The 72,089-nt window shown below is 44.7% G+C and overlaps 2 protein-coding genes and 1 long non-coding RNA gene across 8 annotated transcripts; 1 reads left to right on the top strand and 2 right to left on the bottom strand.

Moving 5' to 3' along the window:
• The first annotated feature begins 4,938 nt into the window (after nt 1-4,938).
• REM2 (RRAD and GEM like GTPase 2) lies at nt 4,939-13,631 on the top strand. Of its 2 annotated transcripts, none has more exons than XM_083188885.1 (5): nt 4,939-5,052; nt 8,478-8,804; nt 8,899-8,972; nt 9,136-9,343; nt 11,372-13,631. In XM_083188885.1, the coding sequence occupies exons 2-5, from the start codon at nt 8,486-8,488 to the stop codon at nt 11,647-11,649; spliced, it is 879 nt and encodes a 292-aa protein (XP_083045011.1). In that variant the 5' UTR covers nt 4,939-5,052; nt 8,478-8,485; the 3' UTR covers nt 11,650-13,631. The 2 variants fall into 2 exon arrangements, with proteins under 2 accessions (XP_083045011.1, XP_083045002.1); XM_083188876.1 differs by having other exon boundaries at nt 5,051-5,188.
• Nucleotides 13,632-23,143: 9,512 nt separating this feature from the next.
• On the bottom strand, nt 23,144-24,340 carry LOC146029494 (uncharacterized). Its single transcript, XR_014455356.1, has 2 exons — nt 24,259-24,340; nt 23,144-23,321 (listed from the first exon to the last, which is right to left on the bottom strand). It is a non-coding gene; the product is annotated as an uncharacterized LOC146029494 (long non-coding RNA).
• A 13,359-nt stretch (nt 24,341-37,699) lies between these two features.
• RBM23 (RNA binding motif protein 23) lies at nt 37,700-60,607 on the bottom strand. 5 transcript variants are annotated; one of them, XM_083188920.1, is made up of 14 exons: nt 60,457-60,607; nt 57,477-57,571; nt 49,424-49,497; nt 49,175-49,219; nt 48,706-48,855; nt 46,348-46,407; nt 45,495-45,612; nt 45,265-45,417; nt 44,118-44,255; nt 43,975-44,040; nt 41,182-41,386; nt 40,422-40,502; nt 40,254-40,338; nt 37,700-39,821 (listed from the first exon to the last, which is right to left on the bottom strand). In XM_083188920.1, the coding sequence occupies exons 2-14, from the start codon at nt 57,546-57,548 to the stop codon at nt 39,818-39,820; spliced, it is 1,251 nt and encodes a 416-aa protein (XP_083045046.1). In that variant the 5' UTR covers nt 57,549-57,571; nt 60,457-60,607; the 3' UTR covers nt 37,700-39,817. The 5 variants fall into 5 exon arrangements, 4 of the variants coding, with proteins under 4 accessions (XP_083045046.1, XP_083045030.1, XP_083045056.1 ...); XM_083188904.1 differs by having other exon boundaries at nt 49,424-49,506; XM_083188930.1 differs by lacking the exon at nt 37,700-39,821 and having other exon boundaries at nt 40,250-40,338.
• Nucleotides 60,608-72,089: the final 11,482 nt, after the last annotated feature.

Consider the following 72,089-nt stretch of genomic DNA (forward strand, 5'->3'; position numbering starts at 1 on the left):
TTACCCAGGCCAAAGTCTGATGGAAAGGCCTTGTGGGGGCCCCGGGCCCCCTCCCCTTAAGTGACAGCAGTAGCTGCAGCTCTTCTCCTCTGCCCAGCACACACTGCTTTGCGCTGGGTTGCAGTGTGACCATGGAGGTGCTTAAAATACAATATTTTCTCAGGATTATTTTCTACGGGTATAATGTGAATAATGTGAGGAGTAATGTATATAAGGTAAAGTGGTACTACTGTGTAATGTAACGTGAATGAGGGACACCATCGAATGATATAATGTGAATAAAGTGGCACTACTGTGTGGCATAATTTGAATTGGGGGTACTATTGGGTGGCCATTCCCCTTCCCAGCAAGAACACACCCCTGTTTGGGCTGCGCACCGAATGTGTGCACTGTTTCTATTTAAAATATTGTGGGTAGGAGCACCAACTTGATGACTGCTATGATGAGGGTTGATGGTGCTGGGAAAAAGGAACAGGATCAGAGGCGGAACTAGTGGCGGTGCTAGGGGGCACCAGCCAAAATCTTGCCTAGGGCGTCATTTAGGCTAGGGCCGGCTCTGCTTATTGCTCACCCCAGTGTGCCTTGATGACCGCAGGTGAGAATATCTGCATTATAGTGTCCACCTGGACCTGTTTACACCCAGTAGCGCACGCAGGGGGGATTTCCGAGTACCCAGAAACCCCCCCCCCCAGAAGTCTAAGGGCCCTAGGCTGAAAGCTGAGGGTCCCCTCTTTCCATGGGTACAAGAATTTTAAAAATCGGCCCTTGGGAACCGGAGATATCTGACTTCAAAGCAGTGGTCCCCATCCAAGCCTGTTAATTGCTCTTCCCAGTCAGATCTTTCAGGTTCTGTCTGACTTAGAGTTTTTCTGAGGGTATATTCCAAAAGCTGGGACTCTCCCCCTTTGATGGACACTAGTAGCTTGTCTCTACTGTTCCCAGAACCAGAGATATCAGCCTTCCAGCAGCTGGTTACTGCTCCAGCTCCACACACCTGGTATGTAGTTTTATATTCTCGTTGGCAGATTACTCTGCCTCCTGAACTCTGATCCCCTAGTCCCCAGTACCATTTGGTAGGTGAGATTCTCTAGTTTTCAATTCCATTAAATCGAAGAAATCTATTTCCGAGAACTGGAGATATCTGCAGTCGAGCAAGCTGTCCTCCCACCAGAAATTATGAATAATAAGCCCACTCCACTATACACCCTCCTCTGCATATTAAACACCCTCTACCACCCTGGAAGTTATGTATCAGGGCCCCTTCATTCAGCCCAATGCCCCCTTCTCCCACCCCATCTCCCACCATATGTGCAGTAAAGGGGTAATTAGTGGAAATTACTGATCCAGGCCCTACATGGTGAGCAGTTGATACCCCCTACCACCCGCGGGACATCAAAGCTTCCCCCACCCCTACCGCTGGAGGATCGGTAGGGGCCCCAATACATTGCTATGCCCAGGGGCCTACACTGCTGTTGATGCCCCTGTATGTATATTAGGGCGGAGTGAAAAAACTGAAATTGAGAAATTCAAAATCGGCTAGTGTGGGAAAGTTGTGACTTGACCTGAATAAGAAACGTGCAAAAGCATTTTGATCTGAGTCAACATCTTCTGTTCTGGCAAGAGGCCTAAAGTTTCACTTTTTAGGTGAAAATAATGAAACCTATGAAGATGCTCCAATCTAGTTATAATTATGTAAGGATGTCTTAGAGTGATTCATTAATATACTTTAGCATAGTAAAAAACAGTACGAGCTTCTCCTAGTGCAAAGTGACTGACTGGCGGGAGAAAAAATCCCTAATAATTGACCCATTTTCATGGTCACAATTGTGAATATTGTGTGTTTTCTCCTGAACGTGTTTATAATTGACACTGTGTGAAATATAACACTGCATAATAGCCCTTAATCAGACCTGATCGCAGTACAAATTTGTTCTCAAAATGGGCAAAACAAATGCTGCATTGCAGGTGGGGCAGATGTAACGTGCTGAGAGAGTTAAATTTGGGTGGGGTGTGTTGAAACTGATATCTAAATTGCAGCGTAAAAATAATGCAGCCGGTATTTACCCTGCACAGAAACAAAATAACTCAACACAAATCTAAAGGTGGCCATACATCTACAGATCGATTGTCAGATCTGGCTGGTTGGAACAAATACCTGGTAATATCTGAATGACAGTTTTTGGCAGTTTTCCAACATTTCAAAGCAAAGTGCTCTCATCCATTACCAGTATTTTGTTCCAAACAGACAGATCGGACAATAAATCTGTAGATGTTTGGCCACATTAACTCCCTCTGCACATGTTACATCTGCCCCACCTGCAGCTGCATTACAGCATATAATTATGCCAAAGATAAGCCAATATATTAACAGTTAAATACATTAAAGTGCATTATGCTGTAATAAGTATGCTGATCAATCCTGCCTAGCAGGGCCGTCTTTTTGTATGGGCTTAATGGGCACTTGCCCAGGGGCCCCAGGCGTATAAGGGCTCTATGTTGATAGCTGAGGATCCCCTTTTTCCAGGGATACCAGAATTTTTTTATACTAGGCTAAGAAATCTATTTACAGATAATGGCGATATCTGCAGTCAAACAAGCTGCCCTTCCACTGGAAAATGACGAATATTAAGCCCACTCCATTATCCAACCGTCCCCTGTGTATAAAACACCCCCTACCTCCCTGGAAGTCATTTACAAGGGACCCTTCATACAGCTCAGTGCCCCCTTCCACACGTTAGTGTTCACCCTCCCACCACCTGTGCAGTAAATGAGTAATTAGCAGAAGTTACTGCTCCAGGTCCTACATGTTGAATGGAAGATAGAGCACCCCCTGCCACCCGTGGGACATCAAAGCTGCTGCTGATAGCACCCCCCACCCCTAGAAGGGTAGAATGGGTAAGGGCCCCAGTGCATTGCTTTGCCCAGGTGCCCACACTGCTGTTAAGACGGCCCTGCTGCCTAGAAATGAACACAGTGATTGGCATATATGTACTGCTGGACACTACTCATAGAATGATTAACCTGTTATTTTTTGAATCAATGTTCTTGTTTTTTTTCCCCCTAAACATTAGATGTATTTGTTTATTTATTTATTTACAGTGTCTTATATAGCTCAGCAGATTCCTTTACGCTTTACAATAGTAGACAGTGATAAAACAAACTGGGTAATGACAGACAGACTTGGGGGTTAGAGGGCCCTGCTGCAAGCTTACAATTTATTACATCATAATACACTTCAACGTATTTAACAGTTAATATATTGGCTTATCTTTGGCATAATTATATGCTGTAATGCAGCCCATTCATGTTCCCAGCATAGGGGATGCAACACTGTTTTTCTGTCAATAAACAGAAGTGATATGTAAAATGATACATTAGACAGTTCACACTGTTACTTGTAATTGTAACAGTTACTGTTTTTCATTAACAAACTGCAACAGTTATTTCTTATTTATATACACAGGATTGTCTATCTTTGTATATGCACTGCAAAGAGAGCAGCATAAATCCAATTTCATGTATTTCAGTGACACTGTGTGAAATATAACACTCCATAGTGGCCCTTAATCAGACCTGATTGCAGTACAAATTTGTTCTCAAAATGGGCAAAAAAATGCTGGACTGCAGGTGGGGCAGATGTAACATGTGCAGAGAGATTTAAAGTGGCCATACATCTACAGATTTATTGTCCGATCTGTCTGGTTGGAACAAAATCCTGGTAAAAGATGAGAGCAAATGACAGTTGACCATTTGCTTTGAAATGCTGAAAAACTGTCATTCAGATATTACCAGCTGTTTGTTCCAACCGGCCCAATTTGACAATCGATCTGTAGATGTATGGCCACCTTTAGATTTGTGTGAGGTTTTTTGTTTCTGTGCAAGGTAAATACCGGCTGCATTATTTTTACACTGTAATTTAGATTTCAGTTTCAACACACCCCACCCAAATTTAACTCTCTCAGCACGTAAAACATCTGCCCCACCTGCAATGCAGCATTTGTTTTGCCCATTTTGAGAACAAATTTGTACTGCGATCAGGTCTGATTAAGGGCCATTATGCAGTGTTATATTTCACACAGTGTCACTGAAATTCCATTTAGAGTATTTTTGCTTCTTCTATTAGAAACACGTTCAGGAGAAAACACACAATATTCACAATTGTGACCATGAAAATGGGTCAATTATTAGGGATTTTTTCTCCCACCAAAGTCAGTCACTTTGCACTAGGACAATCTCGTACTGTTTTTTACTATGCTAAAGGATATTAATGAACCACTCTAAGACATCCTGACATAATTTTAACTAGATCGGAGCATCTTCATAGTTTTCGTCATTTTCACCCAAAAAATTGAAACTTCAGGCCTCTTGCCAGAACAGAAGATGTTGACTCAGATCAAAATGCTTTTGTACGTTTCTTATTCAAGTCAAGTCACAACTTTTCCACACTAGCCGATTTTGAATTTCTCAATTTCAGTTTTTTCACTCCGCCCTAATGTGTATATATATATATATTTGTTTTTATTATTTATATACATTTGGTCTATCTATAATACTTTAACTGACCCGGCATATACTGGGTCACCTAAGTGTCCATCTCCGTACTTTGCTCCGCCCCTCTGGAAACCCCCTTCTGAAAATCCTGCGTTTGACACTGACACTCAAGTTTCCAGTTGTATAAAAATGTTCCCTGTTGCAAACCGGCCACATAGTTGTTGTATATTCAATGCATCGTTATGAACTCTCTACATCGATTTTAGCAGAAATATAAGGAACAGGAAAAAATAGCAGCTCCTGACAGTGGAAGAGGCAATGGCGGTGTTTGCTGCCTAGGTGCAGGGATAGAGCAGAGTGCTGAGGTTGCTACTAGTGCAGAGACCCAGCACATGAACACCTGCACCCGCGGCGGCCGCACAGCTGGGGACTTGGCGCTACCCACACAGCGGAGCAGCGGTTGATGGAGAATCACGTGACACGCAGAGAGGGAATCCCAGTGACATCACTGTCTCATTTGCATATAGATCGTCACCAGAGGGAGGGACTCCCCAGCCCACGGTGTGTGTCTAGTGGGGGATATTTAAGGGGGCTGGGAGGGACAGAGCAGATGGAGCGGAGCATCTGTCACAGAGAGGACCCGTGCAGAGGAGGGATAACAGGTGTCAGCGCCAGGGGATAACGCGGGAGGGCACAGGTAGGTGGCTCAGGCAGGCGTCGTTAGGAGCACTGTGCCAGCTGGCGGGGCATTGGGTGGCACGCTGTTACATAGTAAATGCGCCAGGCACACGTATTCATCTGGGTTGCTTAGTTGAAGTGCTGCTAATTTGGCTCTTAAAATAAGTAGAACAGAAAAAAAAAACGATATTAACAGCGTGCCACGCTCAGCTCTGCAACTCCAGCAAACAATGGGTTAATTTATGTCCCAGTCTCTACACAGCAGGCGATGTGACCAGTCAGTAACCTGTCTGCCAGGGAAGTTGGTAGATGAGTCACAGCTGGAGGCGCAATAGCCTGCAGACAGACTGCTGACTCGGGGTCTGCTCTATGCTCTGCAGGCTACGCCAGCCATGATTGCACGGTCTGTATGGGGCGATAGCGGTGCAGTCTGCACATAGACGGTACGGTACCCAATGCTGTGCGGACTGTGCTGGTCATTTCCCCACAGCCTGGCTAATAATAAATAATCACATACATCAGTCATCTGAAAGTTAATGCCTGGTCTGCCGCCTTCTCCATCACCTTAGTGCTACCTGGCATATAGTGATTCCCCCACCACATGGAACCCGTGCCCGGGCAAGCTGGCTGGTAATGTGAGTGCTCACATCTACTACATGTCAAATACATGGTGCAGAGGAGACAGGAGAGGAATGGGGGGCATCCATCTCCTGTCTCCTCTGGCAGCGCTACAGGGAGAGAGGGGGGCGATGTCACATGCACAGGGCACGTTCCCTTGGCATGTGCCCAAATATATTATAAAGGGGCCCTCATCATGGTGAGAACCTGTGGGCCGGGGCATCCGTAAAAATTGAATCCCTTATAGAATATATATAACAACACAGAGCAACGAAATTCTTATTGTAAAAGTTTACATTACTCTGGAAAGTTTCTGGACATTTTATTATATACACCTGCTAAATAATACAGCACTATTAATTTCTATAGGATTATTTTTCTCATTTGTGTGTATAGACATGATGCTGCATTACCTTAGTGGTATTGTTCTACAGAAAACCTCACAACAGCAACCAAAAATCATTCATAATGAATATCCTATGCCCAAATAATGGGATTTTCTGGGGATAGATTATTTTTGTATTGCCTGGTCCCCATTACCTGTACTACTGGGAGCAGTATATAAACAGATCTTACATTTATGTGCATTAAAAGCAAAAGTTTTATATAACCAAAAACCATGGCAATTTATTGGAGGCAACCACACATGTAGATACCCCACTATTGGTAGGATTTGCCAGGGGTAATCTCTATTTGTCCTGGTTACTGATTGGAGATCATCCTGGATTAGATAAAAGTGTGATTATATAACTGCTGCTAACAAATTAAACAGGGAGAAGTGTGAATATGTACAGCACATAGGATACTGAATGCAATTTTGAAACTAAATAATGTATATTATTTAAATTATTCTGTTAAAGGAACACTATAATCAAATATAATTGGTGATAATAATAATAACAACAATAATATTAATAATAATAATAATAATCATCATCATCAGCCTTATTCATTTGCATTTTGTTACCTTAAATTGAAGCTAATAAAACTCCTACACTCACAGCATAACCGAATTCTGACCAGGTAGCTTGCTGGCTGCTTCTGTCAGAATTATTATTATTTTTTTTAAATTTGTAACATCTTTATTTAAAGCATCAGGTAAAAAGTACATGAGCAATGCATATAGGAGAAAGAGTAATGATATAAGTATTGTACTATTATATCATTGGCATATTTTAGGGCAGAAGTTCAGATCTAATAATAATAATAATGCCATAACAGTCCAATTATATAACAATGTGTGTGTGCGTGTGTGTGTGTTAAAGTCACTTGTGCAATATAAACAACAAGGTATGACAACATTACTTCAAATACAGAAAAAAAAAGGTTAGGCAGATGTGTGTGTGTGTGACCCCAATAGATCAAGAGGGCCAGCGATATTAGGAGAATGATTTCGGATCATCCTGGAGAAGCTGGATATGAAGAGACTATCCTATACAAGAAAAGGCTATTTCTACTCATCACCTCTGTGTGGGGTAATTTAAGTTCGCCAGCGGACAATGTATGGCATCTGACGGATCAATTCATGCCGTGCGATGCGAGTCCCGGACTCGCATCGCATGGCATATCGCCCCCATGTGTACACACCATAACTCTGATCGGGCATGCACAGCCGCCAGTGCTGATATTATTATTATTATTATTATTATTATTATTATTATTATTATTATTATTATTATTATTATGTTATGTTGTGTTTCATCCTGGGCTGGTAACTAGTGTATCAAGAAAGTTTTCTCATGTGTCAAACAGCTGTTGTATGCATTTATCCTTTGGGAGAGAAGCCTCCACCGATTTCTATTTGAAATGTGGAATGGGTAAGTGTTCTAAATAAAGGGATGATAGTTAGGGATGTGTGTAGCACAGTGGTTCCCAAACTTTGTGCCGTGGCACCCTGGGGTGCCTTGGGGGACTTGCAGGGGTGCCTAGGGGTTGATGGTCCGGGAGCCACAGAGGGAATCAGCTGTAAACCCATTTTTAGCCCCTTATGATCGCTGCTCGCAGGAGCTTGATCATAAGGGAGCTAAAAACGGGAGCGCACACCGGGCGATTTATCGCTGGTTCACACTCCAATCGCTGGCACTATGGTCGCGCAGCGACCATATTGCCAGCGATTATAGCCCGTGTGTACACACCTTTAGAGTGCCGCGAAAAAATCTCTAATGCTTCGGGGTGCCATGATTCAAAAAAATTGGGAACCCCTGGTGTAGCCACATGTAGCATTCTATTGCTACTGTTAGAAACCTAAATGACAGTTATTCAGTGAGTACAGAAGATTTCACAAAGCTCCGATTATTATATTCTTTCCATATGAGATATTAAACAAGGGTGTGGTATGAAAAGGAAATATTCAGAATGTCGATAGCCACATATGTCAACTTGGTCAAAATGCTGACATGTTTATTTTGTTGAAATCGTACATGTTAACACCAGTGCTATTCTTCCAATCCCAGGGGTAGGTGGCACCAAATCCTTGACATGATATTATGCATCCATAGCGCCAGGGTTATGGCTGAAACAGGCAGCAATAAAGCCCTGTTACTGCACTGTGAATCTTATTAGTTATAAAAGGTTGTACAACTGTTATAGTTAGCTAAACTTTTCTTTCCATTTTTAAAATGTTACTTAGAAAATGATTAAGGCTGGTGGGTATTAATTGCTTAATTATTGATTATTTGTCTGCCCCACAGATACTAACATGACACTAAACAAGATAGAGAAGTTGGGGGGTCTGAGGCAACATCGGGGAAGTCTTCCTCTTCCTTCTGATTCCCGTCGGCGTGGTAGTATGCCCTTGCCTTACAAGCACCAGTTAAGACGCGCCCAAGCAGTTGATGAGCTTGACTGGCCCAGTATTCATTCTGGGTCATCTGACTCTGTGAGGTCCACTGACAGTAACCTGGACCCTGGGCTCTTTAAAGTGATGTTGCTCGGTGACAGTGGAGTGGGAAAGACAACACTTGCTGGGATATTTGGAGGTTCACAAGACACTTTTCCTCATGAAGCTGAGCATCCAGGTAATTTCCAAGAGTTATCAGTTTGGGAGAGGGGGCGAGAGGGCAGAAATGTGTGCTAGAACTGATTGTGACCACACTATCCTTTCGCCTACAGAGGATACATATGAAAGAAATCTGACAGTAGATGGAGAAAAAACAACATTAATGGTTTATGATATTTGGGAACAGGTGAGTAGTAAATACCACATTTCCCTTCTAACTTGGTAAACGTGACTCACACGTAAGCCTATACCAACCATTAGTGTTACACAAGGTCCACCAAGAGATATTGTCCATGAACTGTGATTCTTGTAAGCTTACCGAGGTGCTCAATGACTTTTGTCCCTCTCAGTCAGGGCAACATAGCTGGATGCAAGATAGCTGTCTACAGATGGGGGATGCCTTCCTACTAATCTTCTCTGTGACAGATCGGAACACTTTCCAGCGCCTACCAGGTCTACTTCTAAAGCTACGCACTGCTCGGCCGCACCGCCACGTTCCTGTGATTTTGGTTGGCAATAAGGGAGACCTAGCGCGTTCCAGAGAGGTCACCATGGAAGGTGAGTTCCCATAGTGATACATTGGGCAAATTCATTTCAAGGACTGCTGTAGTAGTACTCTCGCTTGAATGGAAAATGCATATGTTCAGTCCTAGTCTATATAAACATAGCCTTCTACATACCTACATTAGTGTTTTTCATTTAATGGTATTAAAAACCTCCGGGCTCCTCTATTTTTCTATTCCAATATAGAGTCAAAAGAACTATACTTAAACTATTATTTTGACTCTATATTGGAATAGAAAAATATGCAACATAATACAACATGAAACAAGTACCTAATTTATCAATTGTTATGTACGAACACACTGGTGTAGCCGACAAGGGATAAACTAAACTTGCTGGGGTGATTCTGGTTGGCTTGCAGTACCAAACTCCTTCAATGGACAAAACCATATGCACTGCAGGTGGGGCTGATGTAACATGTGCAGAGAGAGGTACATTTGCTTGAGTTATTTTGTTTCTGTGCAGGGTAAATCCTGGCTGCTTTATTCTAACACTGCAATTAAGATTTCCTGGACACGCCCCACCCAAATCTAACTCTCTCTGCCCATGTTACATCTACCCCACCACCTTTTTGTGAATAAAAGAAGGAGTATGCTTTTGCAAACCAACCAGAATCACCCTCCGCTGCATATGCCTACAGGCAGCCTTACTGTTTATTGCAGGTCACCTGTTCTATGAGTCTTGCTGTCAAATCAAATATATCTTTATTATCATCTAATGACCACATGCAGTGAACACTTAATGACATTCAGGTATGAACAGTACAGTGTAGGAGAACAATATATTTACCATTACAAGAAGACCTATGAATCTTATAGGGAATCTTTTACCCTTTTCCTTTCCAGATCCCGCTTCCAGAATAAGTGAAGCTGGTGCCTGAGCAATGTTTATGTTCAGACTTTATTATTTATGTTCTAAAGGGCAAGGCAAGGCGCTTGTAATCGCTGTGGTCACACTTATAAAGTAAATGAGAGACTGCTATTCATGCTTATCAACATGTTAGCAATAAATCTGTGCCACAGTTGCTTTCAGCTAATGAATAGCATTTCTTTGAGTAATTAAATGCAACAAAACATATGCGTGAAGTGGGAAGCTGTAGATCTGCCCAGAGGCCGCGGTAGCTTTGTTCTGCCACAGAATATAAACAGAATTTAAATATATTTACCAAGAAAAATAATTATAGAACTGTAAATAGTGGAGCACATTAAGGTTCTGGTATCCTACCATTCGGGGTGGTATTTACAGGAGTTTAGAACCAACATTAGACAATAAACAATGGCATTGTAAAACCATCTCTAGAATTACAGAGACTTCTATGCCTGGGGGAAATTCTGCACACACCCAACCATGCCGCATGCATTTGTTTACCGAGAGAGAATTATAGATGACCTCAGTAGTGCTCACAACTGGGCAGTAGTTTGGACAGTTTAGGATTTATTTCAAGCAGACGGAGGCATTTTTTTAAGGCTCACTTCACTGGCATGCTACTGTTTATACACCTGCACTGTGGGGGTTATTCTGGTTCACTCATTCTGGCAAATTCCTTCACAAATAGACAAAACCATGTGGACTGCAGGTGGGGTAGATGTTACTTGTGCAGCGAGAGTTAGATTTGGGTGGGGGTTTACTTTAAAGTGAGATCTAAATTGCAGTGTAAAAATAAAGCAGCCAGTATTTACCCTGCACAGGAACAAAATAACTCACCCATATCTAACTCTCTCTGCACATGTTACATCTGCCCCCCTGCAGTGCACATGGTTTTGTCCAGTTAAGAAGGAATTGGCCAGAAGGAGTGAACCAGACTAACCCCACATGTCTGCCTGCTGGTGCATAGCTCATGCAGTTTGCTAATGCAACTGAAATACTTGTTTTACTATTATTTTTGTCTGGAAGATATGAGCATAAACAAGTAACTTAATCGTTTTTGAGAAGTACGGCTTAAATCTTTCATTGTGGTTACATGAAATATCTAGTACATTTGTGTTGCTAAGATGCTATTTCATGCTTTTTCTTGTATTTCAGAGGGACGCTCCTTGGCAGGCATGTTAAGCTGTAAGTACACAGAGACATCTGCTGCCCTTCACCATAATACTCAGGAGCTTCTTGAGGGTGTTGTCAGACAGATTCGTTTACGAAGAGATGAAGGAGAGCGCAGTCCTCAGCCGGCCACACTCATGCCACCAGGACGCAGAGAAAGTATGACTAAAAGAGCTAGACGTCTCTTGCAAGGGATAATTGGAAAACATCGTGGTTTTTTCAAGCAAAGGTCAAAATCTTGTCATGACCTCTCTGTGCTGTGATCAATGAACTAAACTTTCAATGTCATGATGGCGTTAGACTGGCTCCATGACCACGTGGGGGCCACATAAGTGAGGGAACCCTGGATACCATCTTATATAGGGTTATACAAGCAGAATGTGCTAAAAAGGCTAACCAAATCACCAGGCAAGCTGAGACTTAGCAAAGGTATATCATGGTAGCAATAGAGCGCACTGCTTGAAGTGGCAACTATGAATCACCTCTCATTATATTGTCAAAGGTGATGCAAGAAATTGCCTAAGCGATAATGTTAATGAAGTATTTTTAAGCTTTCATGTTGTGTCATGGAAGTTCACAAAATACACACTGCAAGAAGCATATAGATCACTAGTAAGCCTGCTTGAAGCAAATGCTTCGAAAGCTAGTCTGCTACCTTGTGATTGCCTCTGTGTTTGTGCATGTGTGTGAGAAAGAAAGAGATGTAGTTTCACAGATGGCAGCGTTTCGGAGACACACAATCAGACACCACACAGGCACACCACACAGGCACACCACACAGGCACACCACACAGGCACACACACCAACTACCCACACTAGCAAATCTGAAAACCATAGCATGGATGAAAATGAACTACAATGATGAGTATACCATTTAAGAATTAAAAATGGGCATCAGTGACCCCTGTATTTGATGCATGTCTTGTCCAGTCAGCAATGAATGTTCTATATTGGAAGGAGTATGGAGAGGACCTTACAACATGATACAGAGTTATAACACAGCAATGTATTACATTTTAGAGCAGCCCAGTTTTATTTAATTTGTCTGAAATTTTTTTAATCCATATTTTGTCTCAGTACCCTGTTCCCAACAGTGTTTAAATGCAAGGAAGTACTATATCTAAATTACACTTTATGAGATGGTTTTTTTACCTTATATTTCTCCATGAGCAGAAAGTGGGACATTTCCAGTACCCCCTCTTGTTGACATTAGATATAGAAACGGCCCTGTGTCTTTTAGCTACACTCTGATTGCACTGGGATTTCATAATCCATGGGCTCCGAGTCTGCGACCACAAACCTTTTGAACAATCAACAGCTCATAATTCTCTATCTAGTTCATTATTTTATCATTGCACCAGATGCAGCACATTAAATTGTAGGGCATGTCGGTTATAGAGGGCACACACTGTGAGATATGCACTCATTTTCTATTCGATTTTGCTTATAGAAACAATATTGAATAGAAATCAAATGCTCTTAGCAGCATTCGATGCAGATTCGATCCCAATGCGCATTCACGTATAGTGGAAATCGATAGTAGAAATCCAATGGTATATCGAATCGAATGCCAGATCGAATCAAACGGCATATTGAATCGAATGCCAGATCTAACCATGTGTACGCACCTTTACAGATAACGTACATTAGTTTCTCTATGGGATCAGGGCTGGCTCTACCATTAGGGATCTTTAGGCAGCAGTCTATGGTGCTGGGATCTGGTGAAGTGAGGGGGGCTTCGCATCACTGAGTCTGCCTATTACAAAATTAGGGATGTCTATGAGGAAAATGTTGTCCTTAATGCAGATGGCTTCTGTGGGACTTTTGAAATGCCACCTCCACACTTTCACTGGAGGGGCTGGCAAGTGTGAGGGGGTGAAGGGTCACTAGGGTACTGAGAATCCTTTACACTGGCTCTACATGGGACAAGCAGGAGGGTGCAAGGGGGCATCATTTCAGTATCTCATTTAGGAGGACAATACAGATACAAGATTATAATCCGAAGGAAAGCTGCCAGTCAGGTGTCATTCATTGTCACTTTCCTCCTGTACTGAAGCTATTCAGCAAACTATGTACATTTAGCAAGTTCAATGTCAACAAGATATTATGGACTAGAGGCTATTCTGTCTTTGGCTGTAAACCATATATGGACTGTTGTGTGATTTGGGTGGGGTTGTGTTTTAGCATGCCCTCCAAGTGAACAATGTGTAATGCTAAAGCCGTAATAAACACATTTCCCTTCTATTGTCTGTAATACATGCTTGATTCATATAAGTAGCGGTCATAGGCGAATATAGGGGGTGGTCCGGGGATGCACAGGACCACCCATTAGCCAATTTTGTAGCTGAGGGATGGGGCTTTCCAACGAGCCCAGCCTCGTGTCTCTAGCCCCCTGGCAACCGGAGATACTGCCAAGCAAAGCTGGAATGTTTTCCCTATAGGATACCATGGGACTCGCTAATTCCAACCCCCACCCAGTTCAACGGCTGCCAGTTCCCCCTTCGGCATCACTGAAGCTTGAGGTTGATCTCAGTCGAACCCAAATCGCTGGGCCTTCAATCTGATACCAGGCTGGACCCATATGGGTTAATTGGTTCCAGGGATATTGAGGTTAAACTGTTTTTTTTTTTTTTTCATTTCTTAAATTTTATGACTGTTTATGTTCTTTGAGGGGAGATTTCTCTGGAACCAAACAGCCCTGTTTCACGGGACCAAAATCATTCGAAGCCAACTCAAAAGTTCTTCAATATGATACTGGTCTCATTTAAATGGATCAGTTGGTTCCGAAGATATAGCTGGTTGGTTAAAGGGTAGGGAGAGAGGAGTGGTTGTCTCTCCTCCTCACACCAGAAAATGCAGGGACTAGGCTGGTGTATAAGTGGTCAGCCTGGGAATGTCCCTGCATGATCCTGGGACCATATTCTCGGGTAAATCCCTGCATTTTCTGTTGTGAAAGGGGTATTATTTCAAACAGCCGTGACCTGCAGTGCTCTGAATACAGCCGGACAGCCCCCTGCTCTCTGCCCAGCTGTCAATGACTGTCACCCCTGCAGCTTCCGCTCCAATTCTTCTCCCCACTTTCACCTCAGCCCGCCCCCCCCCCCTTTAATCATGTGGTGCCGGCGCCCTGCGTGCCCCCCGACGTTACGCACAACAACAGCGCGCACAATATTTCAAATGTCCACTCGGCTAGAGGGGACACCAGGAGGGGAGTGGGAGCATGCTCTGTGCTGCACTCTGCTCCTCTCCCCATAGAAGCAGCTGCACCGCTCTCCATCTCTCCCTGCAGCAGCAGCGAAGGCTCATATAAAAATTTACAGTAAGTGGCAGTTTTGGGGGCATTTCTTAAGGGACACTACAAGTGGCGGTATGTGGGGGCATTACGCATAATGTGTGGCTTTATGTGTAAGGGGCATTATGTGTGCAGCACCATGTGTAAGGGACATTATGTGTGCAGCATCATGTGTAATGGGTACTATGGTGCGCGGCATTATGTGTAATGGGTACTATGGTGTGCGGCATCATGTGTAATGGGTACTATGGTGTGCGGCATCATGTGTAATGGGTACTATGGTGTGCGGCATCATGTGTAATGGGTACTATGGTGTGCGGCATCATGTGTAATGGGTACTATGGTGTGCGGCATCATGTGTAATGGGTACTATGGTGTGCGGCATCATGTGTAATAGGTACTATGGTGTGCGGCATCATGTGTAATGGGTACTATGGTGTGCGGCATCATGTGTAATGGGTACTATGGTGCGCAGCATCATGTGTAATGGGTACTATGGTGCCATCAAGCAAGAACCCCCTAGCAATGAGCACGTAGGTAAGCAGCACTTATGTGGCAAATATGTAATGGGCATTACGGTTTGTTATATAGTATGTAATGGGCATCATGATGTGTGGCACAATGTGTAATGGGCATTATGGTGTGTGGCCTTATGTGTAATTGGCATTATGGTGTGTGGCTTTATCTGTAATGGGTATTACGGAGATTGCTAAAATGTGTAATGGGCATTACTGTGTATGGTCTAAAGTGTAATACCACACCCCTTTTTGTGATGCCACGCCTCCTTCCCATGAGGCCATGCCCACTTTACGCCGCGCAAAGGTCACCCTGCAATTATGTCTACATCTGGGACCACCCATTACCGTAATTCTAGATTCGCCTATGGTAGCGGTGCCCGGCACTCTTAGGATCTGTAACAACTGCCCCGATGCATTCCTATGGCAGGTATGCAGGTGAGAGTGTGTGTGTGTGTGTGTAACACAGGCAGCACTCAAAGGATTATAATGTATATATAGGCTCATTTATCACTTAATATTTGCTGTTAAATGCCCCAAAACACCAGGGGGTTAGCCACAAATATTAAGTATCACCTAAATGTATCAAGAGGGACTGCAGCACGAATCTCTGATCCCTCCGGCCGCATCTCCCATAGGATTCTATAGGGGATGCAGTGCTGCCCGATGTATCAACATGTATCAACATCAGGCAGCATCGCAATGAGTCTCTGGGCTACTGCCATTCTGAGATAGTGGTAGTCCAATGTAGCCTATGGGCTATGTATCGCACTGCTGCCAGGGCAGAGGGTCTGCACTGACCATGCATGCACAGGACCATTCCCCACCCCCCGTCACCCATTGAGCGCATCACAGGGACAGGCTCCTTTTAATATTATAATCCAATCGTGGGTGGTAATATTCTGCCCAGATCGCTTTGTATATGCCGTCCGTAATACATGGGCCCCATAGAGAGAGAGAATAATGTTGTTTATATTTAGGGATTTTTCTTATCTACCTCTCTCTGTCTTCAGAGTACCTTTCCGCTGAATATACCTTACTCCTACTCCCTCCACAGAGCATTCTCCCTATCTTCCGACCTTAAAAGGAGAAATTAATCCGAACAGACTTTGTTGTCATGGAGACCAGAAGCCAACTATATTACATTGCTCCCCCCCTGTATCTGGGGGAGCTGTTGCCATGGAGACTCATACATGGCACCCCATACCACAGTGAAGGCTATTGTGATAAGAGTGAGAGGAACACAAATAACAAAATGATTCTGCAACAAGACATCTCAAGGCCTCATACAGCTAGCTTATGCAGTTTATAAGAATACGTGGCAGGGTTTGCATTGCAGTGCTTTCTCACATACAAATGGAGAAATGACAACGTATTTGTAATGATGAGCGTTATTTCTTCATGCACAGGTATGATAATTACATACACCGCAATTGTGTTTATGAATAAAATACATAATGGACAATTATATCAGCTACAGGTAAGATATACTCAGCTGACAGCAAAGCTGGGGCCTAATTCAGAGATGGATGCAGTTTATGCAGCAGTGCAATAATATGTTAATAATGCAGTAGACGCCTTTTGCTGTCATCTCTAATGCACTGCTGCATCCGAGGTTATTTATCTGTGTGAACACTGGACATCTGAGTAAAGGCCCATACACTCTGGGCGACTTTGAGCTGAAAGCCGCTGAAAACAGCAGGATTGAGTGTGTATGGCCCGGCGATAAATTGAGCACTTCTGCGCTCTCCCACATCATCGCTGGGAAAGCCGCTCATCTGCTAGTTTTACCAGCAGATGAGCGGCTTTGAGGACGGCTTTGCATAGCACTGCGCTATGCAAAGCCGTCCACTGACAGCGTCGGGCAAGGGGAAATCTGCTCAGTGTGTATGGACCTTTACCATCAAGTTATGCTGGATGGCCGGGAAATTCATGCTGCTGAAGCCAGTAAAGCTGCATCCAAGAACATAGGCCCTGGCCTCAAGACACCCAGAAAACAAGCTGACACTCCACCATTTTCTGTAATGCTGCCTGTTGCCACCCCCAAATGCCAGCAACATGTCAATCATGATACAGCATGGGGGGGATCTGTGAGGAATATTGCAGCTATGGCTATGCACATACAAAATGTGGATCCTGCACATAAACAGATCCAAAAACATCAGAGATGTATGTAAAGCATAGTTGTCTACCCTCCCGCACCCGTTTTAGTCATAAATCTGCTGGCCAGCATTGAGATCCTAATCTACAGGATTCATCAGATTCTGCTGGGGGTGCTACTAATACCCCTTTCACCTTGCAACTAATTACTGGGAACAAGCCAGTGTGACCCGGTAATTAGTGCGATGTGAAAGGGGTTTCCGTGTCCCTAAAACGTGTAGCAACATGGCAATTTGAACCAGTAAGAAAGCAGAGTTCGCTACCGTGTTGCTTGATGGCATGAGCGGGTTAAACAACCCATTTCCCATTTACTCTATGGAGAAGGCAGCGTATGGAGCAGCGTCAGCTCTCCGCCCCCGATGACATCAGCATACCGGCATTATTGCCGGTTCGCTGTGGGGATGTGAACATCCCAAAATGAAGGTTTGCGCCGGGACTGACCTGTTTCAAAGTCCCGGTGCGAACCTTCATTTTGCGATGTGAAAGCAGCATAAAAGAGTTTCTTTCTAAGGACAGTGATTTGCTGCAGCTGCTCAGGACTCTCTGTGTACAACTCTCATTACTCCCCTTTGTTTGAGCCCCTGACAGGAGTGATGTATGGCAGCACATGATCACACAGCTTTATTTGTGCTAGTGTGCACTTATCCATAGCGTGCTGTTGCTGTTTGCAGTGAGATGTGAAATTTAGCAGCCCATCGATCAGGTCTGAATTAGGCCCATAGTCTTAATAATGTCTTATATCAGAATTTTATTTTGTGTTTAGCTAAAGAAAATTACTACCAAAATACTTACCCTAAGACATTATTAAGATTATGGCCCTAATTTAGACCTGACCGATGGGTTGTTAAGTTTTACAGTGCTGCAATAAGGATTATGCCATCCACCAGAGTGAAATCCAAGTGCAAGCTTGTAAATTGCTGTGCAGGGTTTTCAAAAATTACCTGGATCACTGATTAGCTGCCATTTTCCCTTGTGGGAGTCCACAACCCCAGAGAGGGATAATAGAACAGGTTGGGATCACATGTCCCCTGCCGGACTATTGACAGACGAGATTCCTATGTTGCACAAATGACTGTTGGAATCCCAATAGTCAGGAGGAATGCATACCACACCCATTTGCCAGCAGCTCATCATCAAATTATTTTCCTGGATGTGCAGTTTGTGTGTAACCCAGGACTACTCAGAAAATGCGATAAAAGCAGTCGGATAGGGGCCAGAGCTCATGTAACACACCCTCCCTTCAAACACCTGGGCACGCCTACGTTTTCACTGACACACCAATAAAACGTCCGGTTACCACCCACCCCTGGCTTTCTGTCAATCAACATGCGTACGGCCAGCGATTAAAGAGATGAGCAGGATTTTATCTCAGGATGGCCTCACGCATACATACTACGATCCATACACAGTCTATCGAGAATTGCCCGGCTTGCAGCCATGCGATCAGGTCTGAGTAACCCCCATAGTAAGCAGAACCAAGAGCAGATCAGATTTAAAAAAACAACTGACATCCGCATATGAAAAGAAAGATTTCCATGAAAGGTCTATAAGGGTATAGGCAGGGCTATTTTTGTGCAGGCTCCAGCAGGAACTGTGGCCCTTATTCTAGTTCACTCTTTCTGACAAAATATTCCTCAGATGGACAAACCCATGTGCACTGCAGGTGAGGCAGGTGTTACTTGTGCAGAGATAATTAGATTTGGGTGGGGTTTTACACCTGCCACACCTGCAGTGCACATGGGTTTGTCCATCTGAGGAATATTTTGTCAGAAAGAGTGAACTAGAATAAGGGCCACAGTTCCTGCTGGAGCCTGCACAAAAATAGCCCTGGGTATAGGTACAGTACAAAGAGCATGTAAATAGCGGGTCCCGACAGTCATTTACCCGACATACGGGTTCCTGACGGCCACCGGATATTCTCCCTCGTGGGGGTCCCCGACCCCCATAGAGGGAGAATAGAATAGGTGGCGAGCGTAGCGAGCCCGCAAGGGGCTTTGTTGCGCTCGCCATGCTGTCAGAGTCCAGCCATTTGGGATCCCGACTGTCGGAACCCTATACCACACCCGTAAATAGCATGCAGGCATGAATTTGATGAAGGTACAAGGAATTAAACATGAAAGGAAGAGTCCATGTATATCTTGCCTGGCACCAACTTTTGCATAGAATACAAGAGAGTATCAACCAAACGGTGCGCAATAAAGTACCTCGTGCAGCTATAAACAAATTCACACAGTAGAATAACACCTGTAACTACTGACAATAGGACAATGTAGAAAGAAAGATTGTGAATTTGAAACAACAGCGCTCAGGGTGACAATATGTGAAAAATAAATGAACAATACTTATGCTCATATAGGTACTGGATTGACTGGTTACACAGGATATAGTACCAAGTAGTAACGTTATCTGGTTCTCCCCTAGTGATGAGACAGGGGAGACACAATAACAAAAAATAGTGCAGATCAATTGGATAAAAGATATTTAATACAATAATTGCACTTACAATAAAGTGACTTTGGTAAAAGCACAAGACAAGTGATCCTTTGGGGCAAGACAGCAGACAGATGGATAAGAGTCCTCAGGTCCTGGGTTCCCTGCTTCCGGAAACAGACAGCCACAGTCCTTTGGGTCCACAGCGCAAAGCCCTTCACGATCCACTTGGTCCAGAATAAAACAAAGTAGCACGCTAGACGCGTTTCGGAACAATGTCCTTCATCAGCAGCGTGCTGAATTAATGTCCAAGTCCCAGTATATATACCTATATACAGCTGTACACAATCACCGCTAATCGGCGTGTGATTTCCGACTTCCGGGTGAAAACAATATGGCGATGTGTTCCATATACTGGATATGCGTTCCAGATGAACGGAAGTGCGTCACCGCTATTGACGCGAGCAGACGGAACCTCCTGTAATAGCATCCCCTGCTGCCAGCTCCTTGGGAACAAGGTTCCCAGCAACATAGGGTGAAAAGAAGGCTTCAATGGAAGGTATTAACCTTCACAACATAACGCGAATACCGGAAGTATCTGCGTGTCATTCATTTCACAGGGCGCTGTATGCGTTCCAAAAAATGAAAGGATGCCAAAAATATCAGGTATATTCAGACGGAAGTCGGATATCATTTACAGCAGGAAAAATGTGGTTAAAACAAGATGTCTTCAATAAAATCTGTAGAAGAAATAAAAAACAATTAAAATATGCACTAATCCACAGTAATGCCACCACCAACATAGAGGAAAAAAAGGGGGAATAAAGTGCAATGTTAAGAAAGAAAGGGCTTCAACTCGAACTCAGTGTTTAACCCTTTTGGGACTTGTGTCCCAAGGCGATGTATCCATCGCATCTCCGTTCTGGAGAGGCGCTTTGCGAGGTCATTTGAGCGAACTTTGGGTAGAACTATTTGGATGCCACAAAACTGTTTAATATAACATTCATTTGCATTGTGCTTAATTCTAAAGTGCTCTGACACAGTATGGTTTACATATTTTTTGCGAATATTGTAAATGTGTTCTGATGTCCTGGTTTTGAGCTGTCTAGATGTCTTGCCAATATAGGCAAGACCGCAGCTACATTCCAGGGCATAGATCACATTACGGGAATGGCATGTAATGAACTGTTTGATGGAAATTAATTGGCCATTAAGAGTCACCTGGTCAAATTTCCTATCTTTTGACTTGACTGTCCTGCACATAAGACAGGATCCACAGCGGTGAAAGCCTTTAGTTCGAATAGTTTGGCGCAGTTCACCATCTGTAGAGCTATGCACAAGGTGATCCTTAAGAGATGGAGCTTTTTTATATATAAACTGGGGTTTGGAGGGAAGCTCTAATCCAATAATAGGGTCACCTTGTAGCAGATGCCAGTTTTTACGAAAAATCTTTTCAACGTCTTTGTGTACATTACTATATTTACTGATGAAGGCCCATTTAAACCTTTCATCATTACCTTGTTTAGGTTTAACCTCCAAAAGGGTCGATCTTTCCACAGTCTCAATTCTTTCTTTTGCTTTATTTAGAAGACTGTCGGAATAACCCTTCACACTAAGACGTTCAGATAGTTCATCTATTTGTTCATCACATATAGACGGATCCGTACAATTACGTTTGATACGAGAAAATTGACCAAAAGGGATGGCATCAAGCCAATTTTTGTGATGTTGGCTCGTTGTCAAGATAAAACTATTAGAGTCGGTATCCTTCCTGAAAGTTTTAGTTTTCAACAAATTGTTATCTATATACAATTTAAGATCCAGGAAGGATACACTATCTTGGCTGCAATCAAACGTTAATTTAATTTTACGGTCATTTTCATTGAGCTTATTGCAAAAGGCATCCAAGTCATGTTTTTCACCTGACCACACAAAGAGAATGTCGTCTATGAATCGACTCCAGGACACCAGACCCGCCCCCAGCTCACCATCAGGCCACACTATTTGTTCTTCCCAGTGTGCCATGAATAAATTCGCGTAGCTGGGAGCGAATCTGGTGCCCATTGCAGTCCCCACACATTGAAGGTAGTAGGAGCCCTCATGCAGAAAATAATTATTCAAGAGTATGAATGAAATACTATCCAACAAAAATGTTTTCAGCGGATCAGACAGATCACCCTTATTTAAAAAGTATGTAACAGCATCCAAACCCCTATTAATGTCGATAATCGTATATAAAGTGCCGACATCGGCTGTACATAACCACTGATTGGATGACCATTCAATATTTGTTATTTTATTAAGAACATGGCCAGTGTCTCTAAGGTAGGCTCTAGTATTTAATACCAGGGGTTGTAGGTACGAATCCACAAATGCTGACAAATTACTTGTCAAGCTATTACAGCCCGATATAATGGGGCGACCGGGGGGGTTTTGTGGGTCCTTGTGGACCTTTGGGAGAACGTATATTGATGGTATACTAGGTTCACAAATATTCAAAAATTCAAATTCTTGTTTTGAAATGATGCCATCTGTCAAAGCCTTAGTTGTTAGTGACAGTAGGGCCTTTTGAATTTTAGAGGTCGGGTCTCCCCTTAGTTTTTTATACGTATCCCCCTGATCTAATTGTTTGTGGATTTCTGCCAAATAAACCTCTTTATTCATCAATACAACACCCCCCCCCTTGTCAGCTGGCTTTACAATTAAATTTTTATCTTCTTTAAGATCTTTTAAAGCCTCTGATTCCTTTTTGGTAAGGTTCAATTTGCTTTTTTTGCTTCTTTTTGTGATTTTTTCTATTTCTTCACACCCTTATTCTGATCGGTGCGGATATTCCCGCATTCTTACGGTGCGGTCCGCACGCCACGGTGTTTTGCCGCGTGCGGCCATCGTCCGTAGAAACGCCCACGTGTCCTCCGCATTCGGACGGACTCACTCTTTAAGAACAGGGCGTGTTTACGGACGACATACAAACCATGCGTGTGCGTGAGAAACACTCCGATTCTGCACGGTATTACTGAGTATTACAGAGTATGCTCGGAAATACCGCATCCGAACGGGAGCCAAGCGGTGCTACCGCCCGTAAGCGGAGTATTTACGCCAAACAACCCACTATTATGTCAATTCTGCAATACATCACATGACCCACTTATTCAATTACCTATCCTCATAAAAAACAGCTTATTTGGAATTGGAATCAATTAGATGCCAATATATCCTTACAAGCATGCCTAACACATCCATTGCACACATTAACCCTTACAGCAATGTAAGTGCAATGGTTTGTATTACACCCTGTGTAAAAGATTATAAACAATCTACACATATACTGTTTCAAGTGCAAATAAAACCAACAACTGTGAACTTGCATAAAGAATTTATTTTAAATCAACATTAACATAAAAAATAAAATATAAAATATAATAAATCAAAGCAGCAGATCGCGGATGTCCTGCAGGTCTGCTAGAAGGAGCCTTAAATGTTGCTCCGCTCGCAGGACGGCCCCACGCACCCCCTCATCTGCCGGTGTGGTGTCATCTGTGGGCATGTCAAAGGGGCAAAAATTAGTCATGTTATTCATGCATACATTTCACATACTGCGACATAAATTGCACAAATGCTAGGTGACATGTGTGTATATATATATATATCTATCTATGTAGAGAGATAGAGACACACATAGATAAATAGATATGACACATACATATATACATACATGCTAACTTATTTACTACATACTGTCTTTTTTGGCCTCTACCCTTTACTCTGCAGAAGACATAACAGTCATATTGTTTCTTCTCAGTCACAACCCACCCATGACTAACCAATGACAAGCATGTCATGGCCTCCGTCAATAAGAACTTGTCACAATCTGCTCAGTCTAAGTTCAGTGATGGTTCGTGGCATGGGAGTTATGCAAATGTCAGGAATGCACAGTACACATCCTCAAAATCATAATTCTGTCTAAACCAACCTACAATTCTGTGAGGGCAAAAAAACAATCTGAACTACAGGGGGTGTTTAGGTAGAGGAGGCTCCTGGGACACTGGCAACTTCTGACTCCATTCCAAGGTAGGCCGGCCCATACTCCATTTATAGCATACATCCTATAGTTTAGAAATAACATTCACCAACAATATAGATTCCACTATTTGATGGGTCATAATCAACACTTGCAGCAGGTGAATTTCATCCACAAATGATCCACTCATCCCTTTACTCCAGGATCCTGTTTAACTACTACGGTTATGTGGCAGTCAAAATGGAGCTCCAACCCATCCCACAAACCTGTGTAATTCAGAGGTGTCCTGGATGAAAGGGATGCCTTGGACACCCCATCTAACCCGTACCTGTATCTGTAGCTACCCACTTTGGGGTCTATATGAATAGTATGGGCCAAAAATTTGTTATCACCAGTGCTACATAACAAATACCAGTACAACTACTTCATTAATGATGCATTATGTTAACATACCGATCTGATGGTACTCCGGGGCCTGGCACGCCTCCTCCCCCTCGTCATCAGACTCCTCCGGGGCAACCGTGGCCTCCTCAGCCCCCTCCTCCGCCAGCTCCTCTGCCACAATAACCTCCTCCTCCAACTCCTCCTCCACCTCCTCCTCCTCCACCTCCTCCTCCTCCTCCTCCTCCTCCACCACCACCACCACCTCCTCCACCTCCTCCTCCGCCACCAACACCTCCTCCTCCGCAACCAACTCCGCTTCCACATCCTCCTCCACCACCTCCTCACGCACCTCCTCCTCCTCCACCACCATCTCCTCCTCCTCCACTTCCTCCTCCTCCACCCTTGCCGCCACCTCCTCCTCCGGGTCTTGGGCCTCCTCCTGGCCCAGGGCTGCCTCCGCCTCTTCACGGGCCTGTCGGGCTTGGGCTCGTGCTGTGTGGTAGAAAAAAAAATCATGGTCAATGTCGGGTCATTGGGGCACATGTATTAATCCATAACAAGACATACATGGAAGGGTGATAATGATGGCAAACGATGCAGGAAAGTAGCTCCTTACTGTTCATGGATTCCAAATTGTGACATGTAAATTATTATGTGATTGTTAGTAATTTGTTCACACATTACAACCCAGGCATTTATCAATGTGTAACACATATTAGATCTGGCACATTGTATGCATCAGAATCCTCAATGCTATGGCATTACATATAAAAGCCACATGACTGCATGTTAACCAGGAAGAAGCACACATAACAGTCTATGGACTTTTAAACCCATGGACACCCAGTTATCATGAGACACATTTTATTGTTTATATATGCTATGTTGTAAGTGCGAAATTTCATAGCTAAAATACTCACAATCAGCAATTTCGCTCCTGAGTTGCTGGAGCAGCTGGGGCTGGCGCCTGCGGAGGTCCGACCACCGCCTCTCAAGCTGCCCGAGGGACCTCCGCACCCGAGTGCGGGCGTAAATTCGGCGCCCTGCCGCAGCATAGGCCCTCCGCTTATGGCGGTTTGTGATAAACGGCCCCGCACGGCCCAGCCTTGTCTCCATGACGGAGACAAGAACCCTCAGCTCCGCATGTGTGAAGGGTTCTGCCCTTCGTGTCTCCGCCATGTTGACAATGGCATCTATCAACCAATCAGGTGGTGGCATTGGTTGATCACAGTTATTTGTGTTAATAACTTTATTGTTCATCTTTACATGAACAGCGTGTCTGCGCCAACACAAATGGTGACAAATTCGCATGCCTTCAAAACAGTAGTGTTGATGTATGGCAATGAACAAATCTGATATATATAAAACACAGTGTGTATGCACTTAGCAAATCCAATGACGCCTCGCTCCGCCAAGCAACGCGTGCTATAGCTTAGCAACGCCTAGCTGTACTTAGCATTATTTACTCTATGCATCTATGTGTATGCGTACATTTATGTGTAAAAGACACATACACACACTTGCAGGTATCCTGAGACCAGCATTATACACCAGCCCTGCCTGCCTGCCTGCCTGCCTGCCTGGCTGCCTGCCTGCCTGCCTGCCTGGCTGCCTGCTCCTTGAAATGTTGAAACATGTGAATAAATTCTAATAGCATATATATATATATATATATATATATATATATATATATATATATATATCTGCAAACAAATCAGACATCAACACATGAAAAAATCCCAAACACATTACAGAATAAATCAATGTACTCACCAGTCATCAGGGATAGTATCAACTACAATAATGAAGATATAACAAACACATAAGATCCCTTGAACAAGGTATAATAATTAGCACCTATATTTAACTTCCCCCAAAACTAAGCACATATGATAAATATCTCCTATTTCTTTGCCATTAGGAGGGCAGGCTGGCTAATTTTCGTGTTGTAACACTGACAACTAACACACTGTACTTATTTGAAGGGGTGATTTTTACAATAATTGGTGTGTTCTGTCAACTCGATAACATGTACCTGAAGTATCTTTGCGCCACAGAGTCCCGCAGCTGGTATCCCCTCCGGCATTCAGGGGCGCGGGATGGGCGCATGGGCGGATCTTGCGGCTCAGATGGTACCTCCCACTCATCAAAGGGTATCTCACGCCGCACAGCAATGTTGTGGAAAAATATACACAGGCCCACGATCCTCGACACCATTTCAGGCGCATATTGTAAGTCACCACCAGTGCGGTGGAGCACTCTAAATCGACCTTTTAAAAGGCCAATTGAGCGCTCCACCACTTGCCTGGTGGCAACATGCGCCCGATTGAATGCCTCCTGTGGGCCCGGTGCTGGGTAGCTGTACGGCGTAAGTAGCCAGGGCGTACATGGGTAACCGGAGTCACCCAGAACCCACGCATCACGGCCTTCCAGCTCTTGGAGTCTTTGCCATATCCCGGTTTGTCGGATGACATGAGAGTCATGGGCACTTCCGGGAAACTTCGAGTTGAAGGCGAGAATCTCCATGGATGGGCCACATACCACCATCACGTTCAGTGAGTGGAACAATTTGCGGTTCCTATATATCTTCTCACTTCGCGATGGAGGCACAAATGGTACATGGGTGCCATCCACAGCCCCTATCACATTAGGGAAGCCAGCAATTTGATGGAAGGCCTGCTGGCTTCTGCGCAGGGTCTCGGTGGCAAATGTCATGGCCATGAAGTGCCCCTTGCGCCTGAACATGGCCGACGTCACACGCCTCAGGATTCGGCAGAAGGCCGGCTGAGATATTCCAGCAAGTACTGCCACTACTTGTTGGAATGATCCTGAGGCGCAGAAATGCAACACCGCCAGCAGCTGTGTGTGAGGCGGAATTGCTGTCGTGATCCCGTGTAGAGGTTCCAGATCGCTCTGAATTAAGGTGAGCAGATCCAGAATTACATGTGGCGGTAACCGGTACCTAGTAAGTACCTCATCATCGGGCATAGCAAACAGAGTCACCCGTGTGCGATAGATTCTAGCATGTCCTGGCCTCCTTGGCCGACGAGTGGGGAGAGCCGCAAGTGCCCTTAGCCTCCTCTCCATGTAGCGCATAATAGCTTCAGCAACCTATAAAGAAATGAACATAAATACTGATGCACCTATGCACATAATGGCCATATCCCACTACAAATAGATTTGTAGCCTTCAATACGTACAATAGATGGCCGCCCCGTGAAATCCCGCAGATCCATTTGACTCTCTAATGATGACACAATAATATGAACTCAATACACACCGTCCAAAACACACAGATAAAGGTGTCAGCATTTTTTGCCGACATCATGTACTATGACACATTTCATCTATTGCTGGGACATGTTGTCCTGCAATAGATGAACCCACACAGGTTGAAGACCTGTGAGTGAAATAGTGAACATGTGACATGTTGCAATAATGATACACCACTTTGCTGGCCCAACAATCTGTAGTCAGTGAGGCAATGGTGCATACATTCATACACTTACATTGTTAATGGATATCATATCTACAAGGAGCATGGAAGAGCTTACCTTAGACCCTGACAAGTCCAGATCTGGAGACAAATGATTCTAGCAGGAAGTCACTATTTATAGGGCTCTCACATGTGTGGTCTATAACAGTAGAGATGAGTATTGCATGACTTGTGGGCTGGATTCTCTAAGGGATTGGGCTACTTTTAGCTTGCACTAAAACGCCACAATACCACAGTAGTCATGAATGAAATGTCATGTCATGCTAGCAAATAGCATGTGTATTGTGCAATAGTCACAGGTGTATCAGAAGATTCTATGCAATGTTAGCATTGGTGACCAGTATTTCATGTAGAACTTTCGCCAGGTTTTACACAATGGAATTTCCGCCACCGTATGCGGCGCGAAAAAACAGCGACGTACGCTCACGCACGGAACGCAGCTGCCGCTGATGTCCGCCAAACAGATTACACAAACAGTATATAAAGGTGTATTAGAAGGTGACAATGTTGTTGCTAACATGTCTGGATCCCAACCAGAGGTGGACCCAGTGCTGCAGCAACTATTTGACCAGATGGACTCCAGCACCACCTATGTGCCACTGCACATGCGGGCAGTGGGTAATGAGGAGGCTGCTGCCCCTTCTACAGCAGGGGAACCTGCACCTGACCATTCTACAGCAGGGCAACCTACACCTGGCCCTTCTGCAGCAGGCCAACCTGCAGCTGGCTCATATCCACCATCAGCAGAATTGTTTGGAACACAACAGGGGACTTCACAAGGTAGTACCATGGCCAGCACTTCAAGTGCAGCGACTGGTGCCAGGGGGCGTGGCCAGGGACGTGGCAAGGGGCGAGCCAGTGCAACAGCGGAACCACCCAAAAAAAATAAGGCATATGAAGCACAGGAGCTGGCCATCCTGGTTCCCCGAGCACGTGATTGGATAGAGTGTCCATCCGAGAAGCTGACACACACACGCAGATGGAAGATTTGGGAACAGATAACGGCAGAGATTAATGAAGTAGCGCCACAAGTTCGTGAGACGGACCATGTGAAGAAGAGGCAAGTTGTTTTGTGATACATGTGGCCAGTAATAGCCAAGTAATGATTGAATTGATGCTTAGATGCATTTAGCAAATGGGCCGTGAGGTTGTTACGATACACATACATTATTGCCATGTTATTTCGTTGAGAGTTAGAGTAGGGTGATTGTGAATGTGTATTGTAACGGTTGATATCATAGTTGCATGTAATATTATATATGGGACATTAATCACATGTTGTAATATGTAGCACAGAGCAATGGCTGCAACAGCTAACATTGGGAGTGACATGTATTAATATGTCAACTTACATTGCAGGTGGCAGGACTTCAAAACCAACCTGAAGAGGAAGATGACCAAGCGGTGGGAACACAGCCAGACATCTGGGGCCGGCCCCATGCCATCAGGGCTAGAGCTCACCCCCCTGGAGGTGATGGCCGAGAGCTGTATATCAGTTGAGGAGATCAGGGGGGTGAGCACGATGGATAGCGAGGCCCCAGCTGAAGTGTTTGCGTCTTTTCTGGAAGGTAAATATTGGTCATGCCATAAACTTGTGCAAGTAATTATCGTAGAATGTCTCCTAATTGTGTTTATCTTTTCCCACAGACACCCCACCGCTTGGTGACGACTCTGTTCAGGAGGTGGAGGAGTCCGTGCCACCTGGCCCCAGAGGTAGGCCTGTGCAGCAGCAGGCATCGGCCCAAGCCGATTTGGCCGCCTTGGCCCAGGTGCTTGGGGACATCAACCAGCAGGGAGACTTGGCATCAGAACGGGTGCGTAGGACCGAGGAGATCCTGGCGAGCTTGGTCAGCACCCAGCAGTCCATGGCTGCGAGCATGCAGGCCATGGCTGCAAGTGCTCAGGTGCTGGCCGAGCAAGCCACCCGCCAAAATGATCTCCTCCTCCACCATAATGAGCTTATGGTGGAGCTGGTTACCAGCAACAGGGTCCTAATGGCATCCGTTTCTGGTGCATTACCACCGGCAACACTCCCTGCTGGCAGGAGGGGTAGACCAGCCAACCCCTCCACATCATCTGCTCCACCTGCCCCAGCATCTGGCCGTCCCCGAAGAGCTGCTGCACAGGCCAAGGAGCCTACCAAGGCCAAACGTGGTCGGAAATGAACTTGTGGCTGCATTAATCTCCGCCGTTATGTGTTCCCAAATCTTCCATTGTGCTGTGTGTGTCAGCTTCTTGTGTCCAATCACGTGCTGAGGGTAACCAGATGAGCCCTTGCTTCATATGTCCTTTGTGGTTCCCCTGTTGCCCTCTTTTGCCTGCCATTACTGTCAGCTGTACTTGAAGTGATGGCCATGGTACTATCTTGTGAAGTCCCCGGTTGTGTTCCAAATGATTCTGCTGATGGTGCATATGAGCCAGCTGCAGGTTGGCCTGCTGCAGAAGGGCCAGGTGTAGGGTGCCCTGCTGTTGAATGGTCAGGTGCAGCTTGCCCTGCTGTAGAAGGGCCAGCAGCCTCCTCATTTCCCACTGGCTGCATGTGCAGTGGCACATAGGAGGTGCTGGAGTCCATCTGTGTGCAATTATATTTGTTTTGTATTATTATTTATTTTGCTGCATTCCTGCCATGTTGTTTATTGTTTGTATGTATTATTTTATGGTCATTGCATCACACTGGCATTGACTGTGACATGAATATAAATAAATGTGTTTACTTTACCCAAAATGTGTGGTTTCATGAGTACATGTCAAATACACATGTGTATTGATAGTATTAATATTCTGTCATGTCCATTGTTAGCAGTTTGAAAGTGTCTGACAAGTACAGCATATGTGGGGGACTAGTAAGGTTTCCTTGAAGCAGCAATGGTTTCAATTAAAGCACTGACAAGCGGCCTATTAGTGAGTAATGAGTAAAGGAGTAGATTCTATTGGGTTCAGGTGTTAATGGTTGTAGTCATTAGGCGTACGTTCGCCTACCGCATGAACGAGTGGTGTCCGCAAAGCAATAGTACACTTGTGGACACCGCACATTTCTGCCCTTTTTGATCGCGTGCATTCGGAGTGGTTTCCGAATGTACGCCCCCCAACATAAGTGTACTCCCCCGTGTCCGCCCATGTTTCCGCCCCGTTTTGCCCACTTTGAAACTACGCCCATGTGTCATTCCGCATGACGCCCATAATACGCCCCTATTTCCCGAATGATAGCGGTGAACAGTTCTGGACGGGATCTGGCCGAACTGGTACCGAGTCAAGGCGTGGCACATGCGCGTTGCGTTCTCCACGCATGCGCAGACGCCGTAAAGACGCGATCCGAAAGTATGCGGTAAAGTCCGCGTCAATCAGAATAAGGGCCACAATCGTGTTGAAGCAATCCAGAAAAGAACCTCTGCAGTGGGTGGGGTAAAAGGTGGAGGCAGCTTTGAATTTAGATTGCGGGGGATTTTGATTAGTATCCTCAATAGGTGCATTATCTTTCTCTTTTTGCGCAAAGAAGCGTTTTATCGCTAGTTTGCGTATATACTTTTGCACATCTAAAAATAAATCAAAAGACGTGGGAATAAAAGAGGGGGCAAATTTTAGTCCCTTACTTAAGACACTAAGTTCGGCACTAGTTAAAGTGCGATCTGACAAATTAAAGATTTTTGTTTCCATTGCATTTTTATCATTGGTAACTGTGTCTAAAGTATTTTTTCTTTTTTTGTTTTTGTTGGAATTTTTCTTAAAGAAACTGGAATTTTTATGTCCAGCTCTCTTTCCTCGTCTTATTTTTTTAAAATTTATCTTATCCTCCGATTTCTCTGTGCCTGTTCTAAAAAAGATTTTGGGGTTTCTACTTGATTAAGCGGGGTATAACGGTTCGTGGGCACCAGATTCGCTCCCAGCTACGCGAATTTATTCATGGCACACTGGGAAGAACAAATAGTGTGGCCTGATGGCGAGCTGGGGGCGGGTCTGGTGTCCTGGAGTCGATTCATAGACGACATTCTCTTTGTGTGGTCAGGTGAAAAACATGACTTGGATGCCTTTTGCAATAAGCTCAATGAAAATGACCGTAAAATTAAATTAACGTTTGATTGCAGCCAAGATAGTGTATCCTTCCTGGATCTTAAATTGTATATAGATAACAATTTGTTGAAAACTAAAACTTTCAGGAAGGATACCGACTCTAATAGTTTTATCTTGACAACGAGCCAACATCACAAAAATTGGCTTGATGCCATCCCTTTTGGTCAATTTTCTCGTATCAAACGTAATTGTACGGATCCGTCTATATGTGATGAACAAATAGATGAACTATCTGAACGTCTTAGTGTGAAGGGTTATTCCGACAGTCTTCTAAATAAAGCAAAAGAAAGAATTGAGACTGTGGAAAGATCGACCCTTTTGGAGGTTAAACCTAAACAAGGTAATGATGAAAGGTTTAAATGGGCCTTCATCAGTAAATATAGTAATGTACACAAAGACGTTGAAAAGATTTTTCGTAAAAACTGGCATCTGCTACAAGGTGACCCTATTATTGGATTAGAGCTTCCCTCCAAACCCCAGTTTATATATAAAAAAGCTCCATCTCTTAAGGATCACCTTGTGCATAGCTCTACAGATGGTGAACTGCGCCAAACTATTCGAACTAAAGGCTTTCACCGCTGTGGATCCTGTCTTATGTGCAGGACAGTCAAGTCAAAAGATAGGAAATTTGACCAGGTGACTCTTAATGGCCAATTAATTTCCATCAAACAGTTCATTACAGTACATGCCATTCCCGTAATGTGATCTATGCCCTGGAATGTAGCTGCGGTCTTGCCTATATTGGCAAGACATCTAGACAGCTCAAAACCAGGACATCAGAACACATTTACAATATTCGCAAAAAATATGTAAACCATACTGTGTCAGAGCACTTTAGAATTAAGCACAATGCAAATGAATGTTATATTAAACAGTTTTGTGGCATCCAAATAGTTCTACCCAAAGTTCGCTCAAATGACCTCGCAAAGCGCCTCTCCAGAACGGAGATGCGATGGATACATCGCCTTGGGACACAAGTCCCAAAAGGGTTAAACACTGAGTTCGAGTTGAAGCCCTTTCTTTCTTAACATTGCACTTTATTCCCCCTTTTTTTCCTCTATGTTGGTGGTGGCATTACTGTGGATTAGTGCATATTTTAATTGTTTTTTATTTCTTCTACAGATTTTATTGAAGACATCTTGTTTTAACCACATTTTTCCTGCTGTAAATGATATCCGACTTCCGTCTGAATATACCTGATATTTTTGGCATCCTTTCATTTTTTGGAACGCATACAGCGCCCTGTGAAATGAATGACACGCAGATACTTCCGGTATTCGCGTTATGTTGTGAAGGTTAATACCTTCCATTGAAGCCTTCTTTTCACCCTATGTTGCTGGGAACCTTGTTCCCAAGGAGCTGGCAGCAGGGGATGCTATTACAGGAGGTTCCGTCTGCTCGCGTCAATAGCGGTGACGCACTTCCGTTCATCTGGAACGCATATCCGGTATATGGAACACATCGCCATATTGTTTTCACCCGGAAGTCGGAAATCACACGCCGATTAGCGGTGATTGTGTACAGCTGTATATAGGTATATATACTGGGACTTGGACATTAATTCAGCACGCTGCTGATGAAGGACATTGTTCCGAAACGCGTCTAGCGTGCTACTTTGTTTTATTCTGGACCAAGTGGATCGTGAAGGGCTTTGCGCTGTGGACCCAAAGGACTGTGGCTGTCTGTTTCCGGAAGCAGGGAACCCAGGACCTGAGGACTCTTATCCATCTGTCTGCTGTCTTGCCCCAAAGGATCACTTGTCTTGTGCTTTTACCAAAGTCACTTTATTGTAAGTGCAATTATTGTATTAAATATCTTTTATCCAATTGATCTGCACTATTTTTTGTTATTGTGTCTCCCCTGTCTCATCACTAGGGGAGAACCAGATAACGTTACTACTTGGTACTATATCCTGTGTAACCAGTCAATCCAGTACCTATATGAGCATAAGTATTGTTCATTTATTTTTCACATATTGTCACCCTGAGCGCTGTTGTACCAACTTTTGCATAGAAAGATCATTTCTGCTAAGATATTCAGACTCAGTTCATGATTAGAGACCTCGTTGACAAGGGCTTTCTACTTACAGAAAGCTGACTACCTACAAAATGTGAAAATATATGTAACTTATTTGCTGCCAGTGTCTTCGGGATTGGAAGCAGTGCTGTATAACACAGGTACCGTGCAGCACAACCCAGGGCTCGGCAAGCATTAGGATCCACCTTCCTAAGTCCCCCTTAGACTGTCTCTCATTGGCTTGTTTAAAAGGAGTCTGGGAGCAGTTTAAAGAGAAGGAAGCATAATCAGTGGTGTAACAATAGCCCCTGGAGACCCCGTGGTGGCTTGGAGGTGCTAAGTAAAGGAGGTGCTGGGGGTCAGCGGGGCTATTGCTGCACCACTGCCAGGACCTGCAGATCCACTTGCCTGCGGTTCTGGCACTCCTGATTACATACATTTTACATTTAGAGAAATGTTATATGTGCTAAGCGGTCTCTCCTGTACTACATAGTGGGCGCTGCATGGGATAGAGGTTAAAGCACTAGTAGACATTTTTTCCTAATAGTGCGGATACAAGAGCATGCCAAAAATGGGCATGGCCATGTGTAATAAGGGGGCGTGGTCCCACAACACAGGTAAGAAGGCTACATGATAATAGGGGCTGGGCCACATTACGCAGCCTCTACTTTTTACTGCTCGAATTAGGAAGACGCTGGAGGGGGAGCCATGAGTTGTGACTCATGAGCTCCGCAAAGGCCCATGGGAGGAGCTGTTGTAACTGGACATGCGCAGTAGCCCTCCCATGGACATTTTTGATTGCCAGAAACTATGCCCATCTGCACTTGTGCAGATAGTGCCACTACCCAATGTGATCATGATCACCGTGGCCCGGCCAGCAGAGTGAGGCCCGCTGGTACCATTTTTTTAATTATCATTTTTGTTAGATTTTACACAGATGCCTACACGGATTGGACTGATCCATGCAGGCTTCAGCCAAATACATTCTTTCCGGGTTTGTAGAAATAGTTATGGTTCAGCATGAACTCTATGCGATGATGAAATTAAGGTGTACGCTGATATGATATTTTTATTGTGCTGACACCATGCTTTGTGGTTATTATATAGGGACCACGACCAGGAAATATTACATCACAAGTAGTCGAATTTCCACTCAATAGAAATTAGTATAATTAGTCCAGGGACAGTCCTAAGTTGCTTCTTTTGTGGCTTACAATTGGTTTCAGAAAATGATCAATGTCTTCAGCATAATTCATTTTTACCTGATCAGATTGGTCTTTGTCATGGCTCCTCTGATAGGTCATTGGGCTATAACAGAATACAGATTTATCTTCGGGTATGGGGACAATAATTATGTTCCATAATAAAGCATGTCTGGTGAGCTCTCCTATGAATTACTCAGATGCAGTTGTATCTTTCATGCTGTGTTCACACTGCGTGTGTGAACTACATGGCATTTAAATGCCAGGAGCGGCGACAACGGACCCCCTTCTCACTGCTAGGCAAATTCCCGGGTGAAGAAGTTCTACCCGGTAATTTGCCTTATAACAGGTTTTTTTTGCAGTGTGAATGGGTCAACCAGTGTCTGAGTACCCGGATCTCAAACACGGGTCAAAAGAAGGGTTTTACCCATGTATGCAGACAGTTCACACTGCAAAAAAATCCTGTGTTAAAAGGCAAATTACCGGGTCTACATGCTAGTCCCGGTAATTTGCCTTGCAGTGAGAACAGGGTATTAGGAGTACAATTGCTGTTTCTATTAGTCCTCCTTGTATGGAGTGACAATACCTCATTATCTGTCTGTTAGATTGATTGCTGCTATAGAATGCATGCTTGTAAGCAGGGCCTTCTTCCCTCTATGCTTGTCCGTCACTACTATTTTTTTGGTACTTGTTTCCTAGCATGGCGCCCATCGCATGGCATTGTGTACCTTATTTAGTGGTGTGCGATGTGATGCTTGTACAATTAAATATCGCATAACATCGCATGCCAGCAAATGGGATGCGATTTTTAATTGTACAAACACCCATGTCATGAGATGTGATGGGTGCTTACAATGAGATGTAACCCCAGTATCCACACCATCCCAAAGCGTGGCGAACACGAGCCCTGCGGTACGCGTCCTCCGACCTTTTCATACCCCCACTATCCACGTCGGCGTGGAGTTGATTTTAGATAGCAAGCCACCGAGCTCGAATCGTGGCGAGCGCAGCAAGCCCCGCAAGGGGACGCGTAATACATGTAAAGTATTCCGTGTCCCCTCGCGGGGCTCGCCACGCTTCGGGCTCATATTCCGTGTGCGCTCGCCACACTATCTAAAATCAACTCCACGCCGACGTGGATAGTGGGGGTATGAAAAGGTAGGAGGATGCGTACCACTGTGCTCGCCACGCTTCGGGATGGCGTAGATACTGGGGCTAACATCTCATTGTAAGCACCCATTACATCTCATGGCATGGGTGCTTGTACAATTAAAAATCAAATTGCATCGCATGCCGCAATATTCCAGGGAGATGCAATGAGATTTTTAGGAGCCCATACGATGGAAATCGTAGGCGCCGTTCTAGGAAACAAGTACCTTTTTTGGGGGGGGGGGGGAGGGGGTTCTGGTCACTGGATAATGTTTTAAAATGTAGAGAGCAAAAGAATATGCTTTGTTGTATACGAAACTGATGATGCTAATAAGTACATCCCTGGTTAGAAAAGTCTGCGTTTTTTTAAATACATATTAGAGTGAAACCTACAAAAAAGCTTTAATTGACACAAGGGGTGAAATCGAATAGGATGAGAAATTCAGAAAGTGAGAGATTTGGTAAGAAATTTCCAGTTTTTTTAAAGCAGCAATCACTTACACTTCAAAGCCAGTTTGATTTTGGAGTGTAAATGATTGCCGCTTTAAAAAAAAACCCTGGATATTTCTTACCAAATCTCTCATCCTATTAAATTTGACCCAATATTTCTCTTCTGAAAAGGGGCATAACACAACTTAAGACTGGCACGTTAGTTTATTCAGTAAAATGATACCCTATTTTCAGAAATGCCATCCCTACAAGTTATAAAATTTTAGACACACACACACACACACGTGTGTATGGGCAGTATTCAATGAGAAAAATTCACCCTGTTTTATGGCGAATTTGTGCTTTTTTCGCCTTGGATGGAGCATTTTGCTCTCCAAAAGCGAGCAACCCTATTCAATGTGAAATATTCGCCGTCTTTCTAAGTGATTTTCGCCGTCTCTCTCCGTGTAGCAATTCTCCATCTTTTCATGGAGAGCTGGAATGTGAACTTTTAAACTAAAAGGTTTTTTTTTTTTTTAACTTTGGTGTCAAAAAATCAGGATTTTTTTTCTGTGAAGGGGCATGTTATTTTTATTCATGTGCTTATAGCACATGAATATATATTTAATTAAAAAAATAATATTTTTTTAATTTTTTTTTTTTTTTTTTTACACAGAGCAGCCAGCAGGGGGCCGGAGCTCTCGAGCCGCTCATTAGATATTCATATATTCACTGCATCCGATCATTATATATGCACGATCGGGTGCAGTGAATACTGGGTCCCCCGCTGGCTATAGGGGGGGGGGGCAGCTTGTGCTGCCTGGGTCCTGGGGAGCCCACCTCCCCTCCACATATGTTCTGGGGCAGCCAGGGAGACTTTAATCTCCCTGGCTGCCACCGTCCCACGGCTCCCTGCCAGCTCCCTGCCGCAGACGCTCGTCCGCTGCAGGGGTTAAGACTCGCCGCGAGTGGCGGTGAGTCTTAACCACATTGAATAGAGGGAGCAGGAGAGGCAGCGAGCCCTCCGGAACAGGGCGAGAGAAAAAAATCTCTCGCAATGCACGGCAAATTTTTTTCATTGAATACTGCCCTATGTGGTAAAATGCATTTTTGGACATTTCTGTAATCCAGATCCTGTAAAACACCAAAGACACATGGATAGATTTTTATTATTTCACTAAAATAGATATATAGTTATCTTAAATTAACAAAGAATATTGACATTTTAGGCCTGATCAGCATTTTCTACTCCTCCAGAAAACCAAAACCCCTCAACCCTCCCTTGACAAAATTAGAAAAATAAAAATCCCCAAAAACATACTACATGGTGCAAGATGAGAATGCTACATTTCTTGTGTTAAGGACAGTGGATGCTACATTTCTTGTGTTAAGGACAGTGGACACTTCACAGAGAAAGTCATTTAGGTCAACATACAGGAAGTCTCACTGGTAAGGACAGAAGATCAGATTAAGTACACCTTTTATCTTCTATGGGGCACGGACCTTAGCAATATGGTATGTAAAGTCCAATCACCACTCATTAACACAGTCATCTAAAAAAGATCAGCAACAAAACTGGAAATTATGGGTTGTGGTGTCTGATGGGATATATCTATATATCCCATCCGTATGGACAGCACTCGCCCAATAGTATCCATCCATATTATAAATATTTTCTTATTTATCAAAATTATTTTGGATAGTAAACCCTGCGAGTGCCTGACCTTCATCATACTAATTAGTGTACGTGAGTACACAGATATACAAAAAAAAAATAAAAAAATAAAGAGAAGGTGCACACCAGTCAAGCCAATGGGAATGTGATGCACCTTTCAGACCGCACTTAAAAACCGGTATTTTGCCGATTTTTAACCGTTTTAAAACGGTAATCTGTGCGGTCTGAAAGGTGCAGGACCACTTTACCGTTTTACAAAAGCCGGTAAAAATGGAGGGTCCTACCCGTTACAGACCCGGTATTTTGGCATCAAAATCAGGTCTGAAACGGTATTTAGGACCCAGCCAATGAGCTGGGTCCTAAATTCAGCGCAGTGAATATTTAATGAGCGCTCATTAAATATTCATAGCACTGGACACCCCCGCCGCCCCCGCAGGTTAACTTCCCCGACCCCCCGCAATGTGTTTAAGAAACACACACTCCCCCCCACCCCCCTCCGTGCAGCCGGTACCTTCCGTTGCAGATCCTGGCATTACTGTATGGACGGAGGCCCTTATGAAAAAAAGTGTCTTTCTTAAAATGGCTGCCGCATAGGAAAACCAGTTTTAAAAAACTGTCTTTCATATGGGGGCAGCCATCTTCCGAAAGTCACTTTTCTTTTAAAGTGCCTCCGTCCATACAGTAATGCCGGGATCTGCAACGGAAGGTACCGGCTGCACGGAGTGGGGGTTCTTAAACACATTGGGGGGGGGGGGGGGTGATGTTAACCCTAGGGGGGGGGGGGGAGGGATGTTAACTTTAGGGGGGGGGGGGGGGGGGGCGCGATGTTAGCCCTGGGGGTGGTGATGTTAACCCCCAGCTGAACACTGCACTGGCTTTGACCCTGTATTTGGAAAGTTTCCAAAAACGGGTCTGCCAGTGTCAAAAAAACGGCACTTAAACGGTAATATACCGCTTAAGAGTTGCGATGTGAAAGGGGTTTTACCTGGCAGACCCGTTTTTGGAAAAGTTTTCAAATACAGGGTCAAAGCCAGTTATGCGGTCTGAAAGCAGCATGACACTGCTCTAGACGCTCTGTATGGGGCAGTACACTGAGGAGAGTTTGAATCGTGAAGGTGGCAAAAATTTACTTATTGTGCTTCATAGAGACCTCAAAATACCAGAGGTACCATGGTGAGTGGTTCGCATTTACTTTCTGCAGTATAGATCAGTGTTTATTGTACATTGCATATATACAAAGGTCGCACAAGCCATCCACTAGTGTCACTATTTACAAACTCATCAGTTCTTGGACCTTCCAAGAGGTTTTGAGGCTAAAGTTTGGAATGGAGAAAAAAAATAAAAACATGTCACACAGAAAAATATTTACAAAAAAAGTGTTAGGAGATATATATAATAAAGGAACATATTTAGAAATAAGGTCTTCTTTCCCAATAGTTCGGTGTCCTCACTCTCTTGCTAGATACCATTTTTGGAAATCTAACAAGGATGAGCTGCTGAGTCACCCACACCCCATTAAACGGAGAGACACAAATAAGGAGAGTCAGTGCAGATCACAAATTGGTATGGTCAGTATAGTAGCGATTCTGTATTTTACCTGAGGGGAAAAAAAAAACAAAAAAAAACACAGAGAGTTAATACAGTTATATACAAATTGCTTTCCTATTTTAAATGATCAGAACTTCTGTTTACGGCATTCTTACATTGGCTGGAGACCGTACCAAATTGTCAATATCGTCAAAATGGTCGACCCCAAATTTGAACCCTAACCGGATGTCTATTGTCAACATTGACATTTTTAGGTGTCAATACATATGATTGTCAATATGATGACTACATGGCCTGTGCAGAACCTGCCAGTTTGGATTTGTTTCTACATTTGACCAATTGGATATGAAGGCAATTTTTGGTATTGACCGTAGCAAATTAATGAACTACAGAAAGAACCTCTTTCCAAAATATCTAACACAGGTCATCAGGTATTTTCCCAGGCTCTTAAGAGTAGAAAGTGGATATGGGCGTTACTTACATAGTTTGGGGGTTGAAGAGATGTGAAAGCTGGAAGCACGGTGTAGGAACCGACTGTGTCACCAAATTGAGGGCTGGATTTAGAGCTAGAGAGAGATGTAAATCGTTCGTTATTTGTACAAAACATTACAGATTGCATAGTCACCATTATAAAATGTCTTTGCTTTACCTGAGAGGGCGGGGTTCAGGGAAGTGAGTGGAATTGCTCCGTTCAGTTGCAGAGCAGCAAGAGGGACCTGCAGGCCTGTACCTGACAAAAGAAGAACATAGTTTCATTAGCGTGCAGGAATTGCAGCAAAGACCGGCACGGCTTGCCACCGTACACCATTGTAGAGCATAGACAAAAAGTAACAATATGAAGCCAGTTTTGATTCAGTTTTCCTATCTGTGAACATAGAAGACAACAAGCTTTCAGCCTTGTGTCACAATTCAATGCAAAGTCTGTAATCCACAAAAAGACATTCAGAAGTCCATCTAGTGACACAGGACACTCAATGGGAGATGCTAATAGCCTATCACTCCTCCAATTAAAAGATATTTAAGGAAACAGTTCTTGATATTGTAAAAGCATATACAATATATCAAATATATTATGGGCTTCTTCAGTAAATAGAACATTCTTATTTTACTGTACACTACATTGAATATCCAGCTTAAAATAAAAACAAACCCCACAACCCACCATACCATCTAGGAAAGACCTAAAAGGAGTACCAGACCAATACACCCTTCTAGAGAGGTACATATGGTAGTGCTAGTAATAAAATGTCCTACCCTATAGCACTTGCTCCCAGCTAATAAAGGGAGAGCCCCCAGCGCAATACTAATATTGCTTAAGGAAGAAGATTTTAGTACACAATTTAAAAAGTTTCAAGATTCTATATGTACATTACTCTGAGCAGTTCAGAAACCACTGCAAGAACACTTACCTTCAGCTAATTTAGCCATAAGCTGCAAGCGTCCGGTTGCCCCTAGATCTATGCCACTTCTCTCAAGATCATCACTGTCCAGAAATGAGACATCAGTATTGCCGTCTGCACGCTCTGTCACATGACCCACTTTCATTGGTCTCCCTGCTAATTCAAATCCATTCAACTGATCCAGAGCCCGGCGAGCACACTCTGCATCCGAGAACTGAAAGAAGGAAGAAAAAAAAAAAAAATATGACAAAGAAAACACCCTAGAAATACTATTACATTGGTGATCAGGTACTGGTTTCCTAGCACGGCGCGCAGATTTTCTACGTACGGTAACATAGTGAAATAGCATTGCATGCGCTTTTTACATGCGATGAGATTTTCCCGTTCCAGCTCCCTGACACCCATTCCCGTTGGATCCTGTCAGAAATCACTCTGAGGTGATATTCTGTCTTGACAAGAAGTATACCTCAGACCTTCCAGTGATTTATCACAAATTTCCAGTGTTTATTGTGATGGCTGCATCCGCAATGAATTTATTTACACTGCCTCAGTCGGAGGAGGAGGCAATAGCGTTCTTCCAAGGGCACAACCTCCTTCCAGTGTTGCAGATGTGATAACGGACACACTATGAGGCTTTCTGTCCGAGAGAACATGTGGCGCTGCCACGTTAGTCTGCAAATTGAAGGTGAGCGTGCGATCGGTGTACTGGTTCCCGGGGTGCCGCTTGTCTTTCATCACCATGGTAAGATTCATTTATGCCTGGGCCCAGGAGAGGACATCAATCCAGTTTTGCCAGGACGAGCTGGATATGTCCAAAAAGACTGCCGTCTTATATAACAGATGGATGAGAGAGGCCTGCACGTGTGACCTCCTGGCGCAGCTGCAGCGCCATATTGGTGGGCCCGGGAAGATCGTCGAGGTCGACGAAAGCATGTTTGTCCGCAGGAAATATAATGTTGGCCGCATGCTCCCACAGCAGTGGGTTATTGGGGGTATCTGCCGTGAGACTGGCCAGTGCTTTCTGTGTATGGTGCCTCGGAGAGATGCTGCCACATTGATGGTGACGATTGTGGACAACATCGAGGCAGGCACCACTATTTATAGTGACTGTTGGAGGGGTTACACCACAGAGGAACTGCAACGTGCAGGGTATTACCATGCCCAAGTGAACCATAGATACAATTTTGTAGATCCTTCAACAGGCGCGCAAAATATTGACCGTCTGTGGGGCGCGTGCAAGTGGCGCAACAAGTGTCAGAGGTGTACATGTTGCAGTCGTACCTCCAAGAATTTATTTGGGAGGCAAACATTGGGTGCGGAGAACCCTTTTGAAAGAGCCCTCTTCCCACTGACCCTCCTTCCTAAAGAGGACTGATGTTTAAATGATCTTTTTATTGTCAATTATTCGTGATTTAATCGATTAATTCTTATCTAGTCATTATTGATAGTATCTTTTTTATCTTTATTGTTATTGAATCATTATTGTTATTATCTTTATCATTCTCATATATTTAAGTAAAAATTACAGTTCTTTGTTAACACATGTCGTCATTACGGTCTCAGATGTATGATATGGCTGGTGTAAATGTGTTCCTAAAACACCCCCACTATCCACGCCAGCCCAGCACGCCCCGCGAGGGGCGGCGGAACGCGTCCTCCGACCTTTTCATACCCCCACTATCCACGTCGGCGTGGAGTCGACTCTGCATGTATTTCATGTCCGCTCGCCATACTTCGGGCTCAGTGGTTTGCTACACTACATAAGATCAGCTCCACGCTGACGTGAATAGTGGGGGTATGAAAAGGTCGGAGGACACGTTCCACCGCCGCTCACCACGCTTCAGGGTGGCGTAAATACTGGGGGTGACTTAAAACAATGCCACAGGTGATTACATGCCATAGTAAGCACCCATCACATTTCATGGCATGGGTGCGTGTACAATTAAATATTGTATCACATTTGGTGCCATGCGATATTTCATTGTATAAGCACTCCTGTGCACTTAACATGGACTTCGCATGCAATGTGATTTTCCTACGCAGAATAGCCCACTAAGCCATTTGCTTAGTGGGCGCCGTGCTAGGAAACAATGCTGGGCACACTAATTTATTCTCCCTCTATGGGAGAAAGTGTCGGGATTCTAACTGCATCCCCTGTACCCACCCTGGTTCCTCTGGCTGGGGTGGAACCTGCGGCACAGGAGGGGCTACTACCGTACACAAGGCTGCCAGCTGAGACACTAGTTCCCTCATTGCAGAGGACAAGGCATTAGTCCAGTCCGGCTCGCAGGGAACCTCTGTAGTTGCCTGCAGACTGGGTCCCGGCAGAGTGCAACGTTCGCATACACCAGTATGGTCCTGCTCAGCACATGCAAAGTTTTCTTTAGATGAAGTACATGTATATGCCCGCAGCGCTGAAGCGTTACCCTTGCACATAGAAGATATGGAGGGGGGTTGGGGAAAGAGAAAGAGGATTTTCCTCGGCGGGAAACTCAGGAGAAAATCACAGCCGAGGGGGTGGGGGATGTACATTTTACATCTCCCCCCCTGCAATGCACATGGTTTTGTCCATCTAAGAAGGATTTTGGCATAAAGAGTGAACCAAAATAACCCCCACAGTGCTCCTTGGTGCCCGGTCCTCCCAGACCTGGAATACCCAATTTCCCAGCGTCCACCTGGGCCGTTAGAAAAAAAAAAAAAAAAAAAAAAAAAAAGATAGGTTTGCGATCATAGTTGGTAGTAGGGGGTTATGCGCTTACAATGCTAGGACACGAAATTACCTTTTAATAGTAAAACGCTTACCGTTATGAATCCATAGCCTTTTGACCGTCCTGTATCAGGTTCTCGCAGGAGCTGAATATTCTCAATCTACAAGACCGTAATGAAAATATAAAACAAAAGCTTCCAAATAGGATTAAGAAACAGATCTGAATAGGCATGCATACCTTCCCAAAAGGCTCAAATATTCCCTTTAGCATGTCCTCTGTGATGTTAAAGTGCAGAGATCCCACATAGAGACGCATGGGACCAAAATTTCCTCTCTGGAGATTATTAGCCATAGCAGCTAGGCGGTTCTTCTCAGCCTTTAAAAAAAAATAAAAAAAACCACACTTTTCAATATATTATATAATACACACATAAATAGGATAGCGTACAATGTGTGCAGGTGTTACTTATAGACTGCTCTCAGCAGGTAAGAATGCCTTGTGTTTAGGACATTTAGGGGGAGATTCAATCGCCGTCGAGCATCTCCCGTGGGGGAGATGCTCGACGGGCCCTATTCAATGCTGTCTTCCCCGACAGCATTGAACAGGGTTTCCTGTCAGAACGAGCCCGACATCTCTAGCTGTCGGGCTCGTTCTGCCGAGAACAGCCGGGAAGTGACGAGCTGCCGGCTGCAGCTCGTCACTTCCCGGCCGCAACTCGCGGCCACGCCCCCTTCTCGCCGCTCTGCGGCCGGGACATTGAATCCCGACTGCCGAGCTCCAGGCGAGCTCACCGAGAACGGGACAGGGGCAAGGCTGTCGCGCTAGCTCGACAGCCGTGCCCCTGACATTGAATACCCCCCTTAGACTAGGAAAATCTAATAAAAAAAAACAAAAAAAACACTATAATAAATTAGCATTACCCAAAAACAGAGCATATCCAATAGGCAAAACAGACTATTTAGACAAGGTTTTCATGTAGTGACAATATTCAGCCTGTAAGTAAAGTTTGCCAAACACCAAAAGATCATCATCCCAACTAGTTGGAACAAACAAATGGTAACGTATGGGTGCAATCGTCACATAGCCCGATTTGCTTTACTGCAAAAATGCCCTTCTAAAAAAATCAGTGAATATCTTAATTATGAAATCTGCCACAAAATGGAGTTACAAATTTATTGATACAAATGTACTCAAGTATAGATACAGCATCTATTGCCCAGATTAGACAAGTTGAAATGCAGTTATAATTAAGGATCAGCTGAATGCAGCATTTCTAAAGAACAAGTGATCAGAAACAATGTTCCCACACTAGAAGAGCTCCACTAATCTATATTGTATTAACACTGATAGGGAATGTATAGAAAAAAAAAAAATGTCTACTTACTTGTGAAGCCTGCACAATGATGGGTACACCCAACAACCGCTGTCCAGTTAGACCAATAGCTAGAGGCACTGACTGAATGTCCACAAATTCAACATACGCAATGCCTTTTGATCTGCGGGAGTTTCTGTCTGAAATTATCCTTACATCTCGCACCTAAAAGACATGCAAAACAAGTTAGCAACAGAACCAGAGAAAAACAAAACACTTACAAGTTCTAGGAAGTCTCTCACTTTTCCAACAGCTGAGAAAAAATCCTCTAAGTCACGTGGACGAATACGTGCAGCCAGCTGCATACAGAACACAGTTCGTGCATCACGTTCCTCTGGAGTCAAAGTGCTTTCAGGTTGACTAAAAAAAAGAAATAAAAAATAATAGACATAAAAAAATATATATAAATAGATAGGAGAGACTGGTCATTAAAATACAGTAGTGTTTAAGGTTTAAATTACACAAGAAATATATCTTCTTTTCCCTACAACATGTGTTGCCTCAGCAAGTGCCTTAGGTCCACAATTGCATCACCTGGTAGCCTTCATTATATGCAGCATTGACTCATCCGCAAACACTTCAGTAAACTAGGACTACTACTCAGATGGGGCTGCATTTGCTGTAGTAGTGAGAAGGCCACTTTGTTTCGCATCAAACTTTAATGATCAGTGGAGCGAGACTCTAAATCATGGACGGTCATATGAAAAATATCCATAATTGTACTTTTTACTTTCCAAAACAGTGAAATTAAAATGAGCATCAAATAAGGAGGCCTCAGTGGTTTGGTGTTGCAACATGCTGGCCAGTTTTGAAGGCAACAACTAAAACGGTCTGAAAGATCAGTGGCAAAGAATCCTGGACCTACAATTTTGACCAAAAGATCAGTCGCTTAATTTAAAATGAATAGGCAACACCCGTGTTTTAGGTTCAGCTCTGCCTAAAATGCATTATACATTTCTTCCATTCTAACAAGTAGAGTAACAGTATCCATTTGTTATGGCCTCTTTTCCATCATGTTGGGCAAAGACATTAGTAAAATATTTGTAAAACGCATCAGCAGAACATTATGTGGAAAAAAAGCAAAGCCATAACTACCGTAAGGGGCTTTTCTCTTTGTGTCGGGGACTGCGACTCCTACTGCGTGTGTAGCGGCGCCTGTGGGGGATAAAACACTTGTTTAAATAATTAGCTTTCTTCAAATTCTAGAACATAAGGAATCAGATATATAGTAAGGAAAGTATTCTAAAGTCATATGGCGCCCGATCTCCCATCTAAAGCGCAGAGAAAAATCAATCTCTTTTTCATGACGCTCATTAAGGTGTTTAGCCACACATAGCAGGAAACCCAATCAAACTAATGGGTGCACCATGTAAAGTCCAGTTTGAGCACTGAGGCAGGTGACAGAGGACATCACCTAGCCACCACTTTTAGGATGAAAGCTGAAATACCGGCGCCCAAAAAAAAACAACACACAAAACAAATTGTAAGGTCTCAATACAAAACCACAGCAGCTTTCTTTCATTAAGATATGTCTTCATGAAGGAAAGCTGCCTCGCAGCACTGAGGTCATGGGTTCGATACCCACCATGGCCCTAACTGTGCAGAGTTTGTACATTCTCCCCATATGTGGGTTTACTCAAGGTACTCCTGGTTTACTCCCACAATGCAAAAGGGGAAGGGGAAACCAAAAAGGCACAACTGCCACCAGCAAAGAAAGTCCAATTCATAGTATCTTACACAAATATGGTTCCAACTCAAATTTAGTCAATGATAACAGAAGCAGTGAAACTGGCAACTTCTCACATTTGCAGTAGTGCCTTTGATAAAATCTCTGCTAAAGGAGGAGAAATAAGGTGTACATTTAGACCAGGGCTTCCCAAACTGTTCCTTGATATCTACAAACAGGTCACATTTTCCAGACCACCTAGCTGGTGCACAGGTGCAGTCGTTACCAACAGTCACATTTTCAAACATGAGCTGCATGCATTCCTAAACACACTCCACAGATTCACAGGTGGCCTGGAAAACATGGCCTGTTGGTAGATCCAGAGGACCGGTTAGACCAGGCATGTCCAAACTATGGCCCTCCAGATGTTGTGAAACTACACATTCCGTCATGCCTTGCCAGTTTTGCTATTAGGTAATGCTAAAACTATGGCAAGGCATGCTGGGAGGTGCAGTTTTACGACAGCTGGAGGGCCACAGTTTGGACATGCCTGGGTTAGACTGAAGGTGCCCATACACGTTACAATTATTGTATACAATATCGCATCTCATCGCATATCGGTTTTGCGATGAGATGAGATCTAGTACAAAAAGTATTTGCTGCACATACTTTTTGTACTAGATCTCATCTCATGTCATCTTATCGAAAAACCGAGATTCAATGAGATGCGATATTGTATACAATAATTGTAACGTGTATTGGCACCTTGACTGTAGGATTCACAACTGTTGCAAAGTTTGAACTTAATGCCCAACATTGTCAAAAATATGCATGAGGTGATTGCCTGGCTTACTGGACCTACAGTGAATTAGCCTCTGAGCCACAGCTGGAACTACAGTGAATTAGCCTCTGAGCCACAAGAAATATATTGGTACTTATGTATTATCTGGGCTCCCATGTTAAATGCACCCCATTTTTTCATACCCCTAATATCCAACTAAGCATGGAGTTGATTTTATATAGTGTGGCGAGCGCAGCGAGCCACCGTGCCCGAAGCGTGGCGAGTGCAGCGAGCCCCGCGAGGGGCCGCGGTCTCATAAGAAAAACGGGAGCCCAGATATTACATAAATACCAATATATTTTCTTCTAACTCAAAGGCATGACAAGTAGCCCCTCCATTAGTTGCCACTGGGTTAATTGGAGATGCTCTAAAATTATGTACATACACCGATAATGCTTCGCTGACATGATCAGGCACTGACAGAGCCATTGCTTTAGGAAATGCTGTAACCAGGTTTCTATACAGAAGTTCCACTTCTACAACAGAGACATAGCTCTCACTCCTATGAACATAATCATTTGTCTTCCTGGCACAATACTGAAAACAAAGGCTGTCCGCAAGCATCGTCATTCCAGGATGAGAAAAGCACCCACCTTTAATTTTGTGACAGAGCTATGACCTGCTGTCACTACTCAGTACAGCAGCATGCACATTTGTTATAGAGCAGATGGAAAGTAAATAAAAACAAAACACAATCTGTTACAATAAACACTCCTTGAAGCACATAGACAAGAGACTAAGGAGATAGTCACTGTCGGAACGTCTTGACAGTCGGAATCTCAGAGCGTTTCTATCTGATCCGACAATAGCTCGGCAGTGGGGATTCAATGCTTAGCCTGACGGAAACATGATGCGAATTCAACAATCCGCAGCCATTTCCGTTCCAAATTTTTTTTTGCTATGTATTGTAAAATATATAATGTAACAAGAAAAACAAAAACCTCACCCTGCACTGTGGTGCCTTGATCGTTCCTCACGTCGTCGATCCCGACTTCTAGAGCCATATCGTCTTCCACTGCTGCGACTCCTGTGCCGATGTTCATGGCTTCTATGCCTATCTCGGCTACTACGGTGTCTATGTCTATCTCTACTAGGGCTGAGCAAAGGTAAAAAAAATAAAAAATAAGTCAAATGCCAGTGTTCAACTGTAAGCTCACATTAATTTGAAATTCTCTTTGGTAGAATATCAGAAGCAAAATAAACACTAAAAGTACATTCATGAGGTTCAGGGGTTGCCTATGCAAAATCCACCCTCATTACGCTGATTCCTGAAGGTAGTCTGTAACATACTACATGTAAGCAAAGAGAAGAGTGAAATAAATGGTAGGAACAAATGACAGGCTGGCTTGAGTGAGAAACACTCTTCAATAGTTATTTGAGTAATTCTAAAACGTTTGTGTTGTTTTTATACTTGCCTTCTACGTCGATCTCCACTTTGTGTCCGACTCCGTTTCTTACTGCTAGAAAAAAAAATAGCAACATGGAGTTAAAAGGGAGGTTCAGATACATGGAGGCAAATTAACGAACAGGTCTCACAGATGCACATGTGATAACTAATTGCTGGAATAGGTTTGACAGATATTCCACACCAATTACATTAGGTAAATCATAAATAGACCCCATGAAATGGAACATACCCAACTAAACATTTTTTGCTGGTTTACCTGCTGCCAGCATCGCCAGGCCGATTGCTGCCGTTTTCCTGCTCCTTTTTTATGTCCTTACATGGAAGTTCTTCCTGTTCAGCCTAACAAAAAATATCCACACCGACATATATGGAAGATGTGGCAGAGAGGGAAGACAGCAGAAAGACATAGCACACAGAAGAAACAATTATTAGCCAAGTGTAAATATAACAGACGTCAACATTTTATAAACAAAGCCCCAAATCATAGTACCTGCATTATTTCTTGGAATTAAAGGTGGCAGTCTATGGAATTTGAACAACAAATCCTCATTTACCTTACACATAAATTAGTTATTATGGGTTAATTTCCACAGCATCTTAACCCAAGCTCCTCACACTGGGGCGTATTCAATGCTCGCAGTGCTGACTGCTCCCCGTCACAGCTCGCAGGGTCAGTATTCAACTGACCACACTGCACACACCGTTCTCCCCTCCCCCCACCGCTAGGTTTTTGGAGAGAGGGGGAAATGGCGTATGCTGCCGCTAAAAAGGGATTTTTGTAAGAACTTACCGTTCGAATCCCTTTCTCTGATATGGTCCTGGTGACACAGCTCAACACTGGGATGTAGGAGGGTCCGAAGGAGCCAGGCACCTATCCTAAAGTTTTAGAGGGTAGGCTCCTCCCCTACTGCATCCCTGGACTCTTCAGTTCATCTTTCAAAGCCACTGGAATACATTAACTCAGTACAAACGCCTGCACATATTATATGCACATTTTAGAACAGAAACTGTTAACTTTTAACCATTTTAACATGAACATCATGAAACTTCTGGCATACTTACTGAGCGTAAGGGAGGATCGCTGTGTCACCAGGACCATATCAGAGAAAGGGATTCGAACGGTAAGTTCTTACAAAAATCCCTTTTTCTCTTTCAATGGTCCTGGTGACACAGCTCAACACTGGGACGTTCCAGAGCCGGTCCTTTGGGAGGGTACGCTCAGGTCTGCAGCTCTCAGCACTGCTCGCCCGAATGATGCGTCCTCCGACGCGAACTCATGGAATCTATAGAATTTGGCAAATGTGTGAACAGATGACCAAGTGGCAGCTCTGCAAACCTGCTCAGCTGTGGCCCCATGTCGAACCGCCCAAGAGGTGGCAACTGACCTGGTGGTATGCGCATTTATTTTGGCCGGTACTGGTCTACCCACTTTGGTGTATGCAAAGGCTATCACAGACCGCAACCACCTAGCAATAGTCTGCTTAGATGCAGGCCAACCAATTTTGTGTACGTCATACAATACCAACAATGTGTCAGTCTTCCTGACACTCTTCACTCTGTCCACATATATGCGTAAGGCACGCACAACATCCAAAGTTCTCAACTTGTCCCTTTTCTTAGAACCCTCTGGGGGTTGAAACACAGGTAGAACTATCTCCTGATTTAAATGGAAGGTAGATACCACCTTCGGTAAAAACTGAGGCACTGTTCTTAAAACAGCCCTGTCATCATGAAAAATTAAGAAGGGAGATTTACATGACAAAGCTCCCAATTCTGAAACTCTTTTAGCAGATGCTACTGCTAACAAAAACACTAGCTTCCACGTGAGAAACTTAAAATCAGCCGACCTTAAAGGTTCAAAAGGTGCTTTTTGAAGGCATTCCAAAACCAGTGATAGATCCCAAGGTGATACTGGTTGCTTGTATGGAGGTTTCAACCTGGATACTCCTTGTAAAAAGGTTTGAATTTCCGGCAAAATGGCTATCTTTTTCTGGAAATAGATGGACAAGGCCGAAATCTGCACCTTCAGTGACTGAAGGCTTAGGCCCGATGAAAAACCATCTTGTAAGAATTCCATCATTCTTGATAGCTTAAAATGAGATGTATGAGCCTTTCTTCTCTCACACCATCGAATGTAAGTCTTCCAGACTCTATAATAATTTGCCGAAGATACAGCTTTTCTGGCTTTTATCATCGTCTGTACTACTGCCTCAGAAAACCCTTTTCTTTTCAAAATGGTGGTTTCAATAGCCAGGCCGTCAAAATCAATCGATCGGAATCCAGGTGATTGAATGGGCCTTGTCTTAGAAGGTCTGGTCTCAGAGGTAGTCGCCATGAGTCCACAGACAACCTCTGAAGCCTCGAGTACCAGGACCTCCTTGGCCAATCTGGGGCCACTAAGATCACTGGAACCTTCTGCCCCTGTATTTTCTTCAGAAGTCTCGGTAACATTGGTACTGGTGGGAATGCATAAAGGAGATCTCCCTGCCAGTGAATAGTCATGGCATCCACCGCCTGCGCTAGTGGATCCCTCGTTCTGGCATAAAACCTGGGCACTTGACGGTTGACCCTGGATGCCATCAGGTCCACATCCGGGATTCCCCACCTCGAGGTGATCTGGTGAAACACCTGAGGGTGTAAGCTCCATTCCCCTTCCTTGAGCTCCTCCCTGCTCAGGAAGTCGGCTTCTATGTTCTCTATTCCTGGAATGAATATAGCCGATACAGCTGGAACATTCTGTTCCGCCCATAGGAAGATTCTGGACACTTCCCACATGGCCAATCTGCTGCGTGTACCTCCCTGGTGATTCAGATACGCCACAGCTGTGGCATTGTCGGTCTGAATCCTCAAAGGGAGGTTCTGTAACCTGTCTCCCGCCAAGGAAATCACTTTCCAGACAGCTCTCAGCTCCAAGATGTTGATCGGTAACGCTGATTCCTCTGCCGTCCACAAGCCCTGAAGCCTGAGATCCAGGACTACTGCCCCCCAGCCCCTGAGACTGGCGTCGGTAGTTACTACCAACCAGTCCCAGGTCTGTAATGACCGACCCCACTGAAGGGAATCTACTTCTGTCCACCATTTCAAGGATTCCTGAGTGTCCGAAGACAGCACTATCATCTCGGATTTCATGGTCAAAGTGTTTCCTGACCAGGCTGACAAAATGTTCCATTGGAACCTCCGAGAGTGGAACCTGGCAAATTGAAGCGTCTCGAATGACGCCACCATTTTCCCCAGGAGCTTGAGGCACCTCCATACTGAAATGCTCTGAGCCCTGAGAATCTCCTGGACTAGGGTGACCAGATCCCTGGCCTTTATCTCCGGGAGGAAAACCCGATGAAGATGGGTGTCCATTATAACTCCCAGGAATTGGAGTCTTTGTGACGTTACCAACTGAGATTTTTGCAAATTTAAAATCCAGCCGTGAGCCTGCAAAAAACTGATGGCCTCTGCCAAGTGACTCTGCAGCATGGCTGCTGACTCCGCTTTGAACAGGAGATCGTCCAAATAGGGTATTACTGTGATTCCCCTGAGCCTCAGCACCGCCGCCATCACTGACATTATCTTTGTGAATACCCTTGGCGCGGTCGCTAGCCCAAAGGGTAACGCTTGGAATTGTAAATGCAGGTCTCCTATGGCAAACCTCAACAAGGTCTGATGCTCCGGGTGTATAGGGACGTGCAGATATGCGTCCTGGACATCCATGGACGCCAAAAATTCTCCCTGGTCCAGACTCAGGAGTACTGACCGTAGAGACTCCATTTTGAAATGGTCTACCCATAAATGAACATTTAGAGACTTCAAATTTAGTATTGGTCTGAAAGACCCGTCTGGTTTGGGCACCAGGAACAGCGTGGAGTAAAAGCCTTTCTTCCACTCTGTCTTGGGGACTAGTGTAACCACCCCTTTTTCCAAAAGGGAGTGCGCTGCTCTCACAAGAGCTGTACGCAGCCGTGCCTCCTTTGGTAAGGATGTGGGAATGAACCTCTTCGGAGGTGGCCCTCTGAAAGGGATTTTGTAACCCTGTGTTATAATATCTAACACCCAGGCATCCTGGTCTAGAGAGGCCCAAGCGTCCCTGAAGAGTGTGAGACGCCCGCCCACTTTTGTCACTGTCGGGCAAAGCCCCTGACAGTCATGCAGAGGGTTTATCCTCTCCTTTATTGGCAGGCTTCTTGTGAAAAGAGCCAAATTTTGACTTTTGTGTCTTGCCTCTAGAGGGCTGAAACCTTCCCCTGAAAGACTGTCCTCGAAAGGACGCACCACCTCTAGGGGAGGGCCGAAAGGACGGCTTAAAAGCAGAAAATCTGGATGTCTGCTTTGCTGAGGAGGCCGGCAGGAATGTACTTTTGCCGCCTGTGGCCTGTTTTATAATCTCCTCTAATTCGGTACCAAAGAGTACCTTTCCTTTGAAGGCTAATGTTTCCAGAGCCTTCTTGGACTCATTGTCTGCTTCCCAGGCTTTAAGCCAAAGCACTCTCCTGGCATTAATGGAGACTGTGGATACTCTGGTTGCCATTTTAATAGCTTCCTCCTCTGCTTCAACTGCATATTCTGCTGCTGCCTTAATCTTTTCTGCAAGCAGTAATGCACCCGGGTCAGCCTGCAGCATGGTGCATAATTCACCAGCCCACTCTATCATGGCCTTAGAAACCCAGGCTGAAGCAATAAGGGGTCGTAAGGTAAACCCCACCCCTTCAAAGATAGCCTTGAGGTTTCCCTCCAGCTTTTTATCCACAGAATCTTTAAAAGCTGCACCGCCCTGTACTGGTAATACAGTAGCCTTGGACAAACGTGCCACTGAAGCGTCCACAACTGGGACCCTTTCCCAGAGCTCCGCATGAGACTCTGGCATGGGGTACAGACTAAGGAATCGTTTTGGCATCTGAAGCCTCTTATCAGGAGTTTTCCAAGCCCCTTCTAACAATTCCTGTAACCCCTCATCTGAAGGAAAAGTAACAGCCTCCTTCCGCTGTCGCTTAAAAACACCTTTAACAGGAGTCTTATCCTCCACAGTCAGCTTTAAAGCCTGCTTCACAGCTACAATGAGATCCTCTATACCAGCAGCAGAGTTCTCTTCCAAATCATCACCCTGATCCCAGGGGATGTCAGTATACTCTCCTTCCTCTTCATCTACCACAGTAGTTAAAGCATAAGACCTTCTAGGGGTCCCTGCCACCTCATCCATTTTGTCCAGCATTTCACTGAACCTGTTAATCCCTTTTGCAGTATCCTGCATCACCTGGATAAGTGCAGGATCTGCCTGGGTAAGAGGCAAGGAGCCAGACGACTGCTGAGATGATGGCATAGGTCTCTGTGATTCTACCAGCCCATCACTCTGCCTGTCCAAAAGCTGCACCAAAGCATTTACTGACCTGCCTAGGGCCCTGGCCCACGCAGGTTCCATCTGCTCTGCCCTATGGGGATCACTGCCCATGGGTCTCACATCAGCGCAAGTAATACATAAGCCCCCCTTGGCCATCTGCTCAGGGACAAACTTTTGTGTGCAAACATTGCACGCGCTCAGTGCATTAAGGGCTCCCTCCCCCAAAACCACAGCCTGATGCTCAGACATGATGCAAGTGATAAATGTATATCTATCAGTATACACAGTGCAAACAATGTACAAGCGTTTATACAGAGCAATGCACCCAGTCACTTATCTGTCTGTTGGTTTCAACTGCGGGGAAGCGATGCCCAGGAAATCCAAGTCACTCTGCCAGGATCAGTAAGCCAGCTCAGCTCCGCTGCAAGCGTTCTGAAAGGCGCCAAAGTCAGAGTGAAGGAAGAGACCACAGGTCCCTGCTGCTGCGGGGTCCGTGACCTTTTGGCGCCAACCACCCCCAGCAAGCCGCTCCTTAGGTAGGATTTCCTAGTTCCAGTGTCTCCCCCTCAAATGGGGATCACTTGGAACATGCCTGTCACAACGCTGCTGTCCTCTCATCTAGGAGCTCAGCGTGTAAGCTCCGCATAAAATGGCCGCCGCCATCACGGAGCGCCTGTCCCCCATGATCCCCACCTAAACGTGGAGCCGGTTTCAGGGTACTCCGGAGCCCAGGCAGCCTTTTAGAAAAGGCTATAAGCGCTGCACAGGGAGACCAGACAGTGTCTCCCCTGTGCACAGTGAGCTGACAGGACGCGCTTCTGTCAGCTCCTGCTGCGCAAGCAGTGTGAGGATTCACTATGAGAATCCTCACACTGTGCCTACCTAGCTAGGGTAAAAGTTAATAAAATAATAAAAATCCCCTAACTACTCTAATTCTTCGGCTGCTCCTGCAGCCCTTTAGAATAGCACCCACTCCAGTGGGCACCTAACACGAACTGAAGAGTCCAGGGATGCAGTAGGGGAGGAGCCTACCCTCTAAAACTTTAGGATAGGTGCCTGGCTCCTTCGGACCCTCCTACATCCCAGTGTTGAGCTGTGTCACCAGGACCATTGAAAGAGAAAACAGCAAGGCTTGCAGCTAATGCAGCGGGCTCCCTGCAATAGCGGCGAGCCTCGCTGTTTGGGGGGAAATCCTCGTCGACCTTTGACAGCGAGGATTTCCCCGGCGTGTTGAATAGGGCGAGTGGATTAAACAACGAAGATTGCTTGTTTTCGCCGATCCCCACCGGCTGCATTGAACACACCCCACCGACTCAAACACAGTGCACATTTCGTTATAATTTTTGGAGATTACATACTGAATGCCAAGTGTAAAAAGGCAGATTTATGCTACAAAGACACACTGTCTCATGATGTTAACTCAAACAATGGTTACAATGTTCTAAACAGTGGGTAATTTATGCACCTGAAGATCACTGGATCACTTACTTTTTCAGTACTTTTTCAGTAGATGTTTTATAGTCAGATTTTATTCAACACGGACCATTGTATGGCTAATGCTGCAATGTCCGTAGTTCTGTGTAAATATCAGATGACGTCAAATGTTTTAATGACAGAATGCTTTATAATTGTTTTCTCCCAATAGCTGAGCTTATGCCCCCTCCCCCCACATCCCAAATCCAGAAACATCTGATAGAAGGTACTAAACCCCATCCCACACACATCTTTGCTTTGGTCCTGTGGTAGTCTCGACGCCACACACTGTTCATGGCCCTTCCCCGGAAGAGCAGGGTGGGGAGGACTAGGTTCTATGAAGAGAAAGGGAGCAGTGTGTTATTGAGTGAGTGACAGGGTTTGGTTAAATGACCAGTAAACCCAACCCAAATTTTTTTAGTCAGACCTCATCAAATACACCCGTCACCACCCCATTGTTGCACTGGTATTTAGTAACAAGGAAAAAGGAGGGCCCTCAGCATATGCTGGACAGCCAAGCATACATCATATGCTGGTGTTCCTTTTTCTACCAGTAGTGTGGAGGCAGAGATTAGGTCTGCTACACTACAGGACTCCCCTAAAGAAGTCCTGGATGATAGCACCATGCTTAAAGTATTCAGTTTCGGCAGCTCCAAACATACAGAACAGGGGAAAACTGCTTAGCACATATTAACAAACATGTTCTTATGTGTGCAATACATGCTGACTGGTTCCCCCAGAGATCGCCAGCGCTATGTGCAACAGATGACGTGAGAGGACTATGACACAATGACAGGCATCATACTCCTAAGTCCACCCCCACCCCACCCCCCAACTCCTATTGGCTAGGATCTCAAGAGTCTGGGGGCAAATATTTAGAAGTAGTGTTAATGCCTTATGACAACGCCAGGGTTGCTCATAGCACTTGACACAGCATGTTCAATCCTAGGGCAAACCAGCAAGCACTCGATACATACACGTTCTGATCTAATAGATGTGCTAAGCAGTTCCCCCCTGTACTATGTGCTCCACGCACTGCCGCTGTTCAGTGTACAGCTGCCAATAGCACACGATAGGACTCAAGAAAGTCATCAGGAACTTGCACGCTCATTTGTCCAGCCACATAACTCCCTGTTGCTGCGGTGTAACAATGTCCTGGGAAGAGGACAGGGGATTTAATTTTTATGGCAAATAGGTGTTTTTTTATTTTATTACTTTGATATTGAATTGCTGACAGAGCCTATTGCGATGATCCAATTTTAATCAAAATTCTAAATTGGAAGGCCAGCATGAGATGTACAGGTTTGTATATACTGCAAATTCTTTAGCCAGAGCACCAGTTTTCAAAGGAAGCACCTACGGTGTACAACATCACTACAGGGGGGTGTTTTAAAAGGCAAATGTCTAAGGCGGGAATTCAATTGAGTTTGATTTGCTTTTTTCATTACCACGTCTGTTGAAAATATTAATTGAAATCGATTTAACCATACATATTTTTCAGTGAGAGTCTTACCTCTCTTTCTGGGTTTTTATAAGGAGCCTCCAACATTGCCTCTATCACAATATCAAAGTCATCGGAAGCCATGTCTGCTCAGCAGCGATTCTGTTCTGAGTAAATAAGCAGAAAGGAACAATTGTTAGTATTGCCATGGTCTACATAAAGCATACCTCCCAACATGACCCTCTCCAGGAGGGACACAATGCTCTGTTTCTGGACTTCCCTCTTGTTGTATGATTGCTATTGTATGATTGCTATCCCCTGTTTTGAACAGGTTAAGTCAGTGATTCCCAAACTGTGTGCCTAGGCACCCTGGGGTGCCTTGGGATGTTTACAAGGATGCCTTGGGTTGGGGGTCCATGACAAAACAAATTATGTATGCTCAAGGTGATAGCGTAGGCCAAACCAGTGCTGGTGGCTGCCAATCATAAAATGTACGGACAATTAGAACCACAGCTATGTCCCCACCACATAACTGAACCTGAGGGTGACAGATAAGCACAATTTGCTTTATTTTTTTATTTATCCATAAGAAAATTCTTGACTAGGGGTGCCTTGAACAAATCATGATATTCTAGGGTGCCCTGGTCAAGAAAGTTTGGGAACCACTGGGTTAAGTAATAAGAAAGGTGTCTCAACACAGGTGATAACAACCATTAATTAAGAGGGAAGTCCAGGAATAGAGTATTTTGTCCCTCCTGGAGAGGGTCATGTTGGGAGGTATGATAAAGAGATAAAAAAAAATGGTAAATTAAATAAATAGTGTCAGAGGTATCAGCAATACTCATACAATTCCCTTGTTTACATGTTATACCACACCAAAAAATTAAATAAATTAGGAAATGGGTAAAGTTGCTCATACATCAGCAATTAATGTATTAATTTTACGATATTGTGATGGTTGCCCTAAACCATGACCGATGTACGAGTCCAAAATAAATAAATAAAAAAAAAAAAGGTACTTATGTAATATCTGGGCTCCCGTTTTTCTTATGAGACCGCGTCCGCTCGCCACGCTTCGGGCACGGTGGCTCGGGCACGGTGGCTCGCCACACTATATAAAATCAACTCCATGCGTAGTTGCATAGTAGGGGTATGAAAAAATGGGGTGCATTAACATGGGAGCCCAGATAATACATAAGTACCAAAACACACACACACACACACACACACACACACACACACACCTGAAGTGTATTGGCCATTGGTAGTGAAGTGGGAATTTGTTAAATTGTGGAGCAATTTGAAAATCATTAAATTGTGGATTCAAGAATACGGATGTACTGTATTGGGACCTTAAGAAAATATTAGTTCATTGTTTACACACATACACATGATATGGGAGTGGGGGGGTAAATTTTTTAGGGCAGGTCACCTGTATATGGGCCATCTCTAATGCCACTTCTTTTGGGGGAGGTAGTCACATTACATATCAAACATATGCAGAAGTTCCTAATAAAAACAAACAATGTTTTTTTGGGGTATGGTATGCTGGCAGGACAGTCAGGATTCTGACAGACAGTATACAGACATTGGAATCCCAACTGCTGGTACTCTGACAGAGGGGTGAGAGCAACGTAGCCACTTGTGTGCTCGCTACACTGCGGGCTTGGTGGCTTGCTGCACTTGTCACACGTTCTACCCTCCCTCTGTGGGGTCGGTGTACTGACCGTCAGAATGCCAATGCTCCATCAACTAGCACCCTTTTTTTTTTTTAGTGTATCTTTATTCATTCTTCTTTTGCAGGTAGTGACATTAATGACAATGGAATTAATACACACTGAACACTTTTAAGGTGTGTACACACAGGGGCGATTTTGTGCAAAATTGCAGGAAATATGGTCGCTGAGCGACCATATTGCCCGCAATGGGAGTGTGCACCGGCGATATATCGCCGGGTGCGCGCTCCCGTTTTTGTCCCTGTGGTGATCGCTGGAACATGCTCCTGCGACCAGCTGATTACCACTGCCGGGCTCCCCCCGGCAGTTTCTGTTTCATCAGCGACCAGCTCTAGTCGCTGATGTAAAGTAGAAACTGAGCAATATATTGCTCAGCCATATATGGCTGAGCAATATATCTCCCCCGTGTGTACACAGCATTAGATTGTCTCGCTATCTGGAAAAAAAATATATACATTAAGAGGGAGGTCCAGGAGCAGAGCATTTTGTAGCTAATGGAATGAATCATGTTGGAGAGTATACAATTGCTATCACCTGTCTTATCAATTAACAGATACAACACAGGTGACAGCAATTATACATTAAGAAGCCCAGGAACAGAATGCTTGTCCCTCTTGAAATAGGCCACGCTACGAGGTATGCTGTTGGCCACACAGTAGGTGACCCCATCTCCAATTTAGGCCAGTAATACCAGCCACCAGGGACAGAGGGAATGGGAACACTAATAGGTGCATGCACACTTTATTTTTTATTTTTTAACAAAATTGGTCAAAATATATCTTTTAGTGCAAATGTGACGAATGAAGATGCGCATCCCCGCCAGTTATTCATCAAGGTTGTTGGTCAACTGTGCATGCAGCTCAATTTGGATATCTTTCAAATGGAGCCTATAAACTTAGCTAGATCTTTCGTCCAAGACACTGGGTTCAAGGGAAATTGGTCACAAGAAAAAAAAAAAAGTATGCATGCACCTTTACACTGCTGACAGATGCTACAGCAGAGTGCATACACACACATAAGCATAACTCCCAACATGACCCTATTCAGGAGGGACAGAGTACTCGATTCCTGGACTTGCCATGATTTGAAACACATTTTCTATCATTTAACTTGTTTAAAACAGGTGATGGCAATCATCCATTAAGAGGGAAGTGCAGAAACAGCGCATTGTGCCCCTCCTGGAATAGGTCATGTTTGGAGGGATGCATACGGATGCACTATAGATACCAACAAATACTCCTCACATGCGGGGTTATAGATAATGTGGCCACCTGACACCAAAATACGGCATCTAGTAGTCAGGCTGACTCACTCACCAGCTTTCACAGTCTCTCCAAAACGTACAGGTCGTACACAATACAGAAGATGGCTGTCAGACGGCTTGACGTTCCAGAAACTTCCATCAGCTGGGGGTAAATCTCCTTAGCTAATCAGCTACTCAAACGTCCAACAAATAGGCGGGCCGAAGTAAACCAGCCAATGGTAACACAGCAGAAAAAGCGTATGGACGAATTGGACAAGAGAGCTAGATTGAGGCTTGAATTGAACCGCTGTTGGTTATACTGTGTGTGGCTGTGCGGGGCAATGGCTGGCTCGCCTCGGACGGGGGACTGACATGAGCAGGAAGTCTGAAGGGGTTTATTTGTGGTTGTGGCTGAGCCGCTGTCATTTGGGAAGTAGCTGGTGATGGTGATCTCCAGGGAAACATCGTGCAGGGTAGCTCTCACATATAGATAAGCACGTGGTGGTACGTGGTAGATTAATTAGGTCATTTAAGTTTATTTGAAATGCTGTTATTGGCCTCGTCTAATATAAAATGATTGCTTGTCATATTAGACTGACTCTTAATCTAAAGTTGTGCACATATGATAGTAGGCGTTTTCTTTAAAAAATGCATACATCCCAACATGACCCTCTAAATGAGGGACACAATGCTCTGCTCATAGGCGTGCGCAGCCCGTTTTATTAGGGGGTGCACCATTGGAGGGGGCGTGTCCATCACTATCTACTGGGCGTGTTCATCATCTCCTATTATTACACATAATGAAACACACTAGACATAATGTCACGCACAATAATGCCCATCACACATGCCACACACCGTAATGCCCATTACACATTATGTTAGGGCTTAAAAAAATATTATTAAAACAGGGACAATAGGGACTGTGCACATCGAAGGCGCGCGCCAAAAATTAACACATACTTACATGCATATTACACATCACACAGCCATTACATAGTATACCACATTCCATAATGCCCATTACACGTTGTACGTTTAATTCCCATCACATGTTACGCCTCACACCATGATGCCCATTACACGTTACGCCTCAGACTGTGATGGCCATTACAGATTATGCCATGGGGGGGGGATGTGAAATGTTCTTTGCCAGGAGTCACATGCTCCCTGGGAAGGGGGTGGTTAAATGCTCGTTGACAAGGGGAGTTTCATGCTCATTGCTGGGGGTGCGCATTGCACACCAGCGCTCCCGTGAATCCGCACTTCCGGGTAGCGCTGTGCACTCTTCTTATAAGATGCCCACCGGAGCCGCAGCCTCCTGCCCTTTTGAGCCGCTGGCCGGATGCTGCACGCCGCACACTGAAGCTACTTTACCTGTCAGCGGCAGGCAGCATCTGGTCAGCCGCTCAAAAGGGAAGGAGGCTGTGGCGGGCACGGGACACTTGTACCCCAAGTGCCCAGGGTCAAATGCCCGCCCGCACACATAGTATACACACACACACACAAAAAAAAAAAAACGGTTTAACCTCAATATCCCTGGAATCAAATAATCCATATGGATCCGCCTGGTATCATATTGAAGGCCCAGCGATTTGGGTTCGACTGAAATCAACCTCGAGCTTCAGGGAGCACAGGCGCCGCTATGGCGCTGACGCGGCATAAGGGGGAGGGGCAGGCCGTGCGGCCGGCGACCCGGCACAACGGGGGGGGGGGGGGGGGGTCGGGCTGGTGTCCCCGTCCCCTTTTTCACACCTGGGGAACAAAGGGCAGCCAGTAGGGCACCTGGGGGGAGGTGCGGCCAGGAGGGGGTTAAAAGACCAGGCAGGGGAGCAGGCCGGGCACACAGCGTCCCGGAGCACGATCCCACCCACCCACCCCCTTTTTCGTTATAGCACAAGTGCATGAGGAGGTTATTCAGGGCAAGTCGATGTTGTAACGTTGTTTTGCTTTTGTTTTCCTTGGTGTTTGGCAAGTTATGTGCTATTGTCAAAGATTTACAGGGATGTACGGTAATGATATTTGGAATGTGTTACCTATTTTGTCACAGGATTGCATTGATGTATGTGGCAGGGCGGGAAGAGGCGGTGCGCAAGGCAGGCGGAGGAGGGGAACCAGCCGAGGTGGCAGGTTCACCCTCGGTGCGGGGCCGCACGCCAGGCTCCAGCTTTCGACGGCGGGCCATCGGCTGCGCGCCAAGCGAGAGTGATCTGCAGGGGCTGGCTCCCAGAACGGGAGGGGGCGTTGCCGAGGGCCTACCGCGTAGGTATGTGGCACGCCCCAGCGCGAAATCAATGATCGGCATTGATAGGCTCTTGCACCTTGCCCACCGCTCTCTGTCCTCACCCTGCAAACGCTGGTTAAGGATTGTGAATAAAACTGTGGCCAATGATTTAATCCCAAAACGTGTCTCTGAGTATGATTTCAAGGGGAGGGATAATTGGGACGGTTTAGCAGGAGCACAGCAGGCCGCCCTCTCTCCTTTAAGTGATGCCGAAGGGGGAACTGGCAGCCATTGAACTGGGTGGGGGTCGGAATTAGCGGGTCCCATGTTATCCTATAGGGAAAACGTTCCAGCTTTGCCTGGCAGTATCTCCGGTTCCCAGGGGGCTAGAGACACGGGGCTGGGCTCGTTGGAAAGCCCCAGCCCTCAGCTATGATTAGGAGGTGCCTGTGCACCCCCGGCACCCCCCTTGCGCACGCCTATGGCTCTGCTTCTGGACTTTCTTCTTAATGTATGATTGCCCTCATCTGTGTTGAACAGGTTAATTGATAAGCAAGGTGCTTAAGCACAGGTGATGGCAATCATACATTAATGCCCCTTTCAGACCGCACTTTTAAAACGGTAAATTGCCGTTTTTTTACCGTTTTAAAACGGTAATGTGTGCGGTCTGAAAGGTCCAGTCCCACTTAACCGGTTAGAAAATGCCGTTTTTTCTAACCGGTTAAAATGCAGGGTCCTACCCGTTTCTGAACCGGTATTTTAGCGCAAAAATCGGCTCAGAAACGGTATTTAGGACCCAGCCAATGAGCTGGGTCCTAAATTCAGCACAGTGAATACTTAATGAGCGCTCATTAAGTATTCACAGCACTGGAGCCCCCCCCGCGCGTGTCGACACCCCCCGCACGCGTGTCGACGCCCCCCCCGCGCGTGTCGACGGCCCCCCCGCGTGTCGACCCCCCCGCGCGTGTCGGCGCCCCCCCCCCCCCCCCCGTGTCGACTTACCCCGTGCCGGTATCTCCGTTGTGGTTCCCGGCACTGCAGCTCAGTATGCTCGGAAAGCACTTATGAAAAAAGTGTCTTTCAGAAAATGGCTGCCCCCTATACGGAAGACAGTTTTTTTAAACAGGGTTTCCTATGGGGCAGCCATTTTCTGGAAGACACTTTTTTCATAAGTGCTTTCCGAGCATACTGAGCTGCAGTCCACAACGGAGGTACCGGCACGGGGTAAGTCGACACGGGGGGGGGCGCCGACACGTGGGGTGGGGGGGGCGTCGACACGCGCGGGGGGCGTCGACATGCGCGGGGGGCGTCGACATGCTCTCGGTCGACACGCGAGGGGGGGGGGGGGAGCTGCACGGAGGGGAGGGCTGAAGGCTGCACTGGCTTTGACCCTGTATTTGGAAAGTTTCCAAAAACGGGTCTGCCAGTGTCAAAAAATCGGCACTTAAACGGTAATATACCGTTTAAGTGCTGCGGTGTGAAAGGGGTTTTATCTGGCAGACCCGTTTTTGGAAACGTTTCCAAATACAGGGTCAAAGCCAGTTATGCGGTCTGAAAGCAGCATAAGAGGGAAGTGCAGGAGAAGAGCAGTGTGTCCCTCCTGGGGAAGGTCATGTTGGGAGGTATGCAAATTTAGTGATCGCTAATTGCTTAAGGTTTTAACTCTAGGTAGTGCATAAAATATATGCATACATACAGTACTATTTGTCTGGTCCAAGAACTCCCAGTCTATGGGTGCAAATCTGGTTTCTACTAAAATGTTTGTTATTCATATGGTGTAATATATGACAATACCCAAATTTTACACCTTATGAATACACAACACTGCTGTAAATATTCAAAATAATTAATTTTTTATTAGAAATCAGGTTTAAAAATCAAGTATTTAAAATGGTAAAGACAGATTTGTTTTCAAAACTAAAAGAAAACAAACCCTTCAAACACCCCTGCTTGGCCATAGTTAATAGGAAAGGAATTTCGGTACTTATGTAGTATCTGGGCTGCCGATTTTTTGATTGTATGCCTTAAGTTAAGGCACGACCATGCGATGCGATGACCCGATTTTTCCATAGGATTCAATGTTAAAATGGACTGAGTCCATTTTAACATGGAATTCAATGGGAAAAGGGGTCCTTTTCATACCCCTACTATCCAAGTGGGCATGGAGTTGGATATAAACCTGTGGCGAGCGTAGCGAGCCACCGAGCCCGAAGCGTGGCGAGCGAAGCGAGCCCCGCGAGGGGACGGTATTCTGTGTCCCCTCGCGGGGCTCGCTACGCTCGCCACGCTTCGGGCTCGGTGGCTCGCTACGCTCGCCACAGGTTTATATCCAACTCCATGCCCACTTGGATAGTAGGGGTATGAAAAGGACCCCTTTTCCCATTGAATTCCATGTTAAAATGGACTCAGTCCATTTTAACATTGAATCCTATGGAAAAATCGGGTCCATCGCATCGCATCGCATCGCATGCGATATGGTCGGGTGCGATGCGATGGACCCGATTTCAAAATCGGCAGCCCAGTTACTACATAAGTACCGGAATTTCAAATGTTTTTCAATTCCTGGCACACCATCAGTCCCCCAGGAAAACACACACACACACACACACACACACCCAAACATTTGACCCACAGTAATCAAACCCTCTCCCCTCACTGCCCCACAGTAATTCCACACACAGTCCCAAATTCTATAAATAAAAATTCACTGGCCCCCTACCATAGTTAGTAAATTTCCTCAGCTGTGGATGGTGGCAGTCTATACAGCTTGGGAACTACCATACTAGAAGAAGCGGATAACAATCCAATGCAGGGAGCTCCTCTGGTGAAATGCGCAATGGCATGAATGGCCATTTGTGCTGCTTATCACAAAATGCTCCAATGATGTTCAACTAGCTAATATAAATGTGCATCTAGTAGTTTGCGTGTACTAAATTGAATCACAAGCAATAGAGACATAGTGCATAGCACTGAGGGCCTAATGCAGCCCACACACGCACCGATCCCGGCGTGCGTTGTGGGCTTAACTAGCACACACAGCATCGCATCGTATGCCTTGTGCATGCGATGCGATGCTGTGCTAGTACAAAAAGTATGTGCAGCACATACTTTTTGTACTTTACGATGAGGTGCCGCGGGAGCGCGCACCCCATCGTACAGCATCGCACCGCCCGCATCGGTGCGTGTGTGGCCTCCTTATTTCAGTATGGATTGCAAAAGCACATTTTTCGGTACTTATGTACTAACTGGGCTGCCGATTTTGAAATCGGGTCCATCGCATCCGATGCGATGGACCCGATTTTTCCATAGGATTCAATGTTAAAATGGACTGAGTCCATTTTAACATGGCATTCAATGAAAAAAGGGGTCCTTTTCATACCCCTACTATCCAAGTGGGCATGGAGTTGGATATAAACCTGTGGCGAGCGAAGCGAGGGGACACAGAATACCGTCCCCTCGCGGGGCTCGCCACGCTTCGGGCTCGGTGGCTCGCTACGCTCGCCACAGGTTTATATCCAACTCCATGCCCACTTGGATAGTAGGGGTATGAAAAGGACCCCTTTTTCCCATTGAATTCCATGTTAAAATGGACTCAGTCCATTTTAACATTGAATCCTATGGAAAAATCGGGTCCATCGCATCGCATCTGATTGTATGCCTTAAGTTAAGGCATACAATCAAAAAATCGGCAGCCCAGATAATACATAAGTACCAATTTTTCTTTAATAGACAAACCATGTGCGTGCAGGTGAGGCAAATGTAACTTGCAGTGAGATAGATTTGGGTGAGTAATAACTGTTTCTGTGCAGCATAATACTGGTTGCTTTATTTTAACACTGCAATTTAGATTTCAATTTGAATATACCTCACCTGAATCTTAAGGCCCATACACACACTGGGCGACTTTGAGCTGAAGGCCGCTGTTCACTCATCTGAGCTGCTTTCAGCTCGAAAGCGCACGGTGCACGCTGATTGGCTGAATCTCAGCCAATCAGCGTGCGGCCAGTGTTTCCAAAACAGAAGCGCTTCCACATAGCCCGGCGGATAGCGCTCGTTATTTCTTATTGACTGCAGGGACCCCCGCTGCCGCCGCCGCCAGCTTTTACGCCGCAGGACAGGTACCCGGGCGGCAAGGGGGGGGGGGGCAAAATACTGCCCTCCAGTGGCCGGTGCCCTAGGCAAATGCCTAGATTTGCCTAGTGGTGGCGCCGGCCCTGCATACACGCTGGGCAAAAACACCCAGTGCGTGTTGATCTTAACTCTCTCTGCACTTATTACATAGAAACATAGAATTTGACGGCAGATAAGAACCACTTGGCCCATCTAGTCTGCCCCTTTTTTAAACATGTTACATGTTATTTTTTTGTAAGGATATCAATATGCTTATCCCAAGCATGTTTAAATTGTACTACTGTATTTGCGTCTACCACCTCTGATGGTTGGCTATTCCACTTATCTACTACTCTTTCTGTGAAGTAATTCTTCCTCACATTTCCCCTGAATCTTCCTCCCTCTAGTTTCAGTGCATGTCTTCGTGTTCTGTTGCTCCTCTTCCTGTGAAGAATGTCTCCCACCTGTACCTTGTTAAAACCCTTGATATATTGAAAGTTTCTATCATGTCCCCCCTTTCCCTTCTCTGCTCTAAAGTATACATATTAAGATCTTTTAGTCTTTCCTGGTACGTTTTGTGATGTAGGCCATGCACCATTTTAGTTGCCCTTCTTTGTACAGTCTCTAATGTATTTCTATCCTTCTGGAGATATGGCCTCCAGAACTGAACACAATACTCTAGGTGAGGTTGTACCAATGACCTATACAGTGGCATTATTACTTCTTTCTTTCTACTGCTGATACCTCTCCCTATGCAACCAAGCATCTGACTTGCCTTCTTCATTGCTTTGTTACATTGCCTACCTGCTTTTAAGTCCCCTGAAATAGTGACACCTAGATCCCTCTCTTTCTCAGTAGTTCCATTCTAGTGCCATTTATACTATATTAAGTCTTTGGATTTCTGAGACCCAAGTGTATGATTTAGCATTTTTTGTCATTAAACTGTAGTTGCCATGCTCTTGACCATTCCTCAAATCTACCTAGATCCTCAATCATTTGTTTTACCCCTCCTGGTGTGTCTACCCTGTTGCATACCTTTGTGTCATCTGCAAAAAGGCACAATTTACCCTCAATTCCATTTGCAATATCACCAATAAAGATATATTAAAAAGTACAGATCCTGTGGTACTCCACTTGTAACCTTTCCCTCCTTTGACTGTACTCTGTTTACTACAACTCTCTGTTTTCTGTCCTGCAACCACGCTCTTATCCATTCAACTATCTTAGAATCCAATCCCAAGCTTTCAAGTTTATTTAACAGTCTGCGATGTGGGACAGTGTCAAAAGCTTTACTAAAGTCTAGATAAGCTATATCTACAGCCCCACCTTGATCTATTACTTTAGTCACCCAGTCAAAAAAGTCAATAAGATTTGTTTTGACATGATCTTACCCCAGTAAACCCATGCTGTTTTGGATCCTGTAAATTGCTGGTTTTGAGATATTCTACAACTCTTTGTTTTAAGAGTGTTTCCATCAATTTCCCTACTACTGATGTAAGGCTCACTGGTCGATAGTTGCTTACCTCTTCCTTGCTTCCACTTTTGTGCAGTGGGACTACATTCGCTGTTTTCCAGTCCTCTGGGATTACTCCAGTAGCTAGTGACTGGTTGAATAATTCTGTTATTGGTTTTACCAGCTCCCCTATAAGCTCTTTTAGTATCCTTGGATGTATCCCATCTGGCCCCATTGATTTATCCACTTTCAGTTTTGAGAGTTCTGTGAGGACTTTCTCCTCTGTAAATGTACTTCTCTCTCCCTCAGTTTTCTGACTATACTTGCAACTTAACTGTGGCCCCTTACCCTCTCTTTCAGCCGTGAATACTGAGCAGAAAAAATTATTAATATTATCTGCTATTACATTGTCCCCCTCAAGAAAACTTCCACTCTCTGTCTTAAGTCTAATTATTCCACTTTTTGTTTTTCTCCTTTCACTTATATACCTAAAAAAAAGTCCCCCCCCCCCCCCTTTACCCAGTGACTGGGCCATTTTCTCTTCAGCCTGTGCTTTTGCACATCTGATTACCTTCTTAGCCTCCTTCTGTCTAATGCAGCCCACACACGCACCGATTCCAGCGTGCGTTGTGGGCTTAACTAGCACACACAGCATCGCATCGTATGCCTTGTGCATACGATGTGCATGCGATGCTGTGCTAGAAAAAGCTAGTACAAAAAGTATGTGCAGCACATACTTTTTGTACTGTACGATGAGGTGCCGCGGGAGCGCGCACCCCATCGTACAGCATCGCACCGCCGGCATCGGCGCGTGTGTGGGCTGCATTACAAGATACACCTCTTTGTCCTCATTCTTCTGCGTCTGCTTAAATTTCATAAAGGCCAACTTTTTTGCTTTCACAATACTTGCTACTTCTTTTGCAAACCACAATGGCTTTCTTTTTCTTGTGTTTTTCCTAACTCTTTTGACACAAAGTTCTGTTGCTTTTAGAATTGCACTTTTTAATTTTTCCCACTTATCCTGCACTTCTTCCAAGTTCCTCCATTCTGCCAAAGAATCCCTTACAGAGTTTCCCATCTCTACAAAATCAGCCTTCCTAAAATCTAACACCTCTTGTTTTTGTGTGCGATGAGTCAGTCTCTGTGTTTATTTTGAACCATACTGCTTGATGGTCACTGGATCCCAGATTTTCACCCACATTTATGTCAGATATTCTGTCCCCATTTGTAAGTATTAAGTCTAATATTGTGTCCTTACGAGTGGGCTCTCTCACCCATTGCTGGAGGGATGCTCCTTGCAAAGAATTCAGCATGTCCCTACTTCTGGTGGAACTTGCAACAGGCAGCTCCCAGTTTACATCAGGTAGATTAAAGTCTCCCATGATTATCACCTCTCCTTTTAATGCCATTTTATTGATGTCCTTCAATAGGCTCTTGTCTAGTTCCTCTTCCTGACCTGGTGGTCTGTAGATCACCCCTATACGAAGAATTGCCTTCTCCCCTGTTTCTATGATCACCCAAAGGGCCTCAGTTTTGTCATTCAATACTTTGTATTAAGGTAGTCTTTATTTTTTTTGGCCGCCCACTGCCCGGCAGCCATGGAGCGCATCCCAGCCACCAGTAATCAATGCCCCGCCCGCCAGCCGCTATGGATGTCCCCTACGGCTGCCCACCTTCACTCCCCTGCTGCCTTCCTACACCCCTTGCTGCCCACCTGTACCCTCTTTAACCCCCTGCTCCCCCTGCTGCCCACCTTCACTCCCCTGCTGCCTTCCTACAACCCTTGTTGCCCACCTGCACCCCCCTGCTGTCCTCCTGCCCATCTGCACCCTCCTACACCACCCTCGTGTCCACCTGCACCCACCTTAGGTCGACATGTGGTTAGGTCGACATGGGGAAAGTCAACAGGGTCGTTGGATCGACATGGGGAATGTCGACAGGGTCGTTCGATCGACATGGGGAAGGTCGACATGGTCATTCGGTTGACATGGGGAAGGTCGAGAGGGTCATTAGGTCGACATGGTCATTCGGTCAACATAAGGAATGTCGACATGGGAAGATCGACAAGGTCATTACGTCGACATGGGGAAGGTCGACAGTCTCAAAATGGGAGTTAGTTTTTACCCATGATTCTATTATCCCTATCACATGGGTACAATGCATGCTGGGAAAGACAATGCAACATGGGTAGAGTAAAAAATAATAATGAAAATTCAAAATATATTCATATGGGCAATAATAAGCATACAAAATATATTTACAAACAAAATAAAAATTACATTGATTCATGTAAAAACCGACATAAATAAAATTTATATTTAAGGTTTTGTAGAACAGTCCCGACAGAAGAAATTGTCTAGTTCACTTTGTCTAAAGCCTGCCTGAAAACTGTAGAATCCATTTAGACAATCAGACACTGAATAGGCTAAATCAGATTAACATGGCTGAGTTTAGACAAAGTGAAACAAAGTATTTTTTTCTCAATACCCCTATTCAGTTTCAAGTGGATATTCTCTGCATCATTTTTGGTACTTGTTGACACCTGGTTTTGTCCGAAGCTATATAGTTTTTTTTTTTTTTTGTTCAGCAGATGTTTATAGCGGTGACTTTTTTTTTTTTTCAGATTACTTTATTTTATCTGCAAGACAGGGGGGGTTTGCAGGTGCACTATGCACTCATTACTGCTAACATAGAGAGGTTGTTGGCATACATTTGGCCAAAGATATGTACCTGCCTACCGCATTAAGGTCTCCTCTTTAGAGCAGGTCCCTAGCACTATGGGGTTCATGCCTGGGGTGCAGGGCACCCCCAAACCGGTCCAGCAAAACCACCCCAGAGCATCACAAATAAAATATAGCTGTGAAGTGTAATAGTGTAAAGTGTCACAGAATGTAGGGTATGTGTAAGCAACTAATAGTGATAAAGGATGTCAAAAGTAAAAAAAAAAAATTGTGAAAAAAAAATACATATAAAAAAAGACATACATAGAAAAATGTTTGTGACTCTGTGTAAAGTAGCGATGCCCTGGAGTGGTCCAGCCAGACAAGCCCAAGGGCTTGATCACATCTCTAATGCTGTGTACACACAGTGAGATATAACATTAGATTTTGAGGTACTTATGTAGTATCTGGGCTGCCGATTTTTTGATTGTATGCCTTAACTTAAGGCATACAATCAGTGCGATGCGATATCGCATGCGATGCGATGACCCGATTTTTCCATAGGATTCAATGTTAAAATGGACTGAGTCCATTTTAACATGGAATTCAATGGGAAAAAGGGGTCCTTTTCATACCCCTACTATCCAAGTGGGCATGGAGTTGGATATAAACCTGTGGCGAGCGTACGGTATCCATGCCCACTTGGATAGTAGGGGTATGAAAAGGACCCCTTTTCCCATTGAATTCCATGTTAAAATGGACTCAGTCCATTTTAACATTGAATCCTATGGAAAAATCGGGTCCATCGCATCGCATCGCATGCAATATGGTCGTATGCGATGCGATGGACCCGATTTCAAAATCGGCAGCCCAGATACTACATAAGTACCGATTTTGACTATATAGTCAAAATCGAGCTCCCGTGACAGCACAAATAAAAACCCAGATAGACAGGGCAGCAATGACTATATAGTACAAATCTAATGCAGATTGTATGTAAATAGTACAGAGTTGGCAAAGATTGCATAACTCTCAAATCTGAAAGGTGTGTACACACTTGTACAATTTAGACTATATAGACTATGCAGCCAAGACTTTCTGGCTGCGATACGGGAGATCGCATCGGGATCGCAAGGGTTAAAACCCATACGATCTGCATGTGATACAGATGAGATTTTGACTATATAGTCAAAATCTCATGCACATTGTACAAGTGTCTACACACCATAAGTCGAATAGCAAGGGAATCTCACCGTGTG

This window comes from Crinia signifera, chromosome 1 (assembly GCF_055691185.1).
Source record: "Crinia signifera chromosome 1, ASM5569118v1, whole genome shotgun sequence".
NCBI classification, from domain to species: domain Eukaryota; kingdom Metazoa; phylum Chordata; class Amphibia; order Anura; family Myobatrachidae; genus Crinia; species Crinia signifera.

Excerpts from the sequence above, each read along its gene's own strand:
- REM2 (XM_083188885.1), top strand. The coding sequence starts at position 8,486 with ATGACACTAAACAAGATAGAGAAGTTGGGGGGTCTGAGGCAACATCGG. Across the intron at positions 8,805-8,898 it reads TCATGAAGCTGAGCATCCAG|AGGATACATATGAAAGAAAT; the intron begins GTAATTTCCAAG and ends TTTCGCCTACAG. Across the intron at positions 8,973-9,135 it reads TTTATGATATTTGGGAACAG|TCAGGGCAACATAGCTGGAT; the intron begins GTGAGTAGTAAA and ends TGTCCCTCTCAG.
- RBM23 (XM_083188904.1), bottom strand. The coding sequence starts at position 57,548 with ATGGCTTCCGATGACTTTGATATTGTGATAGAGGCAATGTTGGAGGCT. Across the intron at positions 46,408-48,705 it reads TCAAGGCACCACAGTGCAGG|GCGCCGCTACACACGCAGTA; the intron begins GTGAGGTTTTTG and ends TATCCCCCACAG. Across the intron at positions 40,339-40,421 it reads CCTGAACCCCGCCCTCTCAG|CTCTAAATCCAGCCCTCAAT; the intron begins GTAAAGCAAAGA and ends ATCTCTCTCTAG.